Source organism: Boleophthalmus pectinirostris, unplaced genomic scaffold, assembly GCF_026225935.1.
Source record: "Boleophthalmus pectinirostris isolate CB_2022bp ecotype Guang Dong unplaced genomic scaffold, ASM2622593v1 HiC_scaffold_2, whole genome shotgun sequence".
Classification (NCBI taxonomy): Eukaryota; Metazoa; Chordata; class Actinopteri; order Gobiiformes; family Gobiidae; genus Boleophthalmus; species Boleophthalmus pectinirostris.
The window spans coordinates 39,680,403-39,752,491 of NW_026571152.1; the positions used below are offsets into that span (position 1 = coordinate 39,680,403).

At 40.3% G+C, this 72,089-nt stretch overlaps 1 protein-coding gene across 1 annotated transcript; it reads left to right on the plus strand.

The window, feature by feature from the left end:
- Positions 1–45,232: 45,232 nt before the first annotated feature.
- c2cd4a (C2 calcium dependent domain containing 4A) lies at positions 45,233–50,861 on the plus strand. Its single transcript, XM_055155684.1, has 2 exons — positions 45,233–45,333; positions 49,531–50,861. The coding sequence occupies exon 2, from the start codon at positions 49,551–49,553 to the stop codon at positions 50,859–50,861; it is 1,311 nt and encodes a 436-aa protein (XP_055011659.1). The 5' UTR covers positions 45,233–45,333; positions 49,531–49,550.
- Positions 50,862–72,089: the final 21,228 nt, after the last annotated feature.

A 72,089-nucleotide genomic window follows, 5' to 3' on the forward strand; every position in this document is an offset into this window, starting at 1 on the left:
GTATTACCAACATGTTTTAGTACGACTTTGGTAAACCACGAAGCCACTCCTCTGTACAGTCTATGTCAGGCATGTCCAAACTATGGCCCATGTGCCAAATGTGACAGACAAAAATCAGACAAATTTTTCTTGGCCCTCAGGCTTCCAGGTGAATTGGCCCGAATGACCTTGCATCAATTAAAAATTAACTTTTTACTGCAAGTTTTTTGAAGATCTATCTTGATAAAGCGAATATTTAATATTTACTGTGTGGTTTTAAGGATCTTAGCGTGAATAAACAGGCACATATTTCAATTATTCACTGTTATGAGCTCCAGTCTATGGCCCTCGGTCAGCAATCTGCTTCATCTGTGTTTAGATATGTGGCCCTTCATAAAAAAAAAAAAAAAGTTTGGACACTCCTGGTCTAAGTGTATGATGAAAAGTTTCACATGAACCATCTCCAACACGATAGAAACACAGAACAGACTCACCATCAGCAGAACACCCCTCTGTCACAGAAAGAACACTCATATTCCACTGAGTCGTGTCCTTTAGTCCGACAGAAGCTGAACCACATCAGCCACAAGGAAAAAGCTGTTTTTTTCAGCGCTTATAGTTTATGTAAATGAGCCATGTGGTTTGAAGTTTTGTTTCTCTAAAACGTAAACAACTGTGCACCTGAAGCCAAAATGCTGCTAAACTGTAGAAGTACTAGTATTTTTTTGGGACCAACTGGCTTGTGGTCTGACTTGCTGTCTTGTCTTGGTCTCCCTTATGAGCGTCATGTGACAGCGGAACGGAACCAATCAAACGTCGTCTCCCCACACAGTTAAAAGAAACATTATAAACACTAGACAGTTTTAAATCGTGATAGCCTTAAATTGAAAATACAACCACACATTCATTTGTGCTGCGCAAACAAATGTAAATATCAGTAAATTACAATATTATATTAGGTCCTTATGCACTGCAGATTTTTTAATGATGGCAGTGAAACTGATACCGTTGCTACTTTTTGATACCGCAGGATACTGTAATACCATATTATCACCCAACTCTAAACAGAGCATTTTGAGCTTTGGAGATGTAGACAAACTAACAATAATGGATTACCGTATTTTTCAGACTATAACATGCACTTGAAATCCTTTAATTTGCTCCAAGATCGACAGTGCACCTTATAATCCGGTGTGCCTTATGTATTAATTCTGGTTTTGTTTACTGACCTCGAACTGATTTTATGTGGTACACGGCGCTCAAAAATCTGTCAAAATGTTTCAGTATGAAGACCAAAAATGTGGCTGTTTGCTACAGGTGTTCCAATCAGTAGGAGCAAAGAGAGGTGCTCTTGGAAAAAAGGATCAAGACTCAAGACACAACGGATTCCAGGCACTTCCAAAACAGTAGAAAAAGTAAACACATCGCACGAGGAAAAATATAATTAAAAGGCCTTTATTTGAATGGCCAAAGCCAACATGTTTCGACCTCAACTGGGCTTAAGCCCTGATGAAGACCAGTTGAGGTCGAAACGTAAATGATCCACCCACATTCACATTCATAATCCACATTCACCAAGACAGGGAGGCAACGCCGGGCGAATTACACCACGATCTGCCGATGGATCATGGACACCTGGACAAAGGATCAGTCTCAACTGTCGTCCATTTGTTTTGCTTAATGCTCCTTATAATCCGATGCGACTTATGTATGAAAATAGACGAGAGAATTCGACATTATTGATATTGCGCCTTATAATCCAGTTTGTCTTAAAGTCCGAAAAATATGGTACTTAAATGTGTGAATGAAACAAAAAACAATTCCAGGTCTGTTTTTGATGAGGTAACAACATTATAACATGACTTAAAACTTACAAGAGTCAATTTTGTGCAATCGAGTGACTTGGTGACTGCCAAGTTTAATGCTGTTTTGTGGAACATTACAGGTAAACAACAACATCTCCACAGAGGACAGAAAGTTTTTGACCCTCCACCTAAAAACTTACTTACCCCTTTAAAACAGCAAAGTGATTACCAATGAGCCTGGGAAATGATTAACTGTCAAATACTGAGGACTCATCGTATTATTAAAAGCTATTCTGGGTTTATTCCAAACTGGTTTTAAAGGGCCCATATTATCTTATTTTCAGATCTACGTTATAAAGTAGTTCCTCATCAGAAATCTATCTGGAGTTGTATTTTGCAGCGGTGCAGCGTCGGCAGTGATGCGGTCGCTGTATCGGACCGTTGAGGTGAAGAAAGAGCTGAGCTGAAAGGCACAGCTCTTGATTTACCGGTCAGTCTTCGTTCCTCCTTGTGTCTTATGTATTAATTCTGGTTGTGCTTACTGACCTTGAACCGATTTCATCAAAAATCTGTCAAAAGGTTTTAGTACGACTTTGGTAAACTACGGAGCCGCACCACTTGATGGATTGTCGGAGCATTACAGCGACCGTAGTCAGGAGCCTCGTGGAGTCGTGTTCAGAGCACAAGGGGCGAGCTGTTTTTTTCAGCGCTTATAGTTTATGCAAATGAGCCGTGTGGTTTTAAGTTTCATTTCTGTAAAATGTAAACAAATGTGGCAAAGCTGCATTAAACACATTATTACTCAGTGTATATTTGAGTCATCCCCGTAGAAATAAAAATCCAAACTTAAATTATGTGCATGTCTTAAGAACAATGGGTAAAAAAAAACAACAAAAAAAAAAACAATAAATATATTAAAAACAAAACAAAACTGAAAAATTGTGCATTATAGTGGGGCCCCCAAATTGCTAACTTCGCCAATTAACTTAAGTTTACATGTATGTCACTCTTGTTGGTTTTAAGTTATTTAACTGTATTTAATGTGTATCATGTCATTTAAGAAAAAAAAAAAAGTAAAAAAAAGAAAGAAAAAATCTGAAGACAAAAACTGAAATGAGAAAATGGCTTGTTTTTCTTCTTCTAGATGTCACTATATTTTTTTCTTTTTTCCTTTTATGAACTGCCTCTTAATTTGTCATCTCATAATTTGTCTAAAGTAATAAAAATATATATTTTAAAAAAGCTATGGAGACGTAGACAGACTAATAATAAACACAACTCCGGGTCTGTCTTTGAGGAGGCATCAACGTCAATAACTCACTAGAATAAATTTTGCGTAATACAGGACCTTTAAACTTATTATAATGCACAAACGTAATGGAAAAAAACAAGTAAAGGCCAGTGGTGCCCTGTGAGAGAGACGGCTCCTGCAGACTCAGCACGTCTCTGGAGTGTCCGCTTTGACACGATCACAAATGCCTCAAACGTCTCTGCTGCACACGGCCCGTCACTGCTGACACAGGCTTGTAATTAGCTAATTGGGGGCATTGAGCCAGCTAATAAGTCTAATACTAATTCCTGCTCTGGAGTGTGGCAGAGTCATGCTCCACTATCAGCAACAAACAGCTTCAACTCAGCACACTCCACAGCCTCAAGTGTTGTTCTAATAACCAGGGCTCAAACAGCTCTCATTACATTACATGCCCTAATCTACAAGGGTGAGTCTGTTCAGGTTTAAGTTGTGTGATCTGAGCTGTTACGCACTGAGAGACGTGTGTGTAACTGCTGTGTACGTTCTATAGGCCAATATTATTTAATACAGATGAGGGCAGGTAAAATCAGTGTTGTTCAAATGCAGATTTTTGCAGCCAAACAGTGGTTTTCAGATTCTTGAATGTAATGAAGTCAGACTCTCAGGTTGGCAAGAGTTTTTCCTATTAAATACAGTATACTTTACCCTGAAATATGGGAAAAGTACATTTTAGAGGTGTAACGGTACACAAAAATCACGGTTGGGTACGTACCTCGGTTTTGAGGTCACGGTTCGGGTTATTTTTGATACAGTTTGGGAACGAAATGGAAAACCATTTGCTTGTTGTTTATTATATTATATTTATTATTATATTATAAAAACTAGAAAAGCACTCAGAGAGCGCAGACCTCCGCCAAGGACTACAGTCCCCCTCATATTAATTGTGTTTTCCATAAATATTTGTCTCGTATCTTTCAATTTGGAATATGAAAGAGGATCCCATTGTCCATCCCTGAGTCAAATTTCATGGGGTTTGGTCAATAATTAACCGAGATATTGAGAAACAAAATTTTTGACCCCATTTACCACAATGTTAACTAAAATTTCAAAGTGATCCAGAATCCAGGATTTCTTCCGGATCACCCCCAAAATGAAATCAGTTCTTCCTTTTCACATTTCCAACAAATCCTGAAAATTTCATCAAAATCGGTCCATAACTTTTTGAGTTATGTTGCTAACAGACAAACAAACAAACAAACAAACAGACAAACAAACAAACAGACAAACGCCGGCAAAAACATAACCTCCTTGGCGGAGGTAATAAATTCCTTGTAAATAGTAAAGAAAACTTTTTTAAAAAGCACAATACTAACAGTTCCAACATGAAGTTTTACTCAGTCTTCATATTTTTGGGCAGAAAAAACAACATATCCACACTGTCTGCAGTAAGCGCAGATCTGCTGGCAGTTACAAAGTCAATGGGGGGCAGAGATTCTGTGCCTGAAAGTGAGGGCCGCAGCAAAGATTCACGTGGTTCAGAGAGATGTGGTCAAAGTGGGCATCCTAACTATAAAGCACTGTGGGAAACACTGCCCCAATCACGGACAAGTTCCCTCGTGAATATTAAAGAGCCGACTCTTCTGTGTAGCTGCACATGTAGTAGCGCAATGTAAACACACATAAATTGTGCGAACTCACTCGTGCACTGCCCTGCACCCAACTGAACATCCCGTACTGAAACGGTTTGGCACAAATACACGAACTGTTACACCCCTAGTAAATTCTCAAATATGGAACCTGATCATTTCTATTATTGACTAAACCCAAGACCATGTGGTATTACAACAAAAACCTGCAGTTGGACAATATTGATTTTACCTGCCCCCATCTGTATTAAATTATATTGAAACCAGTCGGAATGTCAAGGTGATTTGGTTTATTATTAGATTGTGAAAAGTATTTAAAATTTTATGTTAATCAATACTAAAACTCGTATCGAAACTAGACACTCCTTTGAACTTGTATCGATACTAAAAAATTCATATTCACAGGACAGAAATGAACCTTTCCTGAGTAGCTTTAGAACAGCTACACGAACAGATCTGAGCTGCAGTGAGATGAAAAGGTGACTTCTTTGGCTAATTATTATATTTATTATTCATTCTGTTGTTGTTTGCTGCTGCTCAGGCCTTTTATTGTTTTATTTTATTATGCAGTGGGATAATCCTGTTTTATTGTTATTGTGTCAGCAGCATAAAGTATTTTCAAGTTTATTGTTTATCTCTGTAATAGATCTCTCTTTGTTATGGTGACAGGCCTGCTCAAATCTTACCTTATTACATCGAGATGGCAAAAAAATCCACACTATTGCAGAGAAATTGTACATATGATAAATACTGAACCTCAAAATATAAAGTTTCATTTATAGTTATTATTGTGACGGACTTAAACGTGCAAAAAGCCCTCACAGTGGAGTCTTAAAATCCACTTTTATTCTCTGACCTTTGAGTTATGTGGTCCTCTGTTTGTTTATTTTTATTTATTTTACTTATTTATTCCTATTTTATGATTTTAAGGTTTTGCTTTTACTTGATTTTATGGTTGGTTTTACTGTTTTAGGACTGATATGTTCAAATTTTTCGCAATTTACTCTTTGCTGTCTTCATTTTCTGATCTCTGTGCAGCATTTTGGAAACTGCTTTGTTTGTTAAAAAGTGGATTTGGATTTGGAGGCCTGTGTATTTGTGACTGTGAGAATAAAAAAGGTCCACACAGAGATGAAAACAACAGACAGGGACCTGCTCCTGTCCAGGTTCACTGTTCACTCCAGAGCTCAGAGAGAGAGAGAGAGAGACGTTGTTGTTGTTGTCTCAGGAAAACTCTGTGGGCCCTGTGAGAGCAGTAAAGGCCCGGATGTGGTCCCCGGGCCGCCATTTGATAATCACCGAGCTTTACTCTACAACCGCCTCTGCAACTTTTGCTTTGAAATGCACTTTCGTTCAGTTTTATCGGTTTATAGACTGCCAGATATATGGACTTCAGGACAATTATTTGATCTTATGAGCTTTAAGCCATGTTTAAATGTTGTTAAGACATCAAAAAACAGACCTGCAGGGTTCCCACGGTCATGGAAATCCTGGAAAAGTCATGGAAATTTGTCAATTCAATGAAAGTTTTGGAAAAGTCATGCAATTTCAGTATCTCTTTCACAACTCCAGCGTTCTATTAAGTTCTCATTAGACTACAGTATTTTCCTCCACTCTTAACCTCCAACCCCATCAAAAAACGACCGCGCGCCCCACAATCCAGAGCGCCCTATACACAAATCCACTTAGGAGTCCCAGCACGACTTCAGTAAACTACAAAGCCGTACCACCTGCAGAACACGCAAACACACACGGAGCAGACAGAGACCGCACAGCGAAACACACCCACAAACACACTCATCACTCCACGCCAACGAGGAACGGAACGGAGGAACAAACCGAAAAAGCGAGCGCAATGTACCACTTCTACACACGACTGAACAACTGAGTCACTGCGAACACGCCGACAATCCGTTGGTCCCAGACAGCACCCTCCCTACACGCCACAACTGAACAAAGCCCAGAGTCACCGTGAACACCACAAACAAACAAAACCACTCACCCATCACACTGTTGTGTTTCCTTTAAAGTCCGGTGCGATTTATTTGTGAAAAAAGTTCAAAAATAGACCATTTAATGACAGTGCGCCTTATAATCCAGAGCGCCTAATAGTGCGGAAAATACGGTATTATGATTATTTCTGAACATTTGCACCTTTTGTTTAAAAGAGACGACAAAAAATGCACTAACAGAATTTTGAATGTTAAAAAACTATAATACCAAACTGTTATTCACTTTAGGTCATGAAAAAGTCATGGAAAACTTTAGAAATTTTATCAGTGGGCGTTGGAACCCTGAGTATATTACTCATAACATTTATACAATATCTTTACACAGACAATGGAGGCTACTAATGGTTTGTTAAACGTGTCTCTCAAATACAGAAGTAGGGGTGTGCAAAAATATCGGAATATCGATATATCATATCGTTTAATGTGATGATACAGTATCGATATCGTGGGCTACTGTATCGGTATATCACCAAGAGTATTTTTTGGGGTGTTTTACTAAATTATTTTGTTACAGAGCTACAGTTTTGTTGCTTGTGGAGTGAAAAGAAACTCATTTATTCAACACATTTGATATTTTTACTGTTTCGATGATTAAAATGTTTGTGTTTCATATGAACTTTGCACAAGAAGTGGTTTAACAAAGACTTTTAGTGTCACAGCCATGATTTAGCCTTTATTTTTTATTGAACCGTATCGAATCGATTTGAAATATATCATATCGAATCGAAAGTGCACTGTATCGAGATATGTATCGTATCGTGGCCTGTGTATCGAGGTATGTATCATATTGGCAACTTCTTAATGATACCCAGCCCTATACAGAAGACATCTCCTCTCCAAAATTCTCATGCATCTCTCTGATTGGTTTATCTTTATCTTTGTAAAGTTTTGTCAAAGCATAAACTAAAGGTGTAGTCGGTGCTCTTCTTACCTGACAAAAATAATAATAATTTCATATTTAGCCCTAAAATTATGCTCAATTTTACACATGTAGGTGCTGTAAAGTCATGGAAAAAGTTCTGAAATTTTGTCAGTGAAAAAGAGTCAGAACCCTGAACCTGGATTTGTGTTTAGTTTCATTCACACGTTAGTCTGTCTACATCTCTAAAGCTCCAGCAAAGACTGACAGTTCCAGGACTGAAATCATCCAAATGACTCTAGTGAAGGTGTACGGAGTTTAAAAATACAGTGGAGCTCTTCATGTACTACCACATGACATCACAAAGTGCAACAGCATCAGAACGTTTTCCATTTGGGAGAAGAACTCAGCCTAAATATGCAGGGTTTGTGTTGAGCGCAGCTGGGCAGAAGGAACACAGCAAAGAGTACGAGTCAGCAGTACGGCAAAAATAAAGAAAGTTACCAGGTCACGATTCCAATAACAGTTTGAACAGTTTTTATCTCAGTGGATGTTTTATTTTTATTTTTTTTTAGCATATGCTTGGGAATGCATTATTGTTTAAAGCTTCTGTGTGTCAATGAAACAAAACACAACTCCAGGTATTTTGTGATGAGGAAACAACATTATAACATACATCAGAAAATAGTGTAACATGGGCCCTTTCATCAAATTGTTTCGCTTTTGATGACGGGGGTTTCTGTTAGCCAGGCTGGGGCCACCTAGTGCGACTAGATCAGGAATCAGAATACACTAGATGGTTTGCAAGAATCCCCGGAAGTGCGAGTTCGTGCACCAGCCAATCAGCGAAGAGCCAGACATTCTGTGTTGTCAACGATTCCTGAGATTGAGGATTTAAAGCTTGGAATAAAGAGAATGTTTGGTGAATTTTATCAAGGGGAAAGACGTTCGTGTTCTTTTTCCTACGGGATTTAGGAAAAGCTTAATATACCAGTTAGCAGCGCATTACATATGTCACGACCAAATAGCAGCGACTGGTTAAATTAAAAAAAGTACCCGCCTACCTACGAATCCTAATGCTGCGAGGTCAGACGGTTTCTACAAAGTGGAACTGGCTGATGAATCAGGCTACAATAACGTCTTTCCCCTTGATAAAATTCACCAAACATTCTCTTTGTTTTGGCTTTAAATCCTCGGTCTCGGGAATCGTTGCCAACACAGAATGTCTGTCTCTTCGCTGATTGGCTGGTGCCCGAACTTGCACTTCCGGGGTCTAGTGCAGGAGCCTCCAACTTGTAGTTCAAGCGCTACCAGTAGCTCTCCAGCCCCTTACAAGTCGCTTGCCAAAGGATTTCTGAATTATACGTATTGTACTAAATAACTCAATTTTGATTAATTACCACTGTAAATGTGTTATTTTGAACTTTGTGCACTAATAAATGGAAAATGGTTTCATGTTTTATAGACATCTAACTGTACATCTAAAGCTTGCCTTCTTATATTGAATACATTTCTTGCAACCGCTGCAATAAGTACCTCTCTGGCATTTTCATTTTGTAAAGGAAGCTCTCGGGACGCAAAAGGTTAGGGATCCCTGGTTTAGAAATGAAATTGAGTCTAGGCACTAGGAGAAGCCAGCCTGCTTAGTTTTGTTTAGGGGTGTGCAAAAATATCGAAATATCAATATATTGTATTGCTTAATGTTGATAATACAGTATTGATATCGTGGGCTGCTGTATCGATATATCGTTAAGAGTATTTTATGTATATTTTACTATATTTTTTTGTCACAGTGCTACAGTTTTGTTGTTTGTTCAGAGGAAGGAAACTTCTTTATGCGACACATTTGACATTTTCACTGTTTTGATGATTAAAATGTTTCATAGGGATGTAACAATAACCCAAATATCGTGATATCGTATCATCAAAATTCTCACAATAATATCATGGACCATCGCAATATATCGAATCACAAGTCTCTTTGCTTAAATTAAGAGTTATGGTGCAGCAATAGTTTAAAAAAGACAGAGAACTACATAGACCATGATCCTTTGCTCCATTTCAGCGCAGACTACAAGAAGAAATAACAGTTCTAAGCACTTTTAAGTCTTTGGATTAAGTCTTGTCAAGGCATTTTAAGAGGAAAAAGTAGCCTTTTAACAGTTTTGTCCACAAAATATCGCAATAAATATCGTACCGTGAGACTTGGATATCGTTACATTCCTAGTGTTTCATATGAACTTTGCACAAGAAGTGGTTTAACAAAGACTTTTAGTGTCACAGCCATGATTTAGCCTTTATTTTTGATTGAACCGTGTCGAATCGATTTGAAATATATCGTATCGAATCAAAAGCTCACTGTATCGAGGTATGTATCGTATCGGAAACTTCTTAACGATTCCTAGGAGATAAAGCGTGCTACAGACCAGATTAATCGAACCAGCGTCGCCTTTGCGGCCCGAAAACCTCTCGAAAGCACGAACGAGCTCTTGCTTCATTACTGCACCAGCCAATACCTCGAAGCGCCAGTGATGAAGTGCGAAAGGTCAGCGGGTCAAAGGTCACGAACCCTCTCGTAATCTGCTCCGGCACTCGCGGAGCCGGAGCGAGACCGCTGTTATGTTATGAGTCCGAGTTTTTCCCCCCGGAGCCTGCGCCGCCCGCCCTGCCCTCCTCCTGTCCAGTCCGGCGGGAGCAGTGTTGGGAGGCGGCGTAATTGGATTAGTCCCGTGGTTCTGGACCAGAGTGGAGCGGATCTATCAGGCAGAGACATCAGGACAAACAGGCCCGGAGAAGCGGCTCAGGAGGGCACCATTAGAGCCGAGCACACGCTGTATTCTACTGTACTCAAGTGTATGAAATGGACCGTGTCGCGCTCGTCTCTGATCTGGGTTTTAATGTTGTTTCCTCGTCACAAAAAGACCTGGAGTTGTGTTTTGTTTCATTCACACATGAGCTTTAAAGAATAATGCTATGGAGTAAGAAAGCTTTCAGGAAATATCTGCGTGCATAGGATAGAAATCCGTACATTTTAGTCCTAGTTCAGTCCTGGTTCAGTATGCGGCGCAAAAGTTGCAATGGTAAGAAATGTTTAGCTGTGGGTTTGTTTATGATTTGGATTTATAAATCATTGCTTTTTGGGCTCGTTGTGTAGCATAAAATGAATTAATGAAACGGTTGTTTTATTGAGAAATTAAGCTTTCAAACGAGGGCATGCCATAGTGAAAACAATAATGATGGTGAAAATCCGGCATGACTGTTTAAAGGCTGGAAAGGCGTATATGTTCGGAAATAATCTTTTGGTGTTTAAATGAATAATGGAAAAAATGGATAACGGACATTTCCCGTTTGTGACTTAACTGTGATGCTGGACTTTTGAGCCGCATACAAACTGAACCAGGACTAAACCAGGACTAAAATAGGTCTAAACCAGGTCTAAAACAGGTCTGAACCAGGTCTGAACCAGGACTAAAATATTTTTAAACCAGGTCTAAACCAGGTCTAAACCCGGTCTAATCCAGGTCTAAACCAGGTCTGAAACCAGGTCTGAACCAGGATTAAAATAAATTTAAACCAAGACTAAACCAGGTCTGAACCAGGACTAAAATAAGTTTAAATCAGGTCTATACCAGAGCCAAACCAGGACTAAACCAGGTCTAAACCAGGTCTGAATCAGGATTAAAATAAGTTTAAACCAGGTCTGAACCAGGACTAAATTGGTCTCAATCCTGGTCTCAGTCCTGTTTCCGGTCTCAGTCCCAGTCTGGTCCTGGTCTCAATCCTGATCACCCAACAGTGTACACGGGCGCAAATCCGGGCCCGTCCTGACACTCAGTCCTGGTTCAGTCCTGGTTTAGTCCTGGTTTAGTCCTGGTTCAGTCTGTATGTGGCACAAAAGTCCAGCATCACAGTTTAAGTCACAAACGGGACTTTCCATTCTTCATTTAAACACAAATCTGAAAACTGAAATAACGACTCTATCAGTTTTTTCATTTTGGTTTTGGAGACAAATAACGAAGAAAATTAGTTTAGTTTTTTTTTGTTTGTTTTCTTATTTGAACGAACGATACACGGATTCAATCGTGACCTACTAACTTTCTTTACTTTCGCCGTAGCGCTGACTCGTCCTCCTCGCTGTGTTCCTTCTGCCCAGCTGCACTCTCCAACTGCAGCACAGGGAGCCGTCTTCAGAATGTGGAGCTTTTCTCTCACAAACACCCCCCAAACGCCCTGTTTCAGTCTGAACAACAAAGCTACACAGTTTTTAATTAGTTGCCGCGCTAATGACTCGTGCAGCCAACTACAGTAAAACAACGCGGCAGCAACTTTGAGGATTTGTGTAAATGTTTGCTTTTTGTAAACGACCAGAAACTCAAATCCGGCCATTTCGAGAAACCGCGCCGGGTTGTTCTCTTCCACCGAGACGTCAACAAATTAGTGTCTAGAGTCTAACGCGAGGAATTTTTGGACGTAATTCTTGCGTCGACGCTCCTTCCCGCCCGCCTCGCTTAGCAACGCTGTCGATCAGACCCGTTTCTGACGTTTGTGGGAGTGACGTCGGCCAAAAGAAGGCGCCTGATTTGTGTGTTGATGTTCATATCTTGATTTACAGACAAAACAGTGAAATAAAAACCTCTGGCCAAACTTGATCCGACCACAGCTGCTAATTTATATCATGTGTCTCTCGAAAATGCAGAAAATATCTCCTCTTGTATCATTCAGAACAAAATATCTAACTACTTCTACCTGAGATTAGTCATAGTTTGGTGCTTCGATTGTTAATTCTGAGAAAATCCTCACTCCTTCATTTGGTTTTTCCACTTTTTTGAGTAAGACCTTAATGTCTAATTGTCGTAGTAGCGACATAAACATTATTTTTCAAGCGTTACACTACTTCAACGTTTAGTCTTTGTTTTTTTTTCATTGTCGGAGTAGCTGCACTTTACTATTTTTTAAACATTACGCTTTTCCGACATGAGAATACTTGGACCGAGGACTGAACCAGGTCTAAACTAGAACTAAAACAGGACTGAACCAGATTTAAACCAGGACTAAATCAGAATTATTCCAGGTCTAGACCAGGACCAAACCCGGTCTAAACCAGAATTGAACCAGGACTGAAATAGGATTAAACCAGGACTAAACCAGGTCTAAACCAGGTTTAAACCAGGACTAAACCAGGTCTAAACCAGGACTAAACCAGGTTAAACCAGGACTAAACCAGGTCTAAACCAGGTTTAAACCAGGACTAAACCAGGTTTAAACCAGGACTAAACCAGGTCTAAACCAGGTTTAAACCTGGACTAAACCAGGACTAAAACTGGGACTAAACCAGAACTGAACCAGGACTAAACCAGGTGTAGCCCAGGACTGAATCAGGCCTAAACCAGGACTAAACCAGGTCTAAACCAGTTCTAAACAAGGACTAAAGCAGGACTAAACCAGGTCTAAACCAGGACTAAACCAGGTCTAAACCAGATCTAAACTAGGGCTAAACCAGGTCTAAACCAGGATTAAAGCAGGACTAAAGCAAGTCTAAATCAGGTCTAAACCAGGACTAAAGCAGGACTAAACCAGGTCTAAACCAGGACTAAACCAGAACTGAACCAAGACTAAACTAGGTCTAAACAACGATTAAACCAGAACTAAACCAGGACTAAAACCAGGACTAAACCAGAACTAGACTAAGACTAAACCAGGACCAAACCAGGACTAATCTTGGACTAGAACTTGGAATCTAGTTCCGCCCCTGAGAGAACCCCGAGCCCGTGGAGCAGGACGTCCTCAAAGCGCAATCAGGCGTCGGCTGCAATTCACCCCGTGAAGCATGGAGTTCTGGTTCAGTCCTTTCGCCCGCGGTCACCCAACGGTCTACGCGGGCGCACCTCCAGACCCGTCCCGACATTCAGAACCGTAACTTTGGCGTTTCACCGCTGCTGATATCGTTGGGATTTTAGCGAATTTGCCTGAAGAAAAACGAAAAACCCACCACTTCAATCCAGGTTAAAAATACATTGTGACGCGCATTACTCACATTTGTACCGAGTCAAATATTACAGTTTTTTTCCCTGTAGCGTTACAGCAAAAAACGACGCAGTGCAGTAATTTGTTACTTTTACAACACGTTACTCCCAACACACTGCTTCTTAATGAGACCCAGCCCTAGTTACTGTACGTCCATTTATATAAACTATCTACGATCAACACAATGAGCGCGCAAACTGCTGCGGTGGGAAATTGAATCAATGCAATCACCCAAATAAAAAAAACTGTAAGTGAATTTTACAGAAACACTGTGTAATTAAGCAGATGGAACTCCCAATTTACATTAAACAAAACGGCACGAATCCGGTAATTTCAAACAATAAAGAACATTTACCAAAAGCGTAATTATATTCTGCTCCCTGCTCTCTGTAACTGCTGCTGTGAGCCTCGTCATTTTGGGCTTTAAACGCTCGTATTAACCCGATCCACACGGACCCGGCGTTTTTATTTTTTGCTATTTTGTCCGTGAATCTTCTAAAGTTTTTCTGATATGGAACTTCAAATTCACACCATAACTGCAAAACTATAAAGTCCACGTCTTTATACAGTCCATGGTTCAGACCCAGTGTCGGGGAGTAACAGATTACATGTACCGGAGTTATGTAATCAGAGTACAAATTATGAGTAACTGTATTCGGTTACAGTTACTGTTTCAGTGAGTGGTAATTGGATTACAGTTACTTTGTTGAAATAAATGGATTACACAGAGGTATTTTCCTCTTTTCTCATTTTGGGCTAAACCAGAACTAAACCAGAACTAAAACTAGGACTAAACCAGGTCTAAAACCAGAACTAAAACTAGGTCTAAACCAGGACTAAACCAGGTCTAAACCAGGTCTAAAACCAGAACTAAAACTAGGACTAAACCAGAAATAAAACCAGGTCTAAACTAGAAATAAAACCAGAACTAAATCAGGACTAAACGAGGTCTAAACTAGAACTAAACCAGGACTAAACCAGGTCTAAACCAGAACTAAAACCAGGACTAAACCAGGACTAAAACCAGAACTAAAACTAGGACTAAACCAGAAATAAAACCAGGTCTAAACCAGAAATAAAACCAGAACTAAACCAGGACTAAACGAGGTCTAAACTAGAACTAAACCAGGACTAAACCAGGTCTAAACCAGAACTAAAACCAGGACTAAACCAGGTCTAAACCAGAAATAAAACTAGGACTAAACCAGGTCTAAACCAGAACTAAAACCAGGACTAAACCAGAAATAAAACCAGGTCTAAACCAGGTATAAACCAGGACTAAACCAGAACTAAAACTAGGACTAAACCAGGTCTAAACCAGGACTAAACCAGGACTAAAACCAGAACTAAAACGAGGTCTAAACCAGGTCTAAACCACAACTAAAACCAGGTCTAAACCAGGTCTAAACAATATGACACTAACAGTGGGGTGGACATAATTTAAGGTGATCTCATATAAAAATCATTTCTCTATCAATAATATTTTTAATAGAGTTAAGTAAAGTCTGGTCATTTTATTGTCTTTAAGCAGATAAAACTTAAATCTTAAATCTTATGTTAAGATCCTCGTCTTTGTTTCGTTACAGTAAAACAAAAGTCTGATCATGGAGACTTGGGCTCAACAGAGAATTTGAAGAGAACAAACATGAATTTTCAGGATGTGGTCACTACTTTCATGTAGTTTTAAAAAGCACGACAATATCAAGTAATCCAAAGTATTCAGATTACGTTACTCACTTTAAGTAATTTAATGGATTACATTACAAACTACATTTTGAGGTATGTAATCTGTAATCTGTAGGGGATTACATTTTAAAAGTCACCTTCCCAACACTGTTCAGCCCTGATATTTACAAAACTGGAACACGCTGCATCCGAAAATCTGTTTTACTTCATTTTACTTCATTCCAATCGCATCTCAAATGAGTCTCCGCAGATTTGCAAACTATCTGAAATCACCGTGCTCTCCCGTGTCCGTGATGACTCTGCTTTGTGAAGAAAAATCCAGGAAGCACCGATTTCAGGCTGGAGTGGAGAGAGGAGCGCTGCCAGCTCATTCATTTACTCTGGAGCTCTGGAGCAGGGCCAGGCCTAAAGTGATCTGATCGACAGAGAGGGACCGGCCCCCTCCCCCTCCTCCTCCTCCTCCTCCTCCGTCCGTCCTGTGAGCCTCCCCTCTCTCTCTCTCTCTCTGCTGACTCCCACCGAACTCACAACACCGCCCCGGGAGCTGGGGAATGCGTTCCTGATGACGGAGCAGATGCGTGACAGCCATCCGTGGGGTTTTGTTGTCATAGCAATTAACAATGTCAAATCTCCGGTTTGCTTTCTACGGATCTGTCATTGCTCTGCCTGGAATGTTTCACAGTATGATATTAAACAGCTCTGCCTCACATTTATTCAATTACAGGTGGTTTTATAGCTCAAAAATACTGATAAAAACAGGCATTCTGACAGATTTGACCTGCAAATTGCCCGATTCGTCAGCCGGTTTCACTTCGTAGAAACTGTCTGACCTCGCAGTATTAGGATTCGTTCGCTTGACGGTAGACGGGTACTTTTTTAAATTTAACCAATCGCTGCTGTTTGGTTGTGACGTACGTAAAGCGCCAAATCCCGCAGGAAGAAGGGCAATAACGTCTTTCCCCTTAAAAAAAAATTCACCAAACATTCTCTTTGTTACGGCTTTAAATCCTTGAGCTCGGGAATCGTTGTCAACACAGAATGTCTGTCTTCATCTACATCAGGGGTGTCCAAACTTTTTTCATCAAGGGCCACATATCTAAACACAGATGAAGCAGAGGACTGATCGAGGGCCGTAGACTGATACTCAGGACAGGGAATAATTGAAATATGTGCATGTTTAACACATTAGAATGAGCCATCAGTCTTTATTCATGCTAAGATCCTTAAAACCACACACTGAATATTAAATATTAGCTTTATCAAGGTAGATTTTCAAAAAACTTGCAATAAAAAGTAAATTTTTCATTGATGCAAGGTAATTTGGGTCAATCTTCTGGAAGCCTGAGGGCCAAGAAAAATTTGTCTGAGGGCCGCATTTGGCCCACGGGCCATAGTTTGGGCATGCCTGGTCTACATCCATCTCGACGCTTTGTTTACTGTTGTGCTGTTCCACAAAAAAGACCCAGACAGACGCTTGAGTTTGACGTCATGGCTTCACAGCTCTACAACTTCCGGGTTCATGCAAACCTTTTAGTGTATTTTGATTCCTGACCTATTGGCTGGACAGAAATGGAATTGGACAGAGCAATGGAATTGTCATAGCAAGAGTTTGCTTTCTACATCTGTCAGGTGGAGCCAGCCTGATTCATCAGACAGTTTCACTTCACAGAAACTGTCTGACCTCGCAGCATTAGGATTCATTCACTTGACAGTCGGCGGGTACTTTTTTAAATTTAACCAGTCGCTGTTATTTGGTTGTGACGTGTAATGCGCCAAATCCCGTAGGAAGAAGGACAATAACGTCTTTCCCCTTGATAAAATTCACCAAACATTCTCTTTGTTCCGGCTTTAAATCCTCAATCTCGGGAATCGTTGCCAACACAGAATGTATGGCTCTTCGCTGATTGGCTGGTGCCTGAACTCACACTTCTGGGGTTCTTGTAAACCATCTAGTGTATTCCGAGTCCTGACCTAGTCGCTGGAGAGAAATGAAATTGCGTGGAGGCACTAGGTGGCGCCTAACATGTAACCCCCAATTTACACCAAAGCGTAACAGCGCGTAAGAGCAGCAGCACAAGCAGGTATCGATTTCCGTTTTAACCAGTCGGACAGTTTACAGCAGCAGTGTCATACGCACATCCAACCCATCATGACACGACACACCACTAAAAATAGGTTAGACTTCTAATTTTGCAATGTCAGTAGAACGTCCCCAGGTTTTTATCAGGGGAAAGACAGGAAATAAGCACATGGTGTCAAAATAAATTTCCAATTCCCTTTCAAAATATTTTCTCCAAATCCACTACAGTCGCGTAAACACCGTGCGTCGCATCAGGAGCTCGGGGAATGACTCGTAATGGACTACGGAAAGTTTACAACCACTGACGATAAATATAAAACACTTTATGGAATCAGACAACAACTTTACAAGAACAAAACTTCTAAAGGGAAAGGAGCAGATGACCAAACTAAAATAGTGAGTAGCTTCATTTATGCAGCACCGCAGATTCAGGTTGTTATTAGGAATGTAACAATATCTCTCGGTACAATATTCTCATGATATACATTTCACGATACAATATTTATTGCGATATTTTGGAGAGGCTGATATAATTGTAGATAGGCCACATTTCTGCTTTTAAAATACCTTGACAAGGTTTTAGTGTGAATTATTTCTGTCATAATCCCAAAAAATCAAGTAAAAACATGTTTCTTCATGTTGTCTGCGCTGAAATGAATCATGGGAAATGTAGTTACCGATGTTTATCAGCTGCTGCTACTATAAAACTATGCATTTAAGCAAAGGAACTTCTAATTCGATATATTGTGAGACTTTTGACGATACGATATCACGATATTTCGATTATTGTTACATCTCTACTTGTTATCGCAGCAAAGCATCGTCTCTCTGTCGACTTTTGTTTTGTGATTTAAAACGTAATTCATCCAATCAACAATGAAAACATAAACACTGTAAAAAGTTTAGTGTTTAAACGTGAGAAAACACCGAGGCTGGAGTCACGGGAGCAGCTCTGTTGTTTTTGTTGTAAACTGAAGCTTTTAAAAGTACGTTGCAGCTCTGTCGACGTTATATTCTGGTGTAAATTCCGGGTAACTTGATCTGGTTTGATCTCCATCTCCATGAAGACAGAAAGGTTTAATGCCATACTGTGAAACATTCTAGACAAAGCAATAAAATCTCCATGGAGACAAACTTTTGACGGACGCTCTACAAGAAAAATGCACGGGCGAAGTAAGATGTGAATAAAAATAAAAGTATGTGGTATTAACCGTTAACCCATAACGTACTTAGATACACAGTTTTACTTAATTTTTTTTTGAGTTGTTGTTTTCACTTTTGACTCTACACAACTTTGCTCCCCGCGTTAGGTCACTCCCCCTTCAGAGCACTATCACGACACAATCAGCATCCTGCTAATGAAACCACCGCATGTCGCATCAGGTTTGTCGAGTTGCTGTGTACAGTTTCGGCAAATGAAACAGAAAACACACACCAAAGTTCTTGTAAAAGTGCAAATGCAAGGAAATACAATTTAAAAGTGAAAACAATACATCGCACACTCAGATGACTGATGTCCAAAAGCCTTTTTAAAATTTCTAAATAACGTTTTGGCAAAAACCTTTCGTCAGATCATTTTTCTCGCTTTGGACCACAGTCGTTGTGTGTAGTTTTAGTTTAGTTTTGTATATTTATGGAGAATTGTCGTGTGGGAGCATGGGTGGCGTTGGCTTGTGGGCGAAGCATTTTACAAAATCTTCAGAATTAGGGCCTGGGAAAGATCGCTAAATTACTCAAACCTGCACGGATGACGTCTAAAGCCTCTTCTGCGAGCTTGTGACTGTAATTTTATGTGTAAGGAACTTGTCTAACAGCACAAATCAGCTCGTCTGTTGTAGTTCCAGTTAAGTCAGCTGTTTCTGGTCAAATTGTGGTAAACAAAACTGAGATTAGTCTAGTTTGAGACAAATAGGGACGATACAAAACACAATTTCCACAAGACGGCAAGATACGAGATTGGATCTACAAGAACGAGACCAGATGAGATTTTAATATAATTCCTAATATGTAAATGTAATGGTTCAGTTTCCAATTCTGACCTCACATTTTTTTATTTCCTTGATTTCATGTTTGTTTTCATTCTTGTACTGCTTTTTCGTCCAATCCAAATATAAACACTTATACACAAAATATCTCACAAGATAATTTTTCTCTTGTGTGCACGAACTTGTGGCAGTTTTGTCTCGCGAGATCTTGTGGCACGAGATCTTGTACCATCCCTAGTAACAAAGTCTCCGACCTCTCAACTACCTACAAATTAAGATTTCAAAATTTTTCAGTCCAGTCAATAATCGTCAGAAAAATATTTGGCACAGTATTATAAAGAGAACTAAAATACCAATAACACTGACAAAAAGGATGGGACAAGATCTCGTGCCACAAGATCGTGTACACATCATAAAAAATGATCTTGTGAGATTTTTTTCCTCATGTTTTTACATTTGGATTGAAAAACTACTTACTAAAGTGATGACAACTGAAATTTCTTGAGAATGCGTAGTCCCAAAACAGCAGAGCTACAACGACAACAGAAATATTAAATAAAGTAAATCAAAAATGGCGAGTCTAATCTGGGAACTGAAATGTATTTACTGTTGCCTAAATAATGTCAAAATCTCGTCGTGTCTCGTTCTCGTGGATCCAATCTTGTGTCTCGTTTTGTCTTGTGGAAATTCATGCTTACGTCACAGAACCTGAAGACGTTTGGAAGGTTACACCCTTATCATCAGAAGGTCCTGTAGTGAGAAGGCCCACTAGCCAGAAAATCATTCCCTCTTCTATTGGTTTGTCAGCAACATTTCTCTTGAACAATTGAATGTATATTTGATGAAAGCAACAGGGAATAATCTCTGGATATCAGGGAAGAATTAGTAAACTTTTGGATGTTTACCAATTAAAAATGGCTGCAACATCAAAATTCTTAGAGATATTGACAGGAAAACACATAATCATGCATAACAGCATTAGCTAAGGCCAGCATTACTTAATTTGTTGGTTTACAAACCCACCAATGCTATATTAAAAGAAAAAGATTTAAAATAAAATTGAAATGAAGGTTGTAGAGCTCGAATTACTGAACATTTTGCAATTATTAACCATGTTACACTTAAGACGCCATTTCCACCCAAATCATTATTTCCTCAAACATTTTTGCTGTATGTTAAGGGTTTAATATATTTATTACTTTTAATATTTACATTTGTAAAATATTTAAAACTTGAAATACAATTTCATTTGTAACAATTTGTAACACTACCTGAACATGGATTTTCTGACTAGAGGCTCTTCTGATGATAAGACTGACCCCCACTTATCATAAAAATTATCTTGTGAGATTTTTTCCCCATGTTTTTATATTAGGATTGAAAAACAACTACTAAAGTAATGACAATTTACATTTTTTGAGAATGTGTAATCCCAAAACAGCAGAGCTACAACGAAAACAGAAAGATTAAATAAAGCAAATCAAAAATGGTGAGTCTAAACTGGGAACTGAAATGTATTTACTGTTGCCTAAATAATGTCTAAATCTCGTCTTGTCTCGTTTTCGTTAATCGAATCTCGTGTCTCGTTTTGTCTCGCGGAAATTCACGCTTACGTCACAAAACCGGAAGACGTTTGGAAACATGCGGATGACGACTTCATTTGGGCTCTGTTGGCGATAGTGACTCTGAGAAAATCTGGGAAAACTGACGAAAAATGGCCTGGTTTACTTCATCTAGACGTCACTGTATTCTTTCTTTTTTCCTTTTAGAAACTGTTGATGAATTTGTGGATTATATTTTGCCTAACTTAATAAAAATATCATCGTAGCGTTTCGTTATGTTCAACAGATCGACATTTCCAACCAGCTGCCTGTGAGTGACTTCGAAGACGCGATCAGAGTCCCGTCCCCCGTGGAAAACTTCGGCAGGTTGTAAAAACGTTGCTGCTCAATCCACGGGTTTACGACATGCCCAGTGACGGGAACTACGCCGGAAATCATCATCCGCGTGTTTACGATGTCTTCCAGTAAGCGTGAATAAAGTCTAATTGACAATTCTAGAAACAAAATCAAGTCTTCCAATCAATAAACTCTCCAAAATAGTGAACCTGAAGTTGTATTTGTATCATGCAATAAGTAGAGGAAGTATAAATCTATGTTTTTAAATCCACTCTAGACTAAAAGCACCTGTTGAATGGAGCGATAATTATAATTACAGTTAAAATGCAAGTACTTGTGCTGCTTTATCTCACATGCTGTTCAAACGCTGGAGTATTTTTGTAGAACTGCTCAACCAAACTCTCCCTAATAACATTATATCACGCACAAATTTGGCTGTTTATTTTTCCTGCCAGTTCGATAGAAACTGTCAGAGCAGATTGGAGAGAAGAGATGATTTTCTGAGCTGTTTAAATGTTGTTTAATCATCACAAACAGACGTGGAGTTGTCAGGATTGTCAACTGTTTTTCATTCACAAAATTTCAAAACTTTTCCATGAGTTAAAGAGAATTTTCCATGACTTTACAGCACCGACATGTGTAGAATTGATCAGACTTTTAGGACTAAATGTGAAATGTTAACTCTTTCCACTCACCTTATGGTAGGGGTGTGCAAAAATATTGAAATATCAATACATCGTATCATTTCATTTCATCATACTGTATCGATATCGTGGGCTGCTGTATCGATATGTATCACCAAGAGTGTTTTTTGTAGCCCGATTCATCAACCGTCTGACCTCACAAGATTAGGATTTGTTCGCTCGACTGTAGGCAGATACTTTTTTTCATTTAACCAATCGCTGCTATTTGGTCATGACGTATGTAATGCGCCTTTAACGGGACTAAATGGTATATTAAACTTTTCCCAAATCCCATAGGAAGAAGGACAATAACGTCTTTCCCCTTGATAAAATTCACCAAACATTCTCTTTGTTCCGGCTTTAAATCCTCGATCTCAGGAATTGTTGCCAACACAGAATGTATGGTTTCATCTACATCCATCTCGACCGCTTTGTTTACTGTTGTGCTGTTCCACGAAAGGTGGGTTTGTTTTGGTGTATTTTACAAAATTATTTTGTGAAAGAGCTACAACTGTGTTGCATGTTTGGAGAAAGGAAACTTGTTCATGCAGCACATTAGACATACTCACTGTTTTGAGTAAAATGGGCATTTTTCATATTAACTTTGCAAAGACTAAGTGGCTCAATAAAGACTTAGTATCACAGCCATGATTTAGCCTTTGTTTTTTACTGAACCGTATCGAATCGATTTGAAATATATCATATTGAATCGTATTGAATCGAAAGTGCACTGTATCAAAAAACGTATCATATCGTGGCCTATGTATCGAGACATGTATCGTATCGCCAGCTTCTCAGTGATACCAGCCCTACCTTATGGTTTGGGATTATAGTTTTTTAACATTCAAAATCCTGTCAGTGCATTTACCAGAGGGAGGAACTTGCAAGTCGTAACAAACTTGAGTAACTATTTTAGGGACTTGAGACTTGACTTGATAAAATAGACTAAGACTTGGGACTCGACTTGGACTTGAACGTCACTGATTTGGGACTTGACTCGGACTTGAGGCCTGTGACTTGAGAAGACTTGATGCTTCTCCTAAAAAATATATATGTTGTAAGAAAATACTTTTCTCTTTACAGTTGATAAATGCAGTGATTAATTTTACAGGAACAAACTGGAACATGTTCGTCCCACTTCTCTGTTTGTAACTTTGGGTGTAACTGAAGTACTGTGATACACAAATATACTACAGTAATATAGAGTACAACACAGTAATATACAGTACAATACAGTAAATCGGAGGGAACAACATAGAACATGATCCTTCAATTTTAGTGCAGACGACGCCACAAAATAACTGACTGTAATGATTCACACTAAGATTTTGTAAGGACATTTAAAAAGTAAAAAAAAAAGATTTTTTTGATCTATGTTATAATATTGTTTAACAGACCAGTTGTCAGAGTTCCCACTCTTTTTCACTGACAAAATTTCAAAACTTTTCCATGACTTTACAGCACAAACATGTGTAGAATTGATCAGACTTTTAGGGTTAAATATGAAATGTTAACTCTTTCCACTCACCTTATGGTTTGGGTTTTTTAACATTCAAAATCCTGTCAGTGCATTTACCAGAGGGAGGAACTTGCAAGTCGTGACAAACTTGAGTAACTATTTTAGGACTTGAGACTTGACTTGATAAAATAGACTAAGACTTGGGACTCGATTTGGGCTTTTGAAGGTCACTGATTTGGGACTTGACTCGGACTTGAGGCTTGTGACTTGAGAAGACTCGATGCTTCTCCTAAAAAAGTATGTTTCTGAAAATACATTTTGGTTTACAGTTGACACATGCAGTACTGAATTTCAAAGGAACAAAGTAGAACACGTCCCTCCCACTTCTGTTTGGTACTTTGGATGTAATTGAAGTACTTGTGATGTGGTATCCTCAAATGTACTACAGTAAAACACAGAACAACACAGTAAAACAACGGGAACTACAAAGAACAAGATCCTTCCATTTCAGTGCTGACACATGACAAAATAACTGACCGTAACGAGCGCAATCAGAAACAGCAACCTGGTCCCCCATGAGGCATCGGTGGGGTCAGTTCATCACCACGGAAGCAGTTTATGAAGAGCCCAGCCCTGGTTACGTGTGTGCCAACTTGTGTGATGATTGGGTGAATATTTTTGCCCGAAAATGGTTCAGAAATTGACGAAATGTATAATTAAATGACCTTTCAATTGACCCGTGTGACCTCAAATGACCTCGGATTGTCAACAAACTTTTTTTTGCGGGATCAGGCAAGAAGGATTGACCCAATTTGTCCATAAATAGCAGAATTATCACAGGTGGACACTAGGGGTGTGCAAAAATATAGAAATATTGATTTATCGTATCGTTTAATGTGATGATACGGTATCGATATTGTGGGCTGCTGTATCGATATATATATCACCAAGACTATTTTTTTTGGGTATATTTTACTAAATTATTTTGTTACAGTGCTGCAGTTTTATTGCTTGTTTATAGGAAGAAAACTAGTTTATGTGAAAAATGTGACATTTTCACTGTTTTGATGATTAAAATGTTTGTGTTTCATTTTAACTTTGCACAAAAAGTGGTTTAACGAAGACTTTTAGTATCACAGCCAGGATTTAGCTTTTATTTTTTATTGAACCGTATCAAATCGAAAGTGCACTGTATCGAGATATGTATCGTATCGTGGCCTGTGTATCGAAGTTGTATCGTATGTATCGTAGGCCTGTGTATCGAGTATGTATCGTATCGTGGCCGAATCGTAGTGTATGTATCTTGTATCGATATATGTATCGTATCGTGTATGTATCGTATCTGTATCGTATCGTATGTAGTGTATCGTATCGTGGCCTGTGTATCGAGGTATGTATCGTATGTATCGAGTATCGTATGTATCGTATGTATCGTGGCCTGTGTATCTGTGTATCGAGGTATGTATCGTATCGGCAACTTAGCCCATTGGACACACACACAGACACACAGGGTCAATACAAAACCTGGTCAACCCTTCGGGGACCAGGTAATGATTCACACTAAGATCTTGTCAAGTCATTTAAAAAGGAAAAATTTGCATTTCTACAACTATGTAAATACTCATATATAAATATTGTATGCCTTTTTAAGTACAATTTAGTTTAAAAGTCATAAAAATTGCAAAAATCTGGTTTAAAGACTTGAAATGGCTTGAAGCTCAAAGCAGACGACTTGGACCTGAGTTAGACTTATGGGCCAGTGACTTGAGACTCGACTCGGACTTGAGGTCAAAGACTTGAGACTTAGTTGAGACTTGCAAAACGACAACTTGGCCCCACCTCTGGCTTTTATTGTCGTCTCTTTTAAACAAAAGGCGCAGACGTTCGGAAATAATCATACTAGTCTCATGAGAACTTAACAGAACAATGGAGTTGCGTGAAAGAGAAACTAAAATCCCATGAATTTTCCAAAACTTTCATTGAATTTACAAATTTGCATCCATGACTTTTCCAGGATGTCCATGACCGTGGGAACCGTGAGTTGTGTTTTGTTTCATTCACACAAGTTTTAACCTCAAACCCTACATATTTAGGCTGAGTTCTAGGGGATGTAACGATACCAAAGTCTCACGATACGATATTGTCACGGTATGAACCTCCTGTTACGATATTTATTGCGATATCGTGGGTGGGGAGGCTCACGATTAGGGATGTAACAATATCCAAATCTCTCGGTTCGATATTTTCACGATAAACATCTCACGGTACGATATTTATTGCGATATTTTGTGGACAAAAGTGTGAATATGCTGCTTTTTCCTCTTAAAATGCCTCGACAAGACTTAATCCAAAGACTTAAAAGTGCTTAGAACTGTTATTTCTTCTTGTCGTCTGCACTGAAATGGAGCAAAGGATCATGGTCTATGTAGTTCTCTATGTTTTTTAACTATTGCTGCACCATAACTCTTAATTTAAGCAAAGAGACTTGTGATTCGATATATTGTGAGAACTTTCATGATCAGGATATGACTATATTTCGGTTTTGGTTACATCCCTTCTGAGTTCTGCTCTGTTCCACCTTGTGATGTCATGTCGTAATACAGGAAACGCTCCTCATTGTGTTTTTAAACTCCACACAGTTTCACTAGAATCATTTGGATGATTTCACTCTGGAACTGTCTGTCAATCTCAAATGAACATAGAGAAAAATCCCGCACACCGTTTCACTTGCAAATAGTGAGATTTATTACAGATTTATTACAGATTTATTAGATTTATTTGTCCTAATAAATCTCACTCTTTGCAAGTAAGACGGTGTGCGGGATTTTTCTCTACGTTCTTGGGGCTGCTCCCTCTCCTCCAGTGCACTCGTCTCAAGTAATTGGTGCGCGAAGTTCTCATTCTTTTCAGTCTCAAAAGGACGAAAAATGTAAAAGGTAGCTTGAAAACTACCACTTCATGACATCACAAGGTGGAGCAGAGCATTTTGAGCTTTGGAGATGTAAACAGATAATAAAAACTGGTCACTCAAACATGTGTGAATGAAACAAAACATAACTCCAGGTCTATTCCAATGAGATTCATTTGTTCTTCCGATATTTTTTAATGTTATTAGGTTCTTTTTTCAGACTTTTGTTTCAGACCTGACAGTTTCGACTGATCACTAGCGTCTTCCTCAGAGTGGTCACGTGATGTTGCTGTGACGTGTCCGGTCAGCTGATTTAAACAGGTTCTGGCGGTGTCTTCCTGCCGTTGGAGGCAGGACGACAGCGCCATCTGTAGTCCGACTTCCTCAGGACAGAATCCCAGGTGTGTGAGAGTAAAAAAATAAATGTAATGTCATATATACGAAATACCCTGCATGTCCTGTAATAAAAGATACATCGGGGAAACAGGGAGGGCGTTCGGTACACGAAAAAAGAAACATAGAACAGGATGCGAGAAGGAAACAGCGAAGGCGAAACACGAGCAACAAAACACAAAGCAGAACAGGAACAACTCAAATCAGCCATTTCTGATCACTGTAAAAGAGAGAACCACGTTATGGACTCGGACGGAGCAAACATCACTGGGACAGAGGAAAACAAACATCGCCGCTGGATTAAAGAGGCAATCGAAATACGGAAATGTGCTCACGGGACGATAAACCAGGACGAGGGGCTTTTATACTCACACTTGGAAAACTGTCCTGAGGAAGTGGGACTGCAGATGGCGCTGTCGTCCTGCCTCCACGGAGAGGAAGACGGAGCCAAAACCTGTTTAAATCAGATGACTAGACTAGGGATGGGCATTCGATGAAATTTTCTTAAAGGTTGTATAGAGGATTTTTTAAGGGCAAAGAAATACAGCGACAGTTCTTTTTCAAATATTGTGCACGTGTGACACCACCTTCCTCAGTAGAAACATCTCCTCCCGCCTCTTTACTCTAGAAATCACATTTGTTTACATCCAGTGCGTGTTCAAAATTACTGTTGAAGTGACCTGTCTGGAATGAATTTAGCGATCGACACATCAGTTTTTAGACTTTTCATCTGCTTTATTCGCACAGTCGTTGGAAGAGATCTCCAAGAATCACCTCAGTTTGGCTTCGGTCCTTTTCCCCTTCTCTCCTTCTTTCAGCGGCCTCAAAAACGGACTTTCTTTTGCAGCGAACCGGTCGTGGATTCTCGTCCGCCGTCGCGACAAACTTTGTGCGAACTTACAAGGAAGCGACAGTTTAAAAAAGCACCTAAGAACCGCTGCATAAACCGCGTAATCCCCGTGCGCTGGCAAGTCAGTCACACTAGAAATGTAGGCAGTTTGATTGACGATCTAACAGCCAATAGAAAATGAGGTAGCCTCGTTTCTATTAGCTGATGTTTATCTGGCCTCAACACGTCCTACAGTTGATAGATTTTCATTCTTTTTTTTTTTTGGTCAGCATAATTCCAAGGCTGCTGCATCTCTGTAATGGTATTTTAAACTTTCATTGACAATTTGAAACTAAAAATAAATCCTCCATACAACCTTTAATCGATCGTCGGAAGAATTAAGGATCAATTATCGATTAATCATTAACGTTTTTATATTAAAATGATCATCATTATTATTACTATCTGCACTACTAATCTGCATAAATAAATTCAACTTTATGACATATAAACCCGTAACCACTCTAGAGCCACATCAGCCCGTTTGACATTATACGAAACTTAAACCACATCGCTAATTTGCAAAAACTAAGCGAAGATAAAACTCCAGCTCTTGTGTCGCTGATGTGGTTCAATTTCTGTCAGATTAAAAGACATGACTCAGGTGAATACAGGTCAGTGTGACCAGATTTGTGTTTGTCAAAACCAGGACAGCGTACGGGGGGAGGGGGGCGGGGCCTCGTCATCGACATTGCGCGACTCTCACCTGGCAAAACTTTTTCCCACTGGACACCGAAACATATGTGCTGCTTTATACACTGTGCACATGGACTCACACTTGTCCCGAACGCAACGGAAAGTGTGGAATTTCTTGTACAAGTCATCGATAAACACGCATTTGTGCTTCGGTACATTGCAGATTGACCCACTGTTTCTGTTTGTGTCTCGCTCCTTCTGATGCAGAGACACATGTACACACCCTGTTTGGTCACTTTACGCTACGCACAGCAAACTACATTCGGTTTGTCGATTAAAATGAACGTAATCGATGAAATTCTTAATGATCAATTACCGATTAATCGATTAATCATGCCCATCCCTAGACCAGACACGTCACAGCAACATCACGTGACTCTGAGGAAGACCGCTATGGAGCAGACGAAAACTGTCAGGTATGAAACAAAACTCTGGGTCTGAAAAAAGAACCTAAAAACATAATATGACTCCAGGTCTGTTTCTGATGAGGTAACAACATTCCAACGTGGATTTAAGTTCACCAGAGTCATTTTTACATAATATAGGACCTTTAAGTTCCCATCCGAGTGACAGAACACGAGACCCGTTACGGCGAGTTGCCTCAAACGCCTCATGTTCCCTTTTAAACTATTGCCCCCTGTGGTCACATGACTCTGCTCCAGTCCGTGAGAGTCGGAATCCACCAGACAGAAGCACAGGGGCCTGAAGAGACAAACACTGCAGACTTTTGGTAGTAGCTTTTCTAAAATTTTACAAATAAATGGATGTAGCTGATAGGAAATGAGCATGGGCGCGCTTCAGGCTCCATCGACTCACTCAAATGTTGCTCCTCTCTCTGTAACTGCTGCCGTTTTGGTCTTAAAATGTTCGTTTTGACCCAAATCCGTGTGTCATTCGTTGATTCGTTTTTCAAAATAAAAGTAAAAATGATAAAATGGAAAAACAACTATTTTCTTCATTATTTGACTCCAAAACCAAAATGAAAAAAAAAAAAGAGATAAAGATTTGTTTTTTCTGTTTTTGATTTTGGCCGTTTCCCGTTTCCGTGACTTATGATGTGACGCTGGACTAAACCAGGACTAAACTAGGACTAAAACAGGACTAAACCAGGTCTAAACCAGAACAGAACCAGGACTAAACCAGATCTAAACCAGGACTAAACTAGGTCTAAATCAGAACTAAACCAGAAATAAATCAGATCTAACCCAGAATTGAACAAGGACTAAACCAGGTCTAAACCAGAACTGAACCAGGACTAAACCAGGACTAAACCAGGAATAAGCCAGTCTTAGTCCTGGTCTCAGTCCCGGTCTCAGTCATGGTCTGGTCCTGGTCTCAGTCCTGATTACCCGACAGTCTACACGGGCTGTTAGTTTAGTCCTGGTTTAGACCTGATCTAGTCCTGGTTCAATCTTAGTTTAGTCCTGGTTTAGACCTGATCTAGTTCTGGTTTAATCTTGGTTTAGTCCTGGTTTAGACCTGATCTAGTCCTGGTTTAATCTTAGTTTAGTCCTGGTTTAGACCTGATCTAGTTCTGGTTTAATCTTGGTTTAGTCCTGGTTTAGACCTGATCTAGTTCTGGTTTAATCTTAGTTTAGTCCTGGTTTAGACCTGATCTAGTCTGGTTTAATCTTGGTTTAGTCCTGGTTTAGACCTGATCTAGTCTGGTTATCTTGGTTTAGTCCTGGTTTAGAGTCCTGGTTCAATCTTAGTTTAGTCCTGGTTTAGACCTGATCTAGTTCTGGTTTAATCTTAGTTTAGTCCTGGTTTAGACCTGATTAGTTTAGTCTGGTTTATCTTGTTTAGTCCTGGTTAGACTGATGTAGTCCTGGTTCAATCTTGGTTTAGTCCTGGTTTAGACCTGATCTAGTTCTGGTTTAATCTTAGTTTAGTCCTGGTTTAGACCTGATCTAGTCCTGGTTTAATCTTGGTTTAGTCCTGGTTTAGACCTGATCTAGTTCTGGTTTAATTTTAGTTTAGTCCTGGTTTAGACCTGATGTAGTCCTGGTTTAATCTTGGTTTAGTCCTGGTTTAGACCTGATCTAGTTCTGGTTTAATCTTAGTTTAGTCCTGGTTTAGACCTGATCTAGTCCTGGTTTAATCTTGGTTTAGTCCTGGTTTAGACCTGATCTAGTTCTGGTTTAATTTTAGTTTAGTCCTGGTTTAGACCTGATCTAGTCCTGGTTTAATCTTGGTTTAGTCCTGGTTTAGACCTGATATAGTCCTGGTTCAATCTTGGTTTAGTCCTGGTTTAGACTTGATGTAGTCCTGGTTCAATCTTGGTTTAGTCCTGGTTTAGACCTGATCTAGTCCTGGTTTAATCTTGGTTTAGTCCTGGTTTATTCTTAGTTTAGACCTGATGTAGTCCTGGTTTAATCTTAGTTTAGTCCTGGTTTAGACCTGATCTAGTCCTGGTTCAATTTTGGTTTAGTCCTGGTTTATTCTTAGTTTAGACCTGATGTAGTCCTGGTTTAATCTTAGTTTAGTCCTGGTTTAGACCTGATCTAGTTCTGGTTTAATCTTAGTTTAGTCCTGGTTTAGACCTGATCTAGTTCTGGTTTAATCTTGGTTTAGTCCTGGTTTATTCTTAGTTTAGACCTGATGTAGTCCTGGTTCAGTCTCAGTTTAGTCCTGGTTTCGATCAAACTGGTCAAAAATAGTGACACCTGGGACATATTTTGTACAAAACCGGGACAAATCTCTGGTTTTGTGTAAATCTTCTGGGACAGAGGACACGAGGCTCAGGACTTGGACTGTCGTGTGTAAACAGGGACGTCTGGTCGCCCTCCGCCGTCAACTCAAAAGTGATAAATTACTGCAAATATTAGGAAATCCTGCGAAGTGAAGGCTCTTTTCAGTCAAATAGTTCAGACTCGGGCGACACAATGGGAAAGAATGTGCACATCGTGATAAAATATTAGAAGAACAGAGAGTACGTGCGAGTCCGGATTTCTCGAAACAATTAGCGTATCTTAAAAAAATAACAATAGTTAGTGAAGTTAAATACCTTGGCCTCGTTCTGGACGAAAATATCAGATTTATCTAAAATACTTAGAGAAGAAGCTTAAAACTAGTCTCTGTTGCTTTTGTTTCATACGTAAAAATCTAACGCTCCACATTTCTAAACTTCATGAACACAAAGATCTTCACCTCACGGTCCAAGGACTCAACCACGAGAAACCAATCTGACCCTGAAGGTCTTTGATAAAAAGTCCAGACACTGGGGATTTAGACCGGGACTGAGACCGGGACCAGACGAGGACCAGACTGTGATTGAAACTGTGACTGAGACCCGGACTGAGACTGTGACAGAGACCGAGACCAGGACTAGGACTAAGTCTGGGACTTTGACTGGGACCAGACCAGGACTGAGAGCAGGACTGAGCCCGGGAACAAGACCAGGACTGAGACCGGGACTGAGACCGGGACCGGACTGTGATAGAGACCGGGATTGAGACCAGGACTGAGACTATGATTAGGACCGGAACTGAGGCCGGGACCGGACCAGGACCAGACCGTGACTGAGATCGGGACCAGATGAGGACCAGACCGTGATTGAGACCAAGACTGTGATTGAGACCGGGACTGAGGCTGGGACCAGACCAAGACCAGGACCCGGACTGAGACCGGGAACAAGACCAGGACTGAGTCTAGGACCAGACCGGGACCAAGAACAGGAATGAGACCGGGACTGAGACCGGGACAAGACCAAGAACAGGACCGAGTCTGGGACCAGACCAAGACTGAGTCTGTAACCAGATAGGGACCAGGAACAGGACTGAGACTGGGACTCAGACCGGCAGCAGGACCAGGACTGAGTCTGGGACCAGACCAAGACTAAGACCGGGACTGAAACCAGGACCACACCAAGACCCAGACCGTGATTGAGACCAGGACCATTTTGGTTTTGGAGACAAATAATGAATAAAATAGTTGTTTTTTGTTTTGAGTGAACGAATGACACACAGATTTATCTCTTGTATTGTCTGTTTTTATGCTTGTAGTTTATATTTTCTTGTCTAACGCGATTGTGATGCTCTTAATAAACATAAACAAATCAAAAATATAAGTAGATCTGACAGTTCGGGGTGTGTCCTGCGCGTTTACGAGTCCATGTGAGATAAAGTCGTGTTACCCAGCGCCACGAGGAAGTGTCATTACTCCCACTGAACTGTCCGCCTCCACCAAACAATCCCCACGACTGAGACCGGGATCAGGACCGGGACTGAGACTGGGACCAGACCAGGACAAGACTGTGATTGAGACCGGGACTGAGACCGTGATTAAGACCAGAAATGAGACCAGGACCACACCAGGACCAGACCGTGATAAGACTGGGACCAGACGAGGACCAGACCGTGATTGAGACCAGGATTGAGACCAGGACCACACCAGGACCAGACCGTGATTGAGACCGAGACTGTGATTGAGACTGGGAACAAGACCAGGACTGAATCTGGGACCAAACCGGGACCAAGAAGAGGACTGAGACTGAGAACAGGACCAGGACTGGGACCAGACTGGAACCAGGACTGACACCGGGACACAGACCGGGACTGAGACCAGGACCAGACAAGGACCAGACCGTGATTGAGACTGGGACCAAACGAGGACCACAGCGTGATTGAGACCGAGACTGTGATTGAGATCAGACCAAGACCAAGACTGAGACTGGGAACAAGACCAGGACTGAGACTGGGACCAGACCAGGACTGAGACCGGGACCAGACCGGGACTGAGTCTGCGACCAGGAACGGGACTGAGACCGGGACTGAGACTGGGACCAGACCAGGAACAGGACCAGGACTGAAACCGGGAACAAGACCAGGACTGAGACTGGGACCAGGTACAGGACCAGGACCAGACAAGGACCTGACCGTGACTGAGACCAGGACCACACCAGGACTGAAAACGGTTTAGTTCTGGTTTAGTCCTGGTTCATTTTGGTTTCGGAGACAAATAATGACGAAAACTGTTGTTCATTTTCTTATTTTTACACAGATTTATCTCTTGTATTGTCTATTTTTATGCACGTAGTTTATATTTCCTTGTCTAACGCGATTGTGATGCTCTTAATAAACATAAACAAATCAAAAATATAAGTAGATCTGACAGTTCGGGGTGTGTCCTGCGCGTTTACGAGTCCATGTGAGATAAAGTCGTGTTACCCAGCGCCACGAGGAAGTGTCTATTCCCAGTCCTGCCTCCCACCGAACTGTCCGCCTCCACCAAACAATCCCCAGCTTTATCCTCACTCACACATCCCCACGCGCGCTCACGGGCATTCCCACACGCGCGCACGCACACACACACACACATACGACACCACAACACCAGCTCACACGCACGCGCAAAGCCTCAGCCAGCGATAACATTGAGGTCAAGTCCCCGAGTACGCACAGACACACACAGAACGCGAAGGGAAAGCAAAGGGAAAAGGCGAAGCGTACCGGTGGAGTGGGGGGGTCGGGGGGGATGCGCGCGTTTTTTTCCCCCACCGTGCCAAATCTCAACCCAAAAAAAAAAAAAAAAAACAACACGCACACGGACACCACGGCGACGCGTCACGACGGGCGAACAAGTAGTGAGGGTGAAATACGAAGCGTTATTACCTCTTTCCACGAGTCAATGTCACGGAGAGGCTGTCATGGCCACACTCAGGTTGGAGCTGAAGATGTCTGGCAGGCGGAGGGAGGCTCGTCAAGTCAAGGCGAGCGTTTTTTTTTTTTTTTTTAAATCCGGAAAAGCGAAAAAAAAAAAAAAAGAGAGGTAAAACGCGGAGGTAGAATCAGATCCTACATCGCAGTGGAAGGAAGGCCGGCGTGGTTTAAGGGGCACAGACGTTCGCAGCGCGCTTCTGCTGAGCCAACACCGCTCCTCGGCCCGCCGCCACCCCCCTCTTCTCTCTCCCGCTCCCGTCCAGCTCCAGCAGCTTCCACACGGTTGATAAAATGGACGCGTGACAGCCCCTGACGTCTCTCCTCCCCGAGTAAAAAGGAGGAAGGTGGAAGGTGGGAAGGCGAGCACCAGGCGACGCGCGCACACACCGCGCACACACACGCATCGGCCGCGGTCTCTCCTCCGGCAGCGGCGCGCGTACCGAGAGCCCAAGCCCCTCCTCGTCGCCGTACAGTGGAGAGATGAGAAGAGAGAGGAGAGAGGAAGCGGCGTCACACGAGCCTCAGCCCTCGCTCCATCTCTCCGCTGATACGCGCGCGGCCAGAGGAAATGTCCGGGCAAAAAACTGACGAGGCAAAGAGAGGAATCTGAAATCTCTGCGTTTGTTTTTTTGTTTTTTTGACACTTACTATGGGTTAAATTTAGAACAGGACCAGCCTCGTGCAACGTAATGACAAATAAACCTGAGATATTATGAGGATTTGTCATCAATGAAAATGAAAATGAAAATTACTCCTATAAAATTGTATTTAGGATAAACAGAATATTTTAGGATCTATATTTATACACATTCTTACATAATATATATTAGATATTAGAATATTTTAGAATCTACACTGCAAAAAAACTAAATCCAGACAAGTTAAAATGACTTAAATTAAGAAATGATTTCATCATGATTTCATTAAATTTCACTTGACAAGTAAAATTTTGTACTTAAAATATGAAAATACATCTGGCTACACTTAAAAGCAACTACTTTTTGCACTTAAAATAAGAAACAATATTTGTTTTACTTACATTTTTTAATCTTCATTTGACTTGTACATTTACATTTATATAATTACACTATAAAAAACTAAATCCAGACAAGTTAAGATGACTTGAATTTAAAAAGTTATATCACAATTTGAGTAATTTTCACTGAAAAAGTTGAATTATCTGCAAAATGATTTGCCAGTGGAACAAGACTTTTTGTACTTAAAATATGAAAATACATCTTACTGCACTTAAAATAAGAAAAACAACAACTTTTTGTACTTAAAATAATTAACAAAATCAAATTTTGCTTGAGTTAAGAAAAACACACTTGTTCCATTGGTAGATAATTTGACTTTTTAAGTTGATTCGACTCAAATAAAATAAAATGTTCTTAATTTAAGTCATTTTATGTAGCTAGATATTGTTTTTACACTTACTATGTGTTAAATTTAGAACAGGACCAAGCCTCCTGCAACATAATGACAAATAAACCTGAGATATTATGAGGATTTGGAAGAATTTGTCATCAATGAAAATGAAAATAACTCCTATAAAATCTTATTTAGTCTTATTCTAATCTTATTTGCACACACACTGAATATTTTAGAACCTATTTATACACATTCTTATATAATATATGTTGGATATTAGAATATTTTAGAATCTACACTGCAAAAAAACACAATCCAGACAAGTTCAGATGACTTGAATTAAGAGAGTTTCATCATAATTTGAGTAAATTTTACTTCTGCCAAGACTTTTTGTACTTAAAATATGCAAATACATCTTACTACAATTAAAATAAGAAAAACAAGAACTTTTTGCACTGAAACAAAATCGAATTTTGCTTGAATTAAGTAAAACACACTTATTCCATTGGCCGATCATTTGACTTTTCAAGTTGAATTGACTCAAATAAAGTAAAATATAAAAATATTCTTAATTTAATTCATTACATATTGTTTTTTTTTTCCCAGTGTATTTCTATTCATACAACGTCTTCCTATGAACTCTTGTATAAAGCCGTGATTTTATGTTTTATTATTTTTCTATTTTATTTTCACTTGTACATTTACACCTGTGTAATTACACTACAAAAACAAAATCCAGACAAGTTAAGATGAATTGAATTAAGAAAATTTTATCATGATTTGAGTAAATTTCACAATTTGACAAATTGACAAGTCAAATTATCTGCCAATGGAACAAGACTTTTTGTACTTTAAATTTGAAAATACATCTGGCTACACTTAAAAACAACTTATTGCACTTAAAATAAGAAACTAAACCTAATTTTGCTTGGATTAAGATAAACACACTTGTTCCATTGGTCGATAATTTTACTTTTCAAGTTGAATCGACTCAAATAAAGTCAGATGTTCTTAATTCAAGTCATTTTAATCAACCTAGATATTGTTTTTTCCATTCTACATTCGATTCATTCATAGTTTTCCTATGACCTCTTGTATAAAGCCATGATTTTATGTTTTATTACTTATTTTTCTGTTTTATTTTGACCTGTACACTTATATTTATATAATTACACTACAAAAAACAAAATCTAGTCAAGTTAAGATGACTTGAATTAAGAAACTTTGATCACGATTTGAGTAAATTTCACTTGACAAGTTAAATTATTTAAGATTTTTTGTACTTAAAATGTGAAAATACATCTGGCTACACTTAAAATAAGAAAAACAACAACTTTTTGCACTGAAACAAAATCAAATGTCGCTTGAATCAAGATAAACAGATTTATTCCATTGTTAGATCATTTGACTTGTCAAGTTGAATTGACTCAAATAAAGTCAAATGTTTTTAATTTGAGTCATTTTAATGTAACAAGATATTGTTTTTTTCACTATCTTTCTATGACCTCTTGTAAAGCCGTGATTTTTTATTTTATTACTTATTTTTCTGTTTTATTTTGACTTGTACATTTACATTTTTATCATGATGTCGTATTTTACATCTGTCTCTTGGTCTTTTTGTTACTTATTTAGAATTTATTACCATTTATTTGTTATTATATTATATTGTGATGTGTGAGCTCCTGAGTCCAAATAATTTCACTTTTGGATCAATAAAGTTTGTCTAAGTCTAAGTTTAAGTCTAATATTTTTATCTGGATATGATGTAAACACAAAATCAAAACAGTAAATACACACGTGCCACAACATTTCATCACCGAAACCAAATAATAAATTCTCTTGCTTTCGTTTTTTGCAAGTTTGTAAATGGTTGTGAAAGTGTAAACTGCTTTTAAGACATTTTTATTATAAACTTTAGTTCTGCTGGTAAGTTTGGTCACTATTGTTGGACAGTTCAGAACATTTCCAGTAACTTTTATGTTTTATTTATTTAACTGGTGCACTAATCTGTGGAAAAATAGAGCTATTCTTGAACTGAAAAGTGTCTAAAAAGTGTTTAAAGTCTAAATTTGTTCTAATGATGGAGCAGGTTTGTGTTACAGTAATCCCGAAGCGCCCTCATGTGGTGGAACCGCGGAGCTGCGTTAGTTTGCCCACTGTACATCTTCATTCATTGATTAAAAAATGCAAGTTAGTACATTTTGTGTTTTTAATCTTCACGATGAGACGCTGGCGAGACATAACCACACCTCTAGACTCAAATAAATAACAAAAAAACATGATCAAGTCTTTATTTAGTGTCTGCAGCGCTGCACAATTTGCAAAAACAAAGCCAAAAACGCCCATTTGTCCACAATACGTCTTTATTTATTGATTTAAAAATGCAAGTTTGTATATTTTGAGTTTTTAATCACCACGATGAGATGCTGACGGACATAACCACACCTCTAGACTCAAATAAATTAATAAAAATGACGTGCACGTTATAAATTGTTTGCTTATTTTGCACAGCTTTGCACAATTTGTAAAAACAGAGCCAAAAACGCTTTGATAATCATTTTAAAATTCTAATACTGCTAATAAAAACTGCATTGTGTGTTAATTTAGTTTGATAATGAGTCTTTTTCTGTGTTGCATTGCGCTCACTCGCCACTAGGGGGAAGCAGATATTCGAAAAATCAAGATAATTGAGACTTTAAAGATGAAAATTGTCATAGAATCTCTCATTCTCACTGTTTATTAAGTCGTATGTGAATAATTTATGTCTATATACGTGATTTTATTGTTTCAGATGACGTCACGACATTAAATAGAGCAATTATATTTAATACCAGAGGTTGGGATTTGCAAGTCATGACTTAAACTCGAGTCAGACTTGAGTCACTATTTTTAGGACTTGAGACTTGACTTTATAAAATGGACTAAGACTTGGGACTCGACTTGGACTTGAAGATCAGTGACTTGGGACTTGAGCCCCGTGATGTGAGAAGACTTGATGCTTCTGCGGAAAAAAAAAAAAAAAAAAAAAGTTTTAAGGAAATAAAAACATTCTCTCTTTACAGTTGATACGTGCGGTGCTGAATTTTAACAGGGACAAACTGGAACATGTTGGTCCCACTTCTCCGTTTGTCACTTTGGATGAAGTACTGTGATGTGGTATCCTCAAAAGTACAACAGTAATATACAGAACAATACAGTAAAACAGAGGGAACGACATAGAACATGATCCTTCCAGTTCAGTGCAGAAAACATGACAAAATAACTGTTATTAAGCACTTTTCAATCTTAATCATTACAAGTCTCTTTGCTTAAATGAAGAGTTATGCTGCAGGAATAGCTAAAAAAAAGACAGAGGGAACTACATAGACCATGATCCTTTGCTCAGATTCAGTGCAGACTACGAGAAGTTAAGGCAAGGCATTTTAAGAGGAAAAAGTATCATATTAACAGTTTTGTTAGACTCCAAAAAATATCGCAATAACTATCGTACCGTGAGATGTATATCCTGAAAATTTTTGTACTGAGATATTTGGATATTGTTACATCCCTAATCGTGAGCTTCCCCACCATATCGCAATAAATATCGTACTGTGAGGTTCATACCGTGATGATATCGTATCAAGAGACTTGGATATCGTTACATCCCTAATTTCTATAACTCATGTATAAATATACCATTATTTTTTTAAGTACAATTTAGTTTAAAAATTGCAAAAATCAAAGCTACAGGCGAGTTTCAGCTGACGTCATTGTTATTAAAAGCCCGCGTTGCTGCTGGGAAATATTTTGGTCGGAGGCAAGAAACACGGTAGCGTCAAACACAGTGCGTAACCTCGCGTATTTATCCCCGATAATGGTAAATTCCTGCTGCATTATCAGATGCACAAATAGAAGCACGGAAGAAGGAAAATGTCTTTTTCGTATTCTGAGTAAAAAGAACCACTAACGGTGAATTAAACGACTTTCAAACATCCGCAGAGCAAACGTAGAAGATCCTAACAAACCGTGGACTCCAACAAGTTCAACAACACATCGAGACTCTTGGAGGTTTTCATCTTTTCTGCTGTGAATGGCCCAGGAGTTTCCACCAAGTCATTGTGGATATCGCCCAAGTGAATATTTGTCCAGGTAGTTGGAGATTCTGACCAGAAATTTGGTTTGGTTCACTTTTTGTCGGGGTTGAAAAGGGTGATTTGTCGTCCGTCGATGCTTATGACCAACTTCTGGTCAAATGGTCTTGTGTCCTCTGCCGTTAGAGTGGATAAATAACCGGGATCAATACCCTTTACGTGCTTTCTCGCTCCGTCCGTCATGTTGAATTAGTGTTTCTTGCCGCCGACCAAAATAATTCCCAGCATGCAACGCGCGCTTTTGTCAACAATGAAAGCAAATGACTTGGACATGACTTGGACTTATGGGCCAGTGACTCGAGACTCGACTTGGACTTGCCTGTCTTTTACTCGGACTTGAGGTCAAAAACTTGAGACTTGAGATTTGCAAAACGACAACTTGGTCCCAACTCTGTTTAATACAGATGGAGGCAGCTAAAGTAAATACAGATAAAATGTAGTTTTTTGTTGTTGTTGTTTTTGTTGTTTTGAGGTAATCGAGCAAGTTAATGGGTTTAGTAACCTGTAGAAAAGATTGACATTAAAGATTTGTGAATATTATTATTATTATGAATAAGATTTGGATATTTCATGACAAAGTACAACAGGATTGTGATCAACGGAAAAACTGTCTCTTGATCCTCACTTGGGAGTACGACATCATCAGTCTGAAACCAGCAAAGGTTTTTTTTTTTTTTTTTTTTAAATTAAGGACTTCAAGACATAACATTTATCAAAATACTATAATCAACAGAAAAACAAAACAGAAAAAACATAAAGCAACACCCACAACAAATACAAAACAACAAAAAAGCCCCCATTTCCCCCCGACCACACACACCAACACAAGTTTAGTTAAATAAAACAAAAGTAATGTGGTAGTGCAGGATAAACACACCACTAGACCCCCCCTACATACATATATTTTGGCCAATTTATCATTGAAATTCCTTTTCTCTCTCTTTCTTCCTTTTTTTTTTTTTTTTTCCATTTTTAAATAAACATTTTTAGTCCCTGTACTTAACCTAACATTATTTTCACCATCACCGTTTCCTTTCATCATCTTTTTACTATTTATTACAATTTCATAGCATCATTTTAAAGGCATTTCCTTTTATTATTATTATTATTATTATTATTATTATTATTATTATTATTATGTGGTCATGAGCTCTGGGTAATGACCGAAAGGACAAGATCATGGATACAAGCGACTGAAATGAGTTTCCTCCGCAGGGTGTCTGGACGCTCCCTTAACGATGGGGTTGAGGAGCTCAGTCACACGGGAGGAGCTCGGAGTAGAGCCGCTGCTCCTCCACATTGAGAGGAGCAGTTGAGGAGGCTCGGGCATCTGTTCCGATGCCTCCCATGCGTCTCCCTCAGGAGGTGTTCCAGGTACGTCTCACTGGGAAGAGGCCCCGGGAAGACCCAGGACACACTGGAGGGACTATGGCTACGTTCAGACTGCAGGGCTTAATGCTCAATTCAGATTTTTTTGTGAAATCTGATGTTTTTGCGAGGTCGTTCACATTTCCAATTAAATGTGACTTGTATGTGACTCCAGTGTGAACATTAAATGGCCCGAAAGTGTCCCGCATGTGCACTGGAGACACAACAACGTCAACCGCAGCGAGCGTCTCTGTGTTTACGACATCCAAACATGGACGCAGCATTGAGCACCTGGAGATTTTACAGTTCCTCTCGTACCGGAGCCAGAACATGAACAACTTACTTGTTTTAAGGAGGAGATTGAGAAGAAGAAGGACGAGGTTTTTGGCAGTGGTGTTTTGTCGGGCAGCGGCAGCGACGTCCGTTGAAAGAAACGTGTGGATGTGGAGACGGAGCCAAGAGTGGTGAGTGGTGATGTGCTTCGCTTCAGTGACACGGAGTTCATCAACAATTTTCGCCTACTTCAGCGCAGAATAGTGACGTTTGTGGCTTGTTGATAACGTGTAGGTGGATGAATGCACTTTGGCCGTTCAGACTGAAGTCACATGTCAAAAGAAACAGGTCACATAGGGGCCAAAAAATCGGATTTGGTCACTTCAGGCTGCAGTGTGAACGCAGCCGATGTCTCTAGGCCTGGGAACAACTCGGGATCCCCCCTGGATGAGCTGGAGGAAGTGTCCGGGGTGAAGGAAGTCTGGGAGTCCCTGCTTAGACTGATGCCCTGATGACCTGGCCCTGGATAAGAAAATGGACGGATTATTATTATATTTATTATTATTATTAACATCACCACCAAAACCACCAAAAGAGCAGGACGTTTATTAGTGAGTTTCAGATGAGATCAGTGTTCTGTAGGACAATATTATTTAATACAGACTGGGGCAACTAAAATTAAAGGTTGTATGGAGGATTTTTTTTTGTTTCAAGTTGTCAATGATAGATTATAGAGATGCAGTAGCCTTGTAAGATGATGACCAAAAAAAAGAGAATAAAAATTCATCAACTCTGGACGTGGTGGGGCTAAACATTTGCCAATAGATAACGACACTGCCTCGTTATCTGTGAGCTGACAGGCTGTCAATCAATCTCCCTACGTTTTCTAGCGTAACTGACTTGCCTGCGCCGCCGGTACGTGGTTTACGTACGACTGTCACGCAGTCCACAGACGCAAGACGCACAGACGCTGTTTACTCCACCAACGCAACAGTTCTTAGCGGCTTTTTTTGACCTATATCTTCCTCGCAGTTCGCACAAAGTTTGTTGCGATGGCGACAAGAATCCAGGAGCAGTTCGCCGCAAAAGAAAGTCTGTTTTTGAGGTCGCTGAAAGAAGAAGACAAGGGGAAAAGCAGCGAAGCCAAACTAAGGTGATTCTTGGAGATTCATTCCAGCGATGGCGCGACTGAAGCAGACGCAGGGTCTAAAGACTGAACGCACTGGTCCACAAATTACTCCTGGACAGGAAACTTCTGCTTATTATGAAAACGTACTTTATTTCCAAGAGCTACACAAACGTTTTTCAAGACACGAAAGCGATATCCTATGTCTGAAAACGTCATTTTCAGTGCAAAGAAAGAGTCCGCTTGCTGCTGCGTGTTGTAGCTAGTTCATTCGCACTGAATCTCCGCACAACCTTCTCTGCACCCCTTTCCTGCTCCTCTCCCCGCTGCCCGATCCGCTCTTCCCCCTGCTCCTCACTTCTCCGGGCACGGAATCTCCGCACAATCTCATCTCTCTCACTCTCTCTCTCACCTCTCTCCTCTCTCCTCTCACACTCGCTCTCTCCTCTCCTCTCTCCTCTCTCCTCTCTCTCTCCTCCTCTCTCTCTCTCCTCCCTCTCTCCTCTCTCCTCTCTCTCCTCTCCTCTCTCTCTCTCTCTCTCTCTCTCTCTCTCCTCTCACCGCTCTCTCTCTCTCTCTCTCTCTCTCTCTCTCTCTCCTCTCTCCTCTCTCCTCTCCTCTCTCCTCCTCTCCTCTCTCCTCTCTCCTCTCCTCTCTCTCTCTCTCCTCTCTCTCTCCTCTCCTCTCTCCCTGCTCCGCTCTTCTCCCTGCTCCTCACTTCTCGTCCGCGAACGAAATGTCCGCACACCCGCTCCCCCCGCTCCTCACTTCTCCGTCTTGCCTAACCAACACTGTAGTTAGTTGTTTACAAGTCATGTGCAGCACCGGCTGTAAACAAACCTGTTTCTGGCGTAAGGAGGAGGAGGGAGGAGGTGTTTCTACGTAGGAGCTGTAGGGGAGGGGAGGTGGTTTCACGCATGCGCAACATTTTAAAAAGGACAAACAGTCGCTGGATTTCTCCTTCCTTGGAAAATCCTCTATACAACCTTTAAAACTGTTAAAATGCAAAACAATGTTGTGATACAGTGAATTCTTGGGTTTAGTCACGATTTGAAAACACCAGGTTGAACATTTGTGCGTTTACCTGATGGATAAGTATGACTGAATGAATGACTTCTTTTCCATAACAATAAACAAAAATAAAAGTCACACAGATTTGACTGAAACATGTGTCTGAAGACGAGCGGGAGGAAGTAAATATTTAACAAATTTAACCCCTCCCCTTTTTTCTACTGCTCCAAATTAACAAAGAGTAAACAGATTTTTCATTTCCTGTAGAGTATAAACTATAACTGCACAGTACACACATTTTATTACAAAACAAACAGCACAAAAGCCGTCATTTTGAAATAATCGCTTGTTTAACTGCACTTATAAATGCATGTAAATTTGGACAAAGTTTTAGTTCTATTTTCAATCAGAGATACAAAAACTCTTCCTTATTGTCTGAGCATGAGGCGCTTTAAAGTTTAAAAAGCCTCTTAAATCAGAGTTGTCTTCCCTTTCATAAAAAAGTAGATGAATATATTTTGGTAAGTGCTGACTTTTACATTTATACATTACAGTTTGGTGCATCATCAAATTGTTCAGTTTAAGGATTTTGGCTTAAATAAATGATGGAAAGTGCAACGTAATCAACCAGGGAAAACTGGACCTGAAAAACACCGACTAATGTGTAAGGTTTAAACCAGGACTAAACCAGGTCTAAACCAGGTTTAAACCAGGTCTAAACCAAGTCTAAACCAGGACTAAACCAGGTTTAAACCAGGACTAAACCAGGTCTAAACCAGGACTAAACCAGGTCTAAACCAGGTCCAAACCAGGTCTAAACCAATACTAAACTAAATCAGGCCTAAACCAAGTCTAAGACAGATCTAAACCAAACCAGGACTAAACTAAACCAGAACTAAACCAGTACTAAACCAAACCAGGACTAAACCAAACCAGAACTAAACCAGGACTAAACCAAACCAGGACTAAACTAAACCAGGACTAAACTAAACCAGAACTAAACCAGCACTAAACCAAACCAGGACTAAACTAAACCAGAACTAAACCAGGACTAAACTAAACCAGCACTAAACCAAACCAGGACTAAACTAAACCAGAACTAAACCAGGACTAAACTAAACCAGAACTAAACCAGGTCTAAACTAAACCAGAACTAAACCAGGACTAAACTAAACCAGGACTAAACTAAACCAGAACTAAACCAGGTCTAAACTAAACCAGAACTAAACCAGGACTAAACTAAACCAGAACTAAACCAGGACTAAACTAAACCAGGACTAAACCAGCACTAAACCAAACCAGGACTAAACTAAACCAGCACTAAACCAGGACTAAACTAAACCAGAACTAAACCAGGACTAAACTAAACCAGCACTAAACCAAACCAGGACTAAACCAAACCAGGACTAAACCAGGTCTAAACTAAACCAGGACTCAACGAGGTCTAAACTAAACCAGGTCTAAACCAAACCAGGTCCAAACCAAGTCCAAACCAGGTCTAAACCAGGAGTAAACCAAACCGAGTCTAAACCAAGGCCAAACTAGGTCCGAACCAGGTCCAATCCAGGTCCAAACCAGGTCTAACCTAAACCATAACTAAACCAGGTCTAAACCAGGACTAAACTAAACCAGGACTAAACCAAACCAGGACTAAACCAGGTCAGGACTGAATATGTGTCCTTTAAGATACTTTTAGTAGTAGTAGTAGTAGTATTTTTCCCTCTGCCCTCGGTCCGTCCTTATTTCTAACAAACCCGACCTCTGCTCTGTGTGTGTGTAAAGACGTGACGCGGCTGACGTGGGCTCGTTTTAAAACATCTGTTGAGGTAATCTTATCTCTCTCTCTCTCTCGACGGTGTGGTCCCAGCCCGCCGTCGCCATGGGAACGGGTTTGAGTGTGGAGGGGGCGGGGCTTGGGCGAGGGGCGGGCGGGTGGGACGGAGCCTGACCGGAGTTAAACCGACCCGAGCTCTGGAACAGTCTCAGAAGAGCATCACCTCAGCTTCAGGACACACTCGTCAGCTTCAGGACACACTCGTCAGCTCAGGACACACTCGTCAGCTTCAGGACACACTCGTCAGCTTCAGGACACACTCGTCAGTTTCAGAGAGTTTGTCGAAGCATCACTGTTTGACTCGAGGTAAGAAAACTTTGAATTTATTTATGTTTTATTTTATTTGAGCAGAAACCAGCTAAAACAGGTCTAAACCAGGATTAAACCAGGACCAAACCGTGACTAAACCCGGTCTTAACTAAACCAGGAATAAACTAAACCAGGTCTAAACCAGGACTAAATTAAACTAGGTCTAAACCAGGACTAAACCAGGATTAAACTAGGTCTAAACCAGGTCTAAACGAGGATTAAACCAGGACTAAAGTAAACCACGTCTAAACTAAACCAGAACTAAAGTAAACCAGGTCTAAACCAGGACTAAATTAAACTAGGTCTAAACCAGGACTAAACCAGGATTAAACCGGGACTAAAGTAAACCAGGTCTAAGATAAACCAGGACTAAACCAGGTCTAAACCTGGACTAAATTAAACCTGATCTAAACCAGGACTAAACCAGATCCAAACCAGGTCTAAACCAGGACTAAACTAAACCAGGTTTAAACCAAGTCTAAACTAAACCAGGATTAAACCAGATCTAAACCAACACTAAACTAAACCCGATCTAAACCAGGTCTAACCCAGGATTAAACCAGGACTAAAGTAAACCAGGTCTAAACTAAATCAAGACTTAAGTAAACCAGGTCTAAACCAGGACTAATCCAGGGCTAAACCAGGTCGAAACCAGGACTAAACCAGGTCTTAACTAAACTAGGACTAAACTAAACCGGGTCTAAAATAAACCAGGACTAAAGTAAACCAGGTCTAAACCAAGACTAAACCAAGACCAAACCAGGTCTAAATCAAGACTAAACCAGGTCTCAGCTAAACCAGGACTAAACCAGGACTTAATATGTGCCCTTTGAGATATTTTTAGTAGTCGTAGTTTATTTCTTTAGGCTGCACTGCAAAAAACAAAATCTATCCAAGTTAAGACGACTTGAATTAAGAAAGTTTGATCATGATTTGAGTACATTTCACTTGACAAGTCAAATTATCTGACTTTTTGTACTTAAAATATGAAAATAGTACAATCTTACTACACTTAAAATAAGAAAAACAACAACTATTTGCACTTAAAATAAGAAACAAAATCAAATGTTGCTTGAATTAAGAAAAACAAACTTATTCCATTGGTAGGTAATTTTACTTTTCAAGTTGAATCGTTCGTAATTTAAGTCAGTCAAAAAAACAATATCTAGGTAAGTTATTACGTTGATATTGTTTTTTTTTTCCAGTGGATAATATTCAAACTATTTAAGACAAGTTAAGTCATATTTACAGTAATTATAATATTACTAATACTTACTAATAATATTTTGAGTCTATTAAACACGTCGTACTAATTTTAAAAGGGGTAGGGAAAGAAAGGCAGATTCTTTGGAGGTTTTTTGAATGCAGATTTTTATTACAGTAATGTGGTTTTAATTTTTGTGTCATTTGTAAATTATTGTTCTTTTCATAAAGTGTCCACGTGTCAGGACACACAGAGTCACATGCAGAAAGACAAGACAAGTGAATTATAAACAAAATAAAAGAAAATAAGAATAAGAAAAAAATAAGGAATAAAAAAATCATATGAAAAATAATAAATAATAATAAAAATAACAGAAAAAATGGGTTGTTAAAAATAAAATAAAAAAAATTTAAATTTATAAAAATAAATAAATAAATAAAAATACATTCACCTATGATACTTACGAGTGAATAAAAATAATTATCTATGCACTGCAAAAAAAACTATCTTAGTAAATTAAAATGACTTAAATTAAGAACATTATTTTACTTTATTTGAGTAGATTCAACTTAACAAGTAAAATTATCTATGTGGATTTCTTAATTCAAGCCACATTGCATTTTGTTTCTTATTTTAAGTGCAAAAAGTTGTCGTTTTTCTTATTTTAAGTGCAGCCAAGATGTATTTTCATATTTTAAGCACAAAAAGTCTGTCAAATAATTTTACTTGTAAGTGAAATTTACTCAAATCATGATAAAACTTTCTTATTTGAAGTCATCTTAACTTGACTAGATTTAGTTTTTGCAGTGTATTGTTTTGAATGGATTTTTTATTAAAATGCTGTTAAAATCTTTGCATATTCATTGAGGTAATATTGTTATGGGAATATTTATTTATTATTTTTTTTATTGTGATATTAGTCTATGTTCAGACTGCAGCCTGAAGTGACCCAAAACTGATTTTTTTTCACCCCTATGCTCCTGTATCTGATCTTTTAATGACACAGATCTGATTTTTTTTTTTTTTTTCAAATGTGACCCAGGCCACATGGATATTTGATCCTAAAAGCTGATACATATCTGATCTTTTGACACGCGACTTCAGTCTGAACGGTCAGGTCACGTTCATCCCACCTACACGTCAGGATCGGAGTCTCGTCAGTGGAGGGAAAGTGAAGTCAGGACAAACTGGACGAGTCTTATCAGAACTGGGCGGTTTTTGAAATGATGCCAAAGAAATGTCCGAGCGCGGCTACAGACGGTCCTGGCTCCAATGTCAACAAAAAATAAAGAGCCTGCGACCTAAATACAAGGAGGATAAAGACTCAAACAAACGAAGCGGCCGTGGACGTGTGACCTGAACATTTTACCAAGACCTGGACCGGATTTTGAGAGACAAGTCCAGAGTTTAGGCGACTATGCGCATGCGGGACACTTTTGGGGGCGTTAAAAGTTCACACTGGAGATCGCACGCAAGTCGTGTTTAACAGGAAATATGAACGACCTCGCAAAAAAATCAGACTTCACAAAAAAATCCAAATTGAGCGTTAAGCCCTGCAGTCTGAACGTAGCCTTAGAGAAAGTACAAACAGTTAAAGACTTTAGACATTTTGACTTGACGGGATCAGGAGAGCAAACATCAAGATTCTGTGTGTCATTTGTTCATTTGATTTTCAATATAAAACCAAAAATAAGAAAATGAAAAAACAACTATTTTCTTCATTATTTGTCTCCAAAACCAAAAAAATTATTCATTTTTTTCAGTTTTTTGATTTTGTGTTTCAATGAAAAATGGAAAAAACGGATAAAAACAGTTTCCCGTTTTCTTGACATAAACTGCAATTCCGGACTGAACCAGGACTGATCCAGGTCCGGGACTAGACCAGAACCAGACCGGCACTGAGACCAGGGCTGAGATCAAGGACTGAGGCCAGGACCAGACCGTGATTGAGACGTGACTGAGACCGGGACTGAGACGGGGACAGACCAGGACTGAGACCAGGACTGAGACCGTGACTGAGATGGGGACAGACCAACACTGAGACCAGGACTGAGACCCGGACCAGACTGGAACCAGACCGGCCCCGAGACCAGGACTTAGACCAGGACCAGACCGGGACCAGACCAGGACCAGGCCAGGACTGAGACCGGGACTGGGACCGGGACTGAGAACGGGACAGACCAACACTGAGACCAGGACTGAGACCCGGACCAGACTGGAACCAGACCGGCACCGAGACCAGGACTTAGACCAGGACCAGACCGGGACCAGGCCAGGACTGAGACCGGGACTGGGACCGGGACTGAGAACGGGACAGACCAGGACTGAGACTGGGACCAGACTGGAACCAGGCCAGCACCAAGACCAGGACCAGACCGGGACCAGACCAAGACTGAGATCGAGACTGAGACCAGGATCAGACCGGGACCAGACCGGGACTGAGACCGGGACTGAAACCGGGACCAGACCGGGACTGAGACCGGGACCAAACCTTGACTGAGACCGGGACTGAGACCGGGACCAGACCGGGACTGAGACCAGGACTGAGACCGGGACCAGACCTTGACTGAGACCGGGACTGAGACCGGGACCAGACCAGGACTGAAAACAGTTTAGTCCTGTTTTGGTCCTGATTCAGTCCTGGTTCAGTCCGTATGTGGCGCAAAAGTCCCACATCACAGTTCAAGTCACAGAAACGATCGTTATCCGTTTTTTCCATTTTTCATTTAAACACAATATCAAAAAATGAAAAAACAAATCTTTATCTGTTTTTTTCATTTTGATTTTGGAGACAAATAATGAAGAAAATTGTTGGGTTTTCATTTTCTTATTTTTGGTTTTATTTTGAAAAATGAATGAACGAATGATACACGGATTATCAAGGTTTAAAGGTGCAACAAAACAATAAAAATGGCTTCTGTTTCTTATATTTCTCTTGCAATTTCTACCGTCTATATTTATTTATTAATGTATATATTTATTTTCCGCAGATCTGAGCGTGAGGCCTCCCATGTGGGTCGTGGAGAGGCTGCGTGAGTCCATGGACAGATGCGGACCGCCTGTGCCTTCAGCGGATTTCAAACAAAAACTCGGCGAGATCATGTTCGGCGAGAAAGTCCACAAGCCCAAACGGATCTCCTGCCCCAACGTCATCACGCCGGACAACATCCCCGAGTTCTGCATCCCGCCCACCTTTCCGTCCAGCCACCACAACCTCGATCCGGGTCGAGTTCCGCGACTGGTCCAACCTGCGCCCAAAACGGACCTGGAACCGGCTCTGCATGAAATCTACAACCCTCATATAATCCAGGTGGAGAGCGTGGACGAAAGCCCCGGAGACGTCTGCAGCGATGAGGAAACTACAAACGCAGATCCGCAAAGTCAAGCGGCGTTGTCTCTTCCGCATTTGGCCAAAACGCAAACTTGCTACGGGTTCTGCACGTTACTGGAAAGCCCTCACACTCGCCGTAAGGAGTCGATTTTCCACAACGACTCCGCTTCTCCGTTGCTCCTACCCAGAAGTCGATCGAGTATTTGCACTAAACTATCCCCGACCTCTTCGCCGTGTCCGTCTCCGTCCTCCTTCAGCTTAAACCAGTTGTCTTCCAGGCTTTCCCCGCGATCTTTTTCCTGGCAACCCGCCGTGGACAGCGACACGACGTCCTCAACGGAATCCTCGCCCTTTAGCTCCCCGCTTCTGAACCGCTACCCGAAGTCTTCTCTTTTCAAAGCGTTGAGCCACGAACTGCTTCTGAGCCGGAACATGAGGAAGGCGATGGTGTCCCGGAACAACTCTCTGTCCACCGACGAAGGGAGTTCGACGGACAACAGCCCCAACGTGATGAGGCGGGGGTCCGAGGTGTTGGCGGAGCTTCCCGGGAACTGCAGCCTGGCTCCTCCGGCGGTGTTCCCCTTAGACCTGAACCTGCACCGAGAGAGACTCATGAAGGAAAGGATGGTGCCGATAGGAAAAGACGGAAGCTTAAGGTTGTTCGCGGAGTATTGCCCCGAAAACCTAAGACTCCGAGTCCGTCTGATCAGCGCGGAAGGTCTGTACCCTCTTTCCGTGGACCCTAAGATCATAAACTGCAGCGTGAGCCTGAGTCTGGTCCCGGGGAAAGTCCAGAAGCAGAGGAGCACGGTGATCAGGAAGAGCCGGAACCCCATTTTCAACGAGGACTTCTTCTTCGACGGCATCACGGAGGAGGACTTGGAACACAGGTCGCTCCGGTTTAAGGTGGTCAACAAAATGTCCACGTTAAAAAGAGACTATCTGCTGGGCGACTGCGACCTGCTTCTGTCCAGCATCGTCACGGCCTAAAACGACTTCCTCCTGTTTCTATTTATTTATTTTTTCTCTCTTTTTTTTGGTTAAAATGTTCCTTTGTTAAAAATAAATTAATAAAAATGCGACTGTTTTGTCTTCACGTTCATTTGTGGGTTCGGTCAAGTGGTAACGGAGGGAAACAGAGGCGGATTTTTTTACATTCAAACAGCTCTTATTCAGAAACTAGAGGGACTATTGAAATAAGTAAAGTATCAGAATGTAGGAAAGAGTTACACTCCAACAGGGTAAAGTTAAACATGTGATATTCTTTCAAGATGTTGACTAAAAATTTAAAAACTCATGTCGGTAACAGAGGGAATGAAATATGCAGCACTTTTTGGGCAATAAATCCAAACAGTGATAACTCTTGGTTCTCACTTACATATCCTTAACAAACTGGTTTGAATATTTGCTTCATATAGTTTTCTACCATATGGTACAAGATTAGGTTGAAAAACCTCTTACTTTTTGAGTAACAAGATTTTTTATGAAGAAAGGTCATGGTAACGGAGGGAAAAGTAACAGAGGGAAAATTGTGCAAACAAGTAGAAGGTGCAGGATTTTATGAATTTGTCACTTTTTTCTTCCGAAATACTTTAATATTACTTCAAAATGAAAGGAAACTATTTCTATAAAATATGTCAGTCCTTCCAAGCAAATTTTTATCATTTTAAATACTTTTTTTTTTTTTGAAAAATCATGTACCTTCATCAACAGTTCAAAGATCAAATAACACAAGATATGATGAAATACATCCATTTATTTACATGATTTTCAGGTCTTTGAAATTTGGGAAATAATTTTTGTTCCATGTTTCATACATGGTCTGTTTAAAACGTATGTAACTTTAGAACCAAAAATGGTACAGAAAAAAGGTCAACAGTTTCATAGAGTACATATGTATCTGTTCAATACATTTTTATATCAGATGAATTAACTTGAATTTTTGGCCTTGCTGTTTACTTCTGCATGACCGGGCCCTTGTGCTAAAAGGAGAAATTCAATAACAAGACAATCATGATTTTCTCAGAAGGCAAATAGTCATTATCTTCAAACGCAACCTTCACTCGCTCCGTGTAGTTAAATAAAACGTGTGTTCAGAAAGGAAACACTCATATCACTGAGATAAGGACTGGGACGTGCACCACAGCGGCCCTCTGCAGTTTGAGTTTTATTCAGAGACAAAATTCAATAAAGTTTTTGTTAATCATCATTTAGAAATACCTGAGCCGTTGTTTAATGTTAGAGCTGGAATAGTCTCATTTCAGACCATCATACCTCGAGAAAGTCCAGGTTTAGATCTGGTGGAACCTGGAAACCCAAATATTAAGTTTTGTGGAGTTAAGTCAAGTCATTTTATTTATATAGCACATAAAAAAAAAACAATAAACAATAACAATAACACAAATATTACAAAAATATTACATAAAAGAGTGACTTAATACATAGTGTTGGGGAGTAACAGATTACATTTACCAGAGTTATGTAATCAGAGTACAAATTATGAGTAACTGTATTCAGTTACAGTTACTGTTTCAGTGAGTGGTAATTGGATTACAGTTACTTGGATTACACGGCGGTATTTTCCTGTTTTCACATTTTGGGCTGTATCCCAGCATTATCAACAAGACACAAACGTCACTATTCTGCGCTGAAGTAGGTGAAAATTGTTAATGAACTCCGTGTCACTGAAGTGAAGCACATCACCACTCACCACTCTTGGCTCCGTCTCCACATCCACACGTTCCTTTCAACGGACGTCGCTGCCGCTGCCCCACAAAACACCACGACCAAAAACCTCGTCCTTCTCCTTCTCAATCTCCTCCTTAAAACAAGTAAGTTGTTCATGTTCTGGCTCCAGTACAAGAGGAACTTTAAAATCTCCAGGTGCTCGATGCTGCGTCCATGTTTGGACAACTTCTGTAAACACAGAGACGCTCGCTGCGGTTGACGTCGTCGTGTCTCCAGTGTCACATGTGGGACACTTTTGGGCTGTTTAACGTTCACACTGGAGTCACATACAAGTCACATTTAATTGGAAATGTGAACGACCTCGCAAAAACATTAGATTTCACAAAAAAATGGAATTGAGCATTAAGCCCTGCAGTCTGAACGTAGCCTTAGAATTTCAGAATGAGACTTAAGTAATTTGATGGAACTGGTAACAGAGTTCACATAATGAAAGTGGACACTCAATAAAATACATGACATACAAGATTAAGTTGAATATGAGACTTTGGGGACTCTGCAATGTTATAGTACATTTTTGAGAAGTAACATGGATGACAATAAAACACAAATAAAACTGTACCCTGCTCAGGACAATTATAATGAGCATTTTGATGTTGGGAGTCTTATCTTTCTCTTTATAGTATCAATGGAAACTCAAAATGCAGTTTCTAAAGCAGTCTGAGTCTGAATCATTTAGAATGACCTCATCCATTTTTAGTCTATTTTTAGAGCTGAAATAGTCTCATTTCAGACCATTTGGGTCCAACTTTTGTCCTGAAAAGGTCTGGTAGATCTGGCGGAACCTGGAAAGCCAAATATTAAGTTAGAAGTAAGAGGTGTGAGAGGTTTGACACTGAGATCCTGATGTCTGCACGTGCCACATGCTCTTGTCAACAGACGACACACTGAACATTCAATGAACACTCAAATGACACTCAATAAATGTATAAAACTGAAGTATATATTTGGAAAAACAGCCATAATAAAATCTCCCCACACAAGCCCTGGGCCAGAAGATTAATTAAGTTGGACCTTGCAGTTTCACAGTGGATTTTTGAGGGGTGAACACAGATGACAGTTAAACAAAAACAAAACTGTATCCCACTCAATGCAATTATAATGAGCACTGAAGTGTCTGATACTTTTGATGGAGTATTATCTTTCTACGATCAGTGTATTTTATATCTGAAGTACAAGCACATGCGTCCTGTGCTCAGGTCTCTTGGCTCTGCTTGTACAAGTCTCTCCATGGCCGAGCACCAAAGTCCATCTGTGACATGTTAGTGCCATATGAACCATCTGCACCCGAGGAGCTGAGGGACCCACCTCCTGCTGGTGCCCAGAGTCACGACTAAACACAGGGAATCAACGTTTCAGATTCATGCAGCTAAAACCTGGAACAGTCTTCCTGAAGATGTTAGACAGGCAGAAAAACAGAATTTATTGTAATGTATGGAAAATCATGATCAAATAATAAAACATTAGGGATGTAACAATAACCAAAATATCGTGATATCGTATCGTCAAAGTTCAGGGACCATCACAGTACTGTATTTTTCGGACTATAAGTAAGTATAAAGTAAGGAGTATAAGTCACACCAGCCAAAAAATGCACAATGAAGAAGAAAAAAACATATATAAGTCACACTTTTTGGGGAATTGTATTTTATAAAATCTGAGACCAGGAACTGACATTTCATCTTGAAAGTCAAGTTCTAGTAAAAACAATAGAACAGAGAACAACAGACTGAATAGGTGTTAATCTGTTAACGTAACATATTAACAGTTATTCAGATAATTATAGCATAAAGGACAGAACATAAGTTTACCAAACTCAGGATCTCACTCCAAATCACTAAATCCATTCAATTCTTCATCCTCTGTGTCACTTCTGCGCAATAAACCAGATAAACCATAGATCCATGAGGTAAACAGAGCGTCGCTTCCTCTTCTGTGTCGCTGTCGTCAGACTCAGCATCAGTTCCAGTTAGAATTATTCCGGCCTTTCTGAATCCAGACAGGATGGTTTCAGTGTCACTGAAGTCCAGGTTTTGTCCATCCAACCAGTCACTTCAGGAAAGTTTCATGGTGCATCCTCCAGGTTGCCGTGAAGCTGTGTTCTTCATCCCCACTTTCTGCCAGTCCCTCACAAATTTCTTGTTCACTCCAAACTTTGTTCTACATTCAGACTGCAAGGCTTAACGTTCAATTCAGATTTTTTTTTCAAATTAAATGCGACTTGTATGTGACTCCTGTGTGAACATTAAACGGCCCAAAAGTGTCCCGCATGTGCACTGGAGACACGACGACGTCAACCGCAGCGAGCGTCTCTGTGTTTACAGAAGTTGTCCAAACATGGACGCAGCATCGAGCACCTGGAGATTTTAAAGTTCCTCTCGTACCGGAGCCAGAACATGAACAACTTACTTTTTTTAAGGAGGAGATTGAGAAGGAGAAGGACGAGGTTTTTGGCCGTGGTGTTTTGTGGGGCAGCGGCAGCGACGTCGGTTGAAAGGAACGTGTGGATGTGGAGACGGAGCCAAGAGTGGTGAGTGGTGATGTGCTTCACTTCAGTGACACGGAGTTCATTAACAATTTTCACCTACTTCAGCGCAGAATAGTGACGTTTGTGGCTCCTTGATAACATGTAGGTTGGATGAATGCCTTTTGGCCGTTCACACTGAAGTCGCATGTCAAAAGATCAGATATGTATCGGTTTTAGGAGCACATATCCAAGTACAGTACATACTTATGAATAAATTGTAATCTATTTATTTAAGATTGTGTGTTTTTAACATATTTAAGATTTATTTATTGTGATTTTAGACAAGTGTGTTGGATGATTTTAATTGGTTGTTTATGGAACAAACCATTCTGCACTGGAGCACTGTTAACACTTTATTGTCATTTTATTGTGTTTTTATGTGTGTTTTGTGGATGAATGAAATGTGAAATTTGGAACCTGTCTCTTAAATCTGCAAAGCAAATTTACCTACGGTACGAATAAAGCAACCTAACCTAACCTAACCTAAGTGTCCTGGGTCACATTTGAAAAAAAATCGGATCTGTGTGGTTCAGACTGTCATTAAAAGATCAGATACAGGTCACATAGGGGCCAAAAAATCAGATTTGGGTCACTTCAGGCTGCAGTCTGAACGTAGCCTTTGTTTCTGCTGCTCAGTTACAGTTTTCGGCCGAATATTTCACTACTTGCAGCAGGACAGCGGCTTTTTCTGCAGGAGACATGCGCAGTAGGGCGGTAGTGACAGCGGTACAGTAGCAGCAGATACTGACACACAAGAATAGAGCCTTTCGAGGCTTCAGTGTAAAAATTTTAATGTATAAGTTGCTCCGGAGTATAAGTCACAGGAAACACCCAAACCATGAAAAAAAGTGCAATAGTCCGAAAAATACGGTGCATGTCTCTATGGAAAACAGAAAATGCAGTTTCTACAGGTTGAACTCTGAGCGGCCTGAGTCTCTCCTGGTATACGACATGCATAAAACACTGGGCACATATTGACTGAGATAAGAACAGCTATTGTTGGACAGTTTGTTGATTATTCATTGTTATGGCTAAAGCCTCGTGTGGAGTGAGCAAGTCGGGGGATCGTCTTTCCCTTAATCCTGCTGTTTTCATTGTGACCTTTACCGAGATTAAACATATCCACACAGAAACCAGAGAGCCCACCCGGGATGTGGACTTTTACAGACATTTTATGGAGTTTGGAGCTGAAATTCTACCGTAACCTATAATAAACGTGTGAAAGCCTGGACGGTGATTTTTACAACTTTCTTTTCAAAACAAAAACAAGCTTCTTATCTACCCGCAGTTTAACCAAATGTGGTGAAGACTTCCTCTCCTGGGCCATAAAGCACAGGCCTAAAAGCTCCAGTGCCATTACAGCTGGTTAAATATTAATACTTTTCTCCGAACAGGGAAAGAGGCTGGTCACACGGAGCCCACAAACACACCATCAGTCCCCAGAAGCACCTCCCGCCTCGGCTCTCGGCTACAGGACACGTGGAGCAATAATCAATACAAGTTTCCAAGTATTACTGGGTTTCGATTTCTAGAAGGAGGTGATGTCATACTCCTGGGTGGGTCAGAGACTAAATTCCCCGTTGATTACGCCGAACTTTAACTTGAAATTTCCAAAAGGTGAACTCACACATGTTGAACCAGATCATTTGTTTTAGTGCGGAGAACCAGGAACTCACTGTATTACAACTTAAATCTGCATTTTAACTTCTGGCTCTATTCAGTCTTACTGGAAAGGCACGTGGGCACTGGGCATGTGATAAAATCGTGGACTGAGCAGCAGCGTCGTCACAGCCTGCCAGAGCTTTCCATTAGGGACATGACTCTAATAGCCAAACATAACGGAACATTATAATGACTTTTTTTTTTTTTACAATTATTAAGTTAGACAGAAGGGTCCAGTCAAGCAGAAGTAAACAGCAAGGCCAAAAATTCAAGTTAATGCATCTGATTATAAAAATGTATTCAACAGATACATATGTACTCTAGTTTATGAAACTGTTGACCTTTTTTTTTTGTACCATTTTTGGTTCTAAAGTTCCATATGTTTTAAACAGACCATGTATGAAACATGGAACAAAAATTATTTCCCAAATTTCAAAGACCTGCAAATCATGTAAATAAATGGATGTATTTCATCATATCTTGTGTTATTCCATCTTTGAACTGTTGATGAAGGGACATGATAAAAAAAAAAAAAAAGTATTTAAAATGATAAAAATTTGCTTGGAAGGACTGACATGTTTTTAAAGAAATAGTTTCCTTTCATTTTGAAGTAATATTAAAGTATTCGGAAGAAAAAAGCGACAAATTATGTAAAATCATGCACCTTCTACTTGCTTGCACAATTTTCTTAATAAAAAAATCTCATGAGTCAAAAAGTAAGAGGTTTTTCAACCTAATCTTGTACCATATGGTAGAAAACTATATGAAGCAAATATTCAAACCAGTTTGTTAAGGATATGTAAGTGAGAACCAAGAGTTATCACTGTTTGTATTTATTGCCCAAAAAGTGCTGCATATTTCATTCCCTCTGTTACCGACATGAGTTTTTTAAATTTTTTGTCAACAACTTGAAAGAATATCACAGGTTTAACTTGACCCTGTTGGAGTGTAACTCTTTCCTACATTCTGATACTTTACTTATTTCAATAGTCCCTCTAGTTTCTGAATAAGAGACATTTGAATGAAAAAAAATCTGCCTGTTTCCCTCCGTTACCACTTGACCGAACCCAGATTATAATACACAAATGAATCAACAATGTATAAAAGGCAAAAAAAAAAAAAAAAAGAATACAATAACATCTATATGAAGAATGCTGTTACATCATGTGAAATCAAACACTTGTCACTGTCACGTCAGGAGCAGAAGTGGGACCCAAAATGCAAAACTGCATTTCCAAAGTTGTTTAATAAATCAAAGAATGACCAAACACAAAAATCCAAACAGACATGACAGCCATAATGACAACGAACCAAAAAAAGGCAAAAAGAGTACACAGGGTTTATATGCACACACATGAATGAGACACAGGTGGGGCGCATCAGGGCGGGACAAACAATCAGTACAACAGGAAGTCAAACACACATGCGGCTAGAGAAATACAAAACAAAACTGGGTCAAGAATAGCTCAATGAAAATGAACTCCATGACAGTCACAAGGCATTGATGTAAAGCAGGCATGTCCAAACTATGGCCCAGGGGCCAAATGCGGCCCTCAGACAAATTTTTCTTGGCCCTCAAGCTTCCAGGTGAATTGGCCCAAATTACCTTGCATCATTTAAAAAATATTTTTTTACTGCAAGTTTTTTGAAAATCTACCTTGATAAAGCTCATATTTAATATTTAGTGTGTGGTTTTAAGGATCTTAGCATGAATATAAACTGATGGCTCATTCTAACGTGTTAAACATGCACATATTTAAATTATTCCCTTTACTGAGCATCAGTCTACGGCCCTCGATCAGCCCTCTGCTTCATCTGTGTTTAGATATGTGGCCCTTGATGAAAAAAGTTTGGACACCCCTGATGTAAAGTATATATACAATTATACATTAGATAAATATACCATTTGCTGCGCTGTACAGTTCAATACCAGCCATAACGACTTGACAAAGCCTGATCTTGTCAAATCTCAGAAGTTCAGCAGAGCCGGGTCTGGTTTGTACTTGGAAGGGAGACACTGGGAAAACCAGGAGCCACAGGTGGCGGCCAGTCACAAAAAATGTTGTGTCCTTAAGCAAGACACTTTACTCACATTGCCTAGTATGAAAGTGGTGTGTGTGTGTGTGAGTGATGGTGGTGGTTGGGGGGACCGATAGTGCAGATTGGCAGCCTCGCTTCCGTCAGTCTGCCCCAGGGCAGCTGTGGCTACAGTAGAAGCTTACCACGAGTGAATGAATAATGAATTGTAAAGCACTTTGGGTATCTTGAAAGGCGATTTATAAATGCACTGATTAATTAATTAAGCAAACTAGGATACTTTTTGAATTTCTTACATGATTGTAGAGTATGCACAGTAAACAATTTAGATTATATCAGACAACAATTGATACTTTGCAGTAACATCATGATGGGGGTGTTGTACATGTATATCTATTGACCACTGATCATGTCGTCACCCACAGAGTTCAGCGCCGCTCAAATGAAGCTTGTGATGTTCACGGTTACAGGAGCAAAACTGGAGCCAGATTCTATGTTATGAATAGGATTTTTTGGATGGACAAAATAGCCCCCCCCCCAAAAAAAAAAAAAAAAAAAAAAAAAAAACAGGATCATGTGTCGCGGGTTAATACGAACATTTTAAGACCAAAATGATGAGGCTCACAGCAGCAGGTACAGGGAGAGACGACAAGATCCTAACGTAAGTCAATTGGAGCCAGAGTCAGAAGGAGCCAGAAGAGCCTCCTGACGCACTTCCAGTTTGGTTAGCTATGTCCGCTCATATATACATCTATGCTATGGACGGAATGTTCAGCAGTTACCATGGTGACACAATGTACACATTAGCGAACACTGTCAAATAAATTTTAAGATTGTCAGAAAACTCAAGAAAACATATAAGATGGATTAAAACAGCACAGGTTAAGGAGCCTGTGATCAGTCCGAGCGTTCATGGTGTTTAGAAGTTTGATTGTCAACAAAAAGGTGAGAGGTTTTCTAATGATGTGTGTGAGAGACGTGTTTAACAGCACAAATCAGCTCACCTGATCTAGTTCCAACTAAGTCAGGTTCTAGAAGACATTGCCATACTGCAAATCAGTGCAACAGACAGATTTCCTCATTGATAACTTTATACTCTCTGTTGAAATATCTAAGGTCAATTCATAAATGTTGAACCTGATCTATGGTGAGTAATTTCAAGACATCACTGCCCCATCTGTGTTAAATACTAAGGGCCTATAGAATGTTGTGACATCATCTGAAACCCACAGGGAATTAATTTAGACTTTATTGTCCCATGGGAAAATGTATTTTTACACACGCAGAGCTTGTTTGACGTACACAGCAACAGCAACACAGCCACATTACATTAAACACTACAGTGCACTCAGCGGGGTTTGTTGTTCTAAAACGTGATGGCCAAAGCGAGCGCTCCTGCACCTGACGCCCTGTACCTCCATCCTGAGGGCAGAGGGGTGAGGGGTTCCTCTTCTATGGGGAGTAAAGTGCGTCCAGTGGCCCTGTTGTTAAGATCTGAGAGGTTGGGTTTGGTTACTGTCAGAATAATTTTATTATCCCATATTTGCTAAATACTTGTGTGATATTCTAGGCCTATGAGTTAACCATTTATGTACTACAATTCTTTGATTTATAATGTACCAATCACTTGTATGAAAATGAATAACCTCTGTGTGTTTGACAACTGTGTGCAGTGTCCTATCGCTCTAGTGAACCTCGAGATGATTCCTCACATGAAGCCAACTCCCACTGTCACACATGCAAGAGTTATGATGGTGTCTGACCTAAGGCACCTCCTGATTGTTAATCATGTTTTATGTGTTTATACTATGCATAGCTGCATCAGTTTCTTATTATGTCTTTGCTGGTTTCCCCTTCCCCTTGACAATTATCGTTCTGTAACTAGGGCCTCCTAATGAAATAAAAAGAGGAGAACGGCCTTGAGTCATCAGAACGTGTGGAGACTGTTGGTTTTGATGCCCACTCTCTGCCCGTTCTCCTCGCGAGTAAAACTGAATTAATCTCTTGTCTTTCTTCTTGTTTTAATGTTTAGATAAACCTAACAGTTTCCTTTGTGAGTTTAGACCGATTTTTAACAGTGATGACGGTTTCATGCCGCTTTTTACCGCATTTTTTCATGGTTTGGGTGTTTCCTGTGACTTATACTCCGGTGCGACTTATATATTAAAATTTTCACACTGAAGCGTTGAGAGGTTCTAGTCTTGTGTGTGAGTATCTGCTGCTCCTGTTCCTCCTGTACCACTGTCACTTCACTCTACTGCTGCACATGTCTCCTGCAGAAAAAGCCTCTGTCCTGCTGCAAGTCGTGAAACATTCAGCTGAAAACGGTAATCAAGCAGTAGAAAGAAAATTTAGAGGAAGTTGTGAGGGACTGGTGAAAGGCGGGAATGGAGAACACAGCTTCACGGGAACCGGGAGGATGCACCATGAAACTTTCCTGAAGTCACTGGATGGATGGACAAAGCCTGGACTTCAGTGACACCGAAACCATCCTGTCGGGATTCAGCAAGGTCGGAATAATTCTAACTGGAACAGATTTTTTTTTTTTATTTCTAGACAATAAGGATACTTTTTGTGTACTTACAGACATGATATTTTGCACTTCTGTAGCTAAGGCCTGAAATTAAGCATTTTTCATGGCCAAAAAGTTGTTTATACATGTTTGCTGTGTGTTTCGTATGAAAGAGTGTGAATTTTTAATTTTCTTTTGTTTTATTTAATTCAATTGTATTTCTGGTCCTGTAGCTTTTATAACAGCCATATGACACAACTACAGCAGCAGATTGTCAAATAACAGGTTGTACTGAAAAAAAAAAAGATATATAACACTTCGTTAGGGAGTAAAAGGGGGAGTTTTAAATGCAAAATTAAGAAAAAAAATCCAGGTGAGGACAAATGCACTAAAATTGCCTTTAGGTCTGAAAGGGGTAAACCTGTCAGGATTTGTCTACACGTCAACATTTTTTGGACGAAACCTTTACATTTTTATTTGTTTTGGCCTTTCGTCCCCTTTGAGCCGGCGCTTCAGGTGGGTGAAAACGGTGTATTTTGAGAACAGGTTCCAGAGTGAAGAAATCTGAGAACGGCGGCGTTGTGTTGTGTGGAAAACGATGATGTCACGACTAGGGCTGGGTATCATTAAGAAGTTGCCGATACGATACATACCTCGATACACAGGCCAAGATACGATACACATCTTGATACAGTAGACTTTCGATTCAATATGATATATTTCAAATTGATTCGATACGGCTCAATAAAAAATAAAGGCTAAATCGTGGCTGTGATACTAAAAGTCTTTGTTAAACCACTTCTTCTTGTGCAAAGTTCATATGAAACACAAACATTTTAATCATCAAAACAGTGAAAATGTCAAATGTGTTGCATAAATGAGTTTCCTTTCACTCCACAAGCAACAAAACTGTAGCTCTGTAACAAAATAATTTAGTAAAACACACCTAAAAATACTCTTGGTGATATATCGATACAGTAGCCCACGATATCGATACTGTATCATCACATTAAACGATACGATATATCGATATTCCAATATTTTTGCACACCCCTAGTCACAACCCCGTCATCTCCAGGGTCCCCCAATGCAGTGAAGGCCGCAGCCCTCGAACTGACCTCTACCAGACTTACAGTATTTACAGGTGAGATCTGTGAAGAGGCGATGTCACTCACTGTAAGAATGAATGTTTTTAAATGTATTTTTGGACAATAAAAACGCCCCAAATTTAATAATTGCACCTTATATCTGTTTAATATTATATTGTGGAACATTACAAGCAAAACAATAGCATCTCCATGGTTACGCAGTGCACTTTTAATACGTACATTAGAGACAGTGTTGGGAAGGTGACTTTTAAAATGTATTCCCCTACACAGTACAGATTACATACCTCAAAATGTAGTTTGTAACGTAATCCATTAAGTTACGTAAAGTGAGTAATGTAATCTGAATACTTTGGATTACTTGATATTGTCGTGCTTTTCAAAACTACATGAAAGTAGTGACCACATCCTGAAAATTCATGTTTGTTCTCTTCAAATTGTCTGTTGAGCCCAAGTCTCCATGAAAAGACTTTTGTTTTACTGTAGAGAAACAATGACGAGGATCTTAACATAAAAATTAAGATTTAAGTTTTATCTGCTTAAAGACAATAAAATGACCAGACTTTACTTAACTCTATTAAAAATATTATTGATAGAGAAATGATTTTTATATGAGATCACCTTAAATTATGTCCGCCCCACTGTCATATTGTTTAGACCTGGTTTAGACCTGATTTAGTCCTAGTTTTAGTTCTGGTTTAGACCTGGTTTAGATCTAGTTTAGTCACAGTTTTAGTTCTGGTTTAGACCTGATTTAGTCCTAGTTTTAGTTCTGGTTTAGACCTGATTTAGTCCTAGTTTTAGTTCTGGTTTAGTCCTGGTTTAGCACTGGTTTAGTCCTGGTTTAGATCTAGTTTAGTCCTGGTTTAGACCTGGTTTAGATCTAGTTTAGTCCCAGTTTTAGTTCTGGTTTAGACCTGGTTTAGACGTGATTTAGTCCTAGTTTTAGATCTGGTTTTAATTCTGGTTTAGACCTAGTTTTAGTTCTGGTTTTAGTCCTGGTTTAGTCCTGGTTTTAGCTCTGGTTTTAGTCCTGGTTTAGTCCTAGTTTTAGTTCTGGTTTTAGTCCTGGTTTAGTCCTGGTTTTAGCTCTGGTTTTAGTCCTGGTTTAGTCCTAGTTTTAGTTCTGGCTTTAGTCCTGGTTTAGTCCTGGTTTAGTCCTGGTTTAGTCCTGGTTTAGACCTGGTTTAGACCTGGTTTAGTCCTAGTTTTAGCTCTGGTTTTAGTCCTGGTTTTAGACCTGATTTAGCCCAAAATGTGAAAACAGGAAAATACCTCTGTGTAATCCATTTATTTCAAGAAAGTAACTGTAATCCAATTACCACTTACTGAAACAGTAACTGTAACTGAATACAGTTACTCATCATTTGTACTCTGATTACATAACTCTGGTACATGTAATCTGTTACTCCCCAACAGTGATTAGAGATTGTCATGATGGGACAGAAACTAGGTTAGTCCGACAGATCCTCTCCGCTCTCGTTGTCGTGGGAGACAACAGAAAAACCCGGCATCCCCCATAAAAATCCACGTTATTCTGTCGGAGAACAAGCTGCGAGGACATAGATACGAAAACACGGATCGGCCGAGGTACTGGTGTTGACTCAGCTGGTGCCGCGACCGCATCCGACCAAAGGATTCCCACAATGCTTTGCTTTGTTTTGATTCCGCGATGACTCCGAGGAGAGCTGGTGACGCCCACTCTCGTCCTTTCCTCACAATGAGCACATGAAAAGACTTTTGTTCTAATTTCTACCTCTGCGAAAATCAATCGTATCTCTCTCACGTCACGTCTTATTATTTCCAAAGAATATGGTTTCACTTTCACACAGTCGTTTGCCAAGATTTCGTATCCGGTTTGACACTGTGATGTAGGTTTTATCTATAGGAAACATCAGGGTCCATGAGGCCTACGCATGCTGAATAAAAACGCGGAGGGGAAGTGCCTGACTTAAGCTGGTTGCTGAGTTGCTTGGTTACCTGCCTTGAGCGGAAGCCATTTCCCTGATAACAAACATGAACAGGATTCATGCACAATATACTTTACATTGTGGATATTTTGTTCATTTTTTCCACTAATTTCCGAACCCAAACACTGAACTGTACTATCAGGACTTTCCCATGTGTCACCTTTCTTGGGAAAACAGTGAGTAAAAATAAAGCTGTTATGGTTGGTGGGGTTAGGTTAAGTTGTAGATTGCACTGATGTAGCCCAGTATCTGCAAGAAGAGGCTTAACACTAGGGTGACCAAACGTCCGTTTTTCCCTGGACATGTCCGTATTTTACTTCCTGTCTGGGGCGTCCGGGTTTTTTTTTTTTTTTTTAAGTGATGCAAATGTCTGGGTTTTCATGACTGTTCATTGGGGCATTAAACTGAGCGTCTCTCTTAGTTCTCTGTGACTCAGAAGGAGCGAGACACAAACAGTCGGTCAGTCTGCAACACGCAGAAACAAAATGCACATTTAACAATGACTTGTACAAGAAATTCTCCATTTTCCATCCCGGTCGGGACAAGTGTGAGTCCATGTGCACAGGTTGAGAGGTGAGAGGACAGTGTCCCTCGTTTATCGCGGGGGTTACGTTCTAAAAATAACCCGCGATAGGTGAAATCCACGAAGTATCAACTTTATATTTTACAATTATTATATCTGTTTTAAGTCTGTAAAACCCCTCAGCACAAACTTTATACACTTTTTCTCAGACAGGAGAGGTACAAGCCTCTTTACATCCTTCTTAAAACTTATTGCGGCTGTCGTCTTTATGTTACTTTCCTCCTTCTTAACGAACCAAAGATTCTTTTATTCCGTAATGGAGTCCTACAGCGCAGAGTCCTGCACGGCTCCATGTTTGGAGACCCCCAGTACAGCAACGCACCCGCGCAGTACAACACCACATCCGCCCGTTAACCAGAGATTATATCAAACTTTTGCGCTGCCTACGCCACAGACTGAACTAAGACCAAACCCGGACTAACCCAGGACTAACCTAGGACTGATTCCAGGACTGAAAAGGAGGACTAAACCAGGACTGAACTAGGACTAAACCAGAACTGAAACAGGACTCACTGTTGGGACCAGCTCGGAGTTGACCGCACGAGAAGGACCGATGGAGAGCTCTGCACCTCACCGAGGTAAACGCGGCAATTGCCCGATCGTGCTTTGTGGACCAACTGCTCGGTGTTTTCTCTTTTAAGTCCAAGATTAGTCCTGGTTTAGACCTGGTTTAGTCCTGACCCACCCGTGTGTAAAAAAAAAAAACATACAAAATTGACCCCCCCCTCCTGTAAGGTGTCCGGGTTTTCACAAATGGAAATATGGTCACCCTACTTAACACTGGACTTATAACCATACACATATAAAGACAAACACAGTTACTTCCTTTGGCCTTTGCACAACTTTTCATTTTTGGATACAAAGGCAAAGTACAGGAACTGACAAATGAGGGTCAAAGGGCAATTTTTGGCTCAGTATTTTTCAGGATATGTATTCACTTGATAAAGGACAAAGGTCTCAATTACAAACAAAATGACATGAACTCATTTCTGACCAAACATGATGTTACGACGTTCTGGCAGAAGTGTCATTGCAACTAAAGCGTCAATCCAGAGTGAGGCTGTTGAAGATAATGCTCCTTCTCACCTGCATGACTGGGAGCTTGCGGGAGTGACCTCAGGGAAAGCCATGGATTTATGATAAAAACTGGATAAGCCCCTCCCTCTTTGTTCCGGCTTGAGACCGACTAGTGGCCGTTCCAGGTACTGCAGCTCCTGGGAGCTTGAGGCCAGAAAGAATTCTCCCACAGAGCGCAATGCATTTTTTGGGAATTCAAACTGCCCGAGTTCGATTGACAAGGCATCGACCGCTTTCAAAAAGGTTGGATTTTGTAGGACTCTTTTCTATTTTCAACATAAACTTAAAAAAAAAATCATCATCAAAGCAGCTAAAAGTTTGCTTTGTAAGACTTAAGTCCAAGTTATGGTCATGCGTGAAATCGTCTGCGTCGCGACACAGAGAGACTGCACCGCCTCGAACCCTCCCCTGCAGAGTGTCTCCACTGACCGACACGCACCTCCAAAATTTTGTAACTACACGTCAAACCGACGCAGACAGCAAAGGAAAGCGACATAGACAGTAAGAGCTGTGATTGAGCCACTTCATTTTGTAAACACAAACACCAGTTTTTAATCCTAGCCTCCTCACGTTGTGGCGGTGAATTCCTTCGCAGCGCACAGACCTTCACGCAGGTCCATGAATCAAAAACGACGGCGGCAGTGTGCACTGAGTCGACGCAGAACTATAATTCGGCCTTTAGCCTCGCCCTACTCTGAGCCTGCACTCGCTCCGCTCCAGCAGCTCTCGCTCTGATTGGTCCAAACGCTCCACGCTGTGCACATTACAGATGGAGAAGCTCACCTGTATTGAGGGAGTAAATGCGGACGAGACAATAATTTTTGGGCCCATTGATCAATGAGCACAGGCCAAGTAAATACAATAATACAGTACAATAATCTTAGGTTCACCTTCCAGATTTTAGTTCTATGGGCAAAGCAGGCACCTTATTAATGTTCACATCTTAATTTAGGGACAAAATAGCTAAAAAAAAACCCACCAGGATCATGTAGAATGGGTTAATAAGAACATTTTAAGACTAAAATAACAAACATGACAGCAGGAGTTACACAGAGAGCGGCGAAGACTTAAAGGTTGTATAGAGGATTTTTTCAAAGGAGAAAGAAATACAGCAACAGTCCTTTTTCAAATGTTGTGCATGTGTGACACCACCTTCCTCTTCCACAGCTCTCTTAGTAGAAACATCTCCTCCCGCCTCTTTACTCTAGAAATCACATTTGTTTACAGCAGGTGCGCGTTCAGAATTACTGTTGAAGTGACCTGTCTAGAAATAATTTAGCGACCGGCACGTCAGTTTTTAGGCCCTTTGTCTGCTTCATTCGCGCAATCGCTGAAAGAGATCTCAAAGAATCACGTTTTTGGCTTTGCTCCTTTTCTCCTTCTCTTCTTCTTTCAGCGACCTCAAAAACGGACTTTCGTTTGTGGCGAACTGGTCGTGGATTTTCGTCCACCATCTCAACAAACTTTGTGCGAACTGCGAGGAAACTACATTTTAAAAAAGCCTCTAAGAACCACTGCATAAACCACATAGTCCCTGCGCATCAGTTACACTAGAAAGGTAGGGAGTTTGATTGACAACCTAACAGCCAATAGAAGAATGAGGTAGCCTTGTTATCTATTGGCTGATGTTTATCTGCCCTCATTATGTCCACAGATGACAGATTTTCATTCTTTTTTCTTTAATCAACATAATTCCAAGGCTGCTGCATTTCTGTAAGGGTATTTTAAACTTTCATTGACAATTTGAAACAAAAAAAAAAATCCTCCATACAACCTTTAAGAAAGTAGAAAGTGAATTGGAGCCGATGGAGCCAGAAGCGCGCCCATGTTCACTTCCCACTAGTCCATTTATATATGATCTACAGGTTGGTCGATGGCAGGTGCTGGTTTGGCGCTGTACGTGCACACACGACATGTCTGCAGGGTCTTATCTGAGCTCTGATAGTGTGTACAGAGGAGTATAATGTGTATAATGTGTACAGAGGAGAACATATGGAGAGTTAGTGTGTACAGACGGGCTGTGGGACCTTTGTCATGATGGAAACGCCGGTGACGCTCTCTACGCTCTGTTTATATTACGCACCGCAGTAATCATATCAACTTTAACCAAGGCAACCATTAATAAGAGCAGAGCACGTCGTTTTTTTTTTTTTTTTTGGAGAACAGAAGGGCCACACTATTGTCCGTAAACAAACGCTGCATTGTAAAGCGCGGAGACACGAGAGGGTTTAAACGGCCAGACAGCAACACAACGAAGATAAGAGTTGTTGACCTATTTAATTACAATAAATCACCTTTGTTCTATTTAAATATTCCATGATATGAACATTTAAACAGATAATCTTCAAGTCTAGAATTAAATGGAAATAGTGTTTATGTTCTGCAGTGTGACATTAAACATCTCTGCTTTACTTTTATTCAATTACAGGTGGTGTTACAGCTCAAAAATACCTAAAAAAAAACAGACATTCTGACTGAGCGGCGTCGCCTCTCCACAGATCTGACCTCTAACATGATCCAGTTTGGTCTCCATGAAGATAGAAAGGTTTCAATATCATACGGTGAAACATTTCAGACGAAGAAATTGCGTCTCTCTAAAGAAAAGCGTTTGACGGATTGACCCTCCACCTGAAAAGTTACGCAATGCACCTTTAACAAACATGACTCACCCACACAGACAGCTCCAAAAAGTTGCGAAACATGTCTTTATTTTTCCAAAATAAAGCGTCTCCAGACCCTCTCAGATAGCTCTTGTTTGCCCTACTTATGTTATCTTTTTTTTCCATTGGGAGGGAAAGTAGCACCTGTTGCATCCACGGACTAAAATTAGGTCCACAATTTTTCTTTGAATGAAATGAAATCTGTAGCAGGGGTGTGCAAAAATATTGAAATATCAATATATTGTGTCATTTAATTTGATGATAAAGTATCGATATCATGGGCTGCTGTATCGATATATCGTCAAGAGTATTTTTAGGTATATTTCGCTAAATTATTTGGTGTAAGTCAGTGGTCATGAGCTTTGGGTCATGACCAAAAGGGCAAGATCGCGGATACAAGCGGCCAAAATGAGTGTGTTTGGGCGCTCCCTTAGAGATAGGGCGAGGAGCTCAATCAGATGGGAGGAGCTCGGAGTAGAACCGCTGCTCCTTCAATTCGAGAGGAGCAGTTGAGGTGGCTCGGGCGTCTGTTCTGGATGCCTCCTGGACGATTCCCTCGGGAGATGTTCCGGGCATGTCCCACCAGGAGGAGGCCCCAGGGAAGATCTAGGACATGCTGGAGGGACTATGTCTCTGGGCTGGCCCTGGAACGCCTCGGAGTCCCCCAGAGCAGTCTGGCTGGGAGTGTCTGCTTAATGAATGAATGATCATTGAACAATGAACATGAACAAATCAATGAACATGCCCAGGGACGACAGGTGGAAATTAGCACCGGTGCTACAACCTGGTACAAACATCTCTCCTGTTAAGGTTAGTGTAAAACTGTGTGCTGTCCCTGTCTCATTAAATAAATAAATAAAGTAAAAAAAACACAAAAAAACTCTTAATGATTCTCAGCCCTCGTCTATAGGCTTATTTTCTTAAAATGTGTGTATTAAGTTAACTACATGTGCCTGAGTCCCAACAAGGTTCTCAAGCATTTTTTCCTCCTTAAAGCCTGAGATGGTCTGAAATTGTCACCATAGTTTTGGAATCTCCTCTTGGTCACTGCCTATGCTCCTTGTACTAAGCTATAATGTTATACGCTAATGCAAACACACAGGGGTGAGTGTCAAGGGGACAAGAGGGTCAGTAACGGTCTCCGAGGTCAAGCTTTTGTATTTACATCACCATAAAGCAGCTTCACACTGGACCTAGTGTCCGCCACCGATTGTCACCTCTATGTCTCTATTTAGACATGCTGGTTTTCTAACACTTTTAGTATCGCGATTATGACACGTCTAATGTGTGTTTTGGGCTGCGAGAGTGTCGTCTCATTGAGCTGGTGCAATGAACTTGATTGTTTTTTTTAAATTTAGGCTGTATGTTGTTCTCCACAGATCGCCTACATGACTTAAGCTACGTTCAGACTGCAGGGCTTAACGCTCAATTCTGATTTTTTTGTGAAATCCGATGTTTTTGCGAGGTCATTCACATTTCCAATTAAATGTGACTTGTGTGTGACTCCAGTTTGAACAGTAAACAGCCCAAAAGTGTCCCGCATGTGCACTGGAGACACGATGACGTCAACCGCAGTGAGCGTGCTCTGTGTTTACGGAAGTTGTCCAAACATGGACGCAGCATCGAGCACCTGGCGATTTTAAAGTTCCTCTCGTACCGGAGCCAGAACATGAACAACTTACTTGTTTTAAGGAGGAGATTGAGAAGGAGAAGGACGAGGTTTTTGGTCGTGGTGTTTTGTGGGGCAGCGGCAGCGACGTCCGTTGAAAGGAACGTGTGGATGCGCAGACGGAGCCAAGAGTGGTGAGTGGTGATGTGCTTTGCTTCAGTGACATGGAGTTCATTAACAATTTTCGCCTACTTCAGCGCAGAATAGTGACGTTTGTGGCTTGTTGATAACGTATCGGTCGGATAAATGTGCTTTGGCCTTTCACACTGAAGTCACATGTCAAAAGATCAGATATGTATCGGTTTCAGGAGCACATATCCAAGTGTCCTGGGTCACGTTTGAAAAAATCGGATCTGTGTCGTTCAGACTGTCATTAAAAGATCAGATACAGGTCACATAGGGGCCAAAAAATTGGATTTGGGTCACTTCAGGCTGCAGCCTAAATGAATGAAGCACAAAGCAGCCTCTGTTTTATACTACATATTTTCCCGAATGCCGGCCTATGTTCTTTTTTAAAATGCACGACTGTTTCCCCAGGGCTCAGTTAGAATATTTTGCCACTGTCTGATGTCCTCTGTGGCCGAAGTTTTCTCTGATCAAGTCTTATGATATGTGGGAGCACAAAGGATAACAGACTATCACGTTGATATTATTCATGTCGGAAAAGTATAATGTTTGAAAAAAAAGTGCCGCTACTCCGACAATGAAAAAAAAAGTAGCAGTAGTAAAAAGAAAAGTAGTGGGACGCTTGAAAAATAATATTTATGCTACTACTCCGACAATTAGGCGTCAATGTATAAATCGCGGCATGTTGGAATAGTGGCGTGGAACCCTGGACCTATACAGCTGTTCAGTTTCTGTCTTTTACTCACTCATTTTTGTTTTTAAAGCTGAAAAGACTTCAAGTACCACCTCTTAAGTGTTTGTGTACCCGGGTCGTCTGCACACCGCCGTTAGGAAAACTACACCACATCACACCTCGTCTCACAGAGCTCTTACATAAACAAGACGTGAACCCGTCCACCCCGTCTGCGCCATGGAGACGGTGGAGATCGTCTGTCGTGGAGAGCGTCTGCCCGGCCTCATCCGAGCGTTCAGAATCCAGGTGTGAAATTATGACCACATCCACTTCCTGCTGTCGTCATACATCACAATAAAGCGTGTAGGAAACGTGCCTCGGCTCTCAGCATCAGCGACCAGCCGAGTGGAATCTACCGTAAAACCGAAAATAAACTAAACTTAAAGGGCTGCAGGGTTCTAAGGTTGTTTCCTCGTCACAAACAGACCTGGAGTTGTGTTTTGTGTCAGTTCTTCTCTCAAACGGAAAACACTTCGTTCCACCTTGTGATGTCATGTAGTAATACAGGCAACGCTCCACTCTGTTTTTAAAGTTCAAACACCTTCACTAGAATCATTTGGATCATTTCAGCCCTGGAATTTCCAATCTCTACTGACCAAAAAGTAAAAGTAAAAAACTACAGCTTCATAAGTTGGAAAAGAACACGCTGAGCTTTGGAGATGTTCACAGACTAATAATCAAGGATTACTCAAACAATGTGAATGAAACAAAACAAAACTCCAGGTCTGTTTTTGAAGAGCTAACAAGATTATAACGGGGCTAAAAGAGTCAGTTTTGTAGATTATTATAGAACAGAAGTGGGCAATTATTT

Coding starts and splice junctions, on each gene's coding strand:
- c2cd4a (XM_055155684.1), top strand. CDS start 49,551: ATGTGGGTCGTGGAGAGGCTGCGTGAGTCCATGGACAGATGCGGACCG.